The sequence below is a fragment of the Marmota marmota genome, unplaced genomic scaffold (assembly GCF_001458135.2).
Source record: "Marmota marmota marmota unplaced genomic scaffold, marMar, whole genome shotgun sequence".
NCBI classification, from domain to species: Eukaryota; Metazoa; Chordata; class Mammalia; order Rodentia; family Sciuridae; genus Marmota; species Marmota marmota.
The window spans coordinates 10437186-10509274 of NW_026000068.1; the positions used below are offsets into that span (position 1 = coordinate 10437186).

General features: G+C 34.0%; 1 protein-coding gene across 1 annotated transcript; it reads right to left on the minus strand.

The window, feature by feature from the left end:
- Window positions 1-19042: 19042 nt before the first annotated feature.
- LOC107146451 (speckle-type POZ protein-like) lies at window positions 19043-38625 on the minus strand. Its single transcript, XM_048814005.1, has 3 exons — window positions 38597-38625; window positions 21244-21405; window positions 19043-21131 (listed from the first exon to the last, which is right to left on the minus strand). Exon 3 carries the CDS (start codon window positions 21063-21065, stop codon window positions 19941-19943), a length of 1125 nt encoding a protein of 374 aa, XP_048669962.1. The 5' UTR covers window positions 21066-21131; window positions 21244-21405; window positions 38597-38625; the 3' UTR covers window positions 19043-19940.
- Window positions 38626-72089: the final 33464 nt, after the last annotated feature.

A 72089-nucleotide genomic window follows, 5' to 3' on the forward strand; every position in this document is an offset into this window, starting at 1 on the left:
GTAGGAAAATGCAATCAAGATTTTTCTGTATGGCCATTATAATTTGTATACTGTCACATCCTCCATACTAAATAAATAAATAATTATATATTAAATATCAAGTTTAGGTTCAAAATAATTTACAGAATAGAGATGACTAACAAAGAGCTGGCCAAAACAATTGACAGAGTAATAAAAATAGCTCGAATTATTTAAGTTTCTTCTAACACATGGGGTGGGGATGTTGCTTAGTGGTACAAGCGCTTGCCTGGTATGAGTGAGGCCCTGGTTTCATCCTCAACGTGGCAAGAAAAAATACATATATATGTAAACAGAAAATATGCATTATAATTTTAATGTATGAATTAAAATATCAGAATTATTAAATATAAAAATATTAAAATCAATGTAGAAATACTAATAAATTAACATAAATATACTTAAAATTAATGTAAAACATGCTTTTGTTGCTTTTATTAAAAAATTTTACATGTAACAGACAAATACTCACTGAAACAGAATAAGACCATAACAGACTCAACTATTTCACATACAGAATGGAAGAACTACTAAAACTTTGAGGAAAATATAAATAATGCATGAATCTTATCAATTTGTTATTCATATGAATACAAGCAATTAGCCTTGTACTTCTTCCCATATGCAACATAAATTTATAGATTCAAATATTATCAGAAAAAATTGAAAATGTTTATAATACATCATGAATGTATATGTTAACTTATGTAGTAGAGAACAGTTCCATTAAATTTGACAAAATGTGTATCACACAACAATAATTTTTTTTGATAAATATGTCATAAAGCATGAACAATGAATCACTAGGACTAGAGAATATATTTCAGTGTATGAGGGTTAACATGTAGCCCCTATAATAAAATTTTCAATTTAACAGGAAGCCAATTTTTCAATTCCAGAGAAAAAAAATATACAATTTAAAAATGTGCAAAATATATAAATAGGAAATTTAATGGTAATTAGATCAAAATAACACTAATCCTGTATTCAAGGAGATGAATAAAACAACTCACAAAATAATAATGACAAAAAGGAAATAAATGTAAGCATAACTTTTGGAAAAGAAATAAAGAATAAGATAAAAAATTTATAGTAAGATGCAAATTAGCACTTAAACTTTTGGGAGGGTCCTAATTTTTAAACATCTGAATAATGTATATCTTATCACTGAGAACTGCAATTTCATAGTGTTCTTGGTGATTTTTCACATATATAAAAGTATTTTTAACTAGTTGTATAACAAAAACTTAAAGGAAGTACAAAAGCATTAAAGATAATCAATAACAAAATAGGTTAAGCTTGAAATGTTTGAAGATATTTGATAATCAAATACACATCATGGACTAGATTCCATACTAGAATGAAGGAGGTGTTGCTAAGGAGAATTGGTGGGAGCCTAGGGAAACTACTGAAATAAGAAACATGAATGAGGTAATAGCTTTGCATCTCTTATCAATGTCTTAATTCCAACATTTATGTGTCAAGATATGTGTTTGTAAGAAAAGTTCTTATTCTTAGGAAACACATTGAATTATTTAGAGAAAATTGTCATAATATCTTTACATTTATACCAAATCATTCAGAAAATAAATTGCATGTATGTATGTTTGTGGGTGTGTAGAAAAAATAATTAAAGCAAGGTAAAAATGGCCAATCACTGAATATTTATTTTTGAATTATGTTTCGCATAACAATAAAATGTTACAAAATATTGAATAAAATAGATGAATACATGTACTCCTTGATATGTGTATTTAATTTCTTAATATATGTACTTTTATACTATGTGTTGCTTATAAATGCATGCATAACTATAATCCAAATAAAGAATTGTTTAAATCAAGTTTATGAGGTTTGCTCTGAAGAAGAGCATACAAACAAATTTATTATGAAAGATTGGGGTTTTATTACATTTTTCCAAGTTAGAATTTTTTAAATTGTTTCTCCATTATATTATTATCTAAATCAATATAAAACAAAGAAAGTTAGTGAACAGAAATAGAAAATAATGTTTTTAATTATTTTAAAACTTATAGTTCCCAAATGTAGTGTAAATGAGGATGGACGATCAGTAAAATTAACTTTTGACCAGTGGCTACAAGAGCACCTAAGACCAAACAGAGCTCCCAGAAAACAGCATTTCCTCGATGCTGAAATGCACACTGGACGTCAGAACCACACGCTTGAAACACTGTACTATCACTGGGAGCCTGGTTGCATCTGAGACTGTGAAGTAAATGGATAAACATTCCTGGAGGGGCTGAGGTTGTGGCTCAGCCATAGAGCACTCCCCTAGCATGTGCAAGGCCCTGGGTTCTGTCCTCAGCACCACATAAAAATAAAGATATTGTGTCCAACTACAACTAATATATATATAAAACATTCATTCCTGGAGGAGACCAACAGGCTTGCTTTGCAATTTCCAGCCTATTAAGGACAGAGTAATTGTCAGTGAATTGCTACAAAATACCCACACGTGTACACACCCATGCATACAAGTGCCCAGGTACACACACATACACACACACACACACACACACACTCTTTGTGTAAAGAGCTTCAGACAGGCCCAAATAGTGTCTTAACCAGAATGAACGGCTTTTTTTTTTTTTCAAAATTCCTTTGCTTCAAGTACATGGTTGAGGAAGATGGGTAGGCATGTGTAAATATACATAATTGGATCACCAATCAAAAAACGTTGACCAAAAAATAAAGGAAGGAATAATGAAAATAAATGTAGAATGTAAGAGACATTTTCATGTTAAGTAGAGGTGAATATTCTGATGAAAAGGAAATCAAAAACATCCACCAAAAATCTTCAGATTGTGCTGTACATACCTAGGTGTCAAATCAAAAGTGTAAGGATTATTGAAGATATGTCAACAAAAGGAAATAAAAATTAGATTGACAGATCTTAAAAAAAAAGAATTCAAACATAAATAATGAAGTCAAAACAAAACTAAATGCACGGGTGGAAGTAGTAAAAAAGCAAAATCAATGAAAACTATACACAATATGGAGCATTGTAACTCTAAGAAGAAAAGTAAAAGGATTTCTGTACACGTCAAAATAAATTAGTGAATATAATAATTTGCACTATAGAAAAAATAGCTAATGTTTGTAAAATAATTACCTGTGGGAACATAAATATTTCATAGAGTAAAATACATTCTAATATTAAGAATTTAATAATTAAAATTTGTTGAAATTAATTCTGAAGCAGAAAATATTTCTCATACGAACACCAAGAAATCTATGATTAGAAAAATATTCTCCCATATATGGATCCCAGAACAAAATCTAAATACATGCTGCACTCCAAAAGCTACATTTGAAAAAAGTTCTTATAATTATCGGAAGTAAAAAATATCAATATTTTAATATCAAAGAAGTACAGTGATAAAGGGAAAATTGAGTGATGATATAAACTTTAGAGACCAAAAATCTAGGGCAAGTCATTAAATAAGAAAAAGTGGAGACCCTTAATTACTGAAATCCATCATGAATAACTTGTGGTCAGGAATATGCAGGTATTAATTTTCATGAAACAAAAATGACAGACTAAAAGAAATTTTATCTTTCAGCTCTTTCAGTTCATAAAAATATGGAAAAAATACTAAGCAATAATTGTGAGAATCTAGTCAATGTAATAATTTGTTAGATATAATTGCTATGTATAGAAACATCTTCACAAGTGCTTATGCAATAATCATAACTTGTAAGTATATGTGTATATTAATAATTACAAAGAAAATATACTGTGATGAATGAATTGAGTAGATAAAAACTTCTATAATTAAGACAATATTTTTTAGAAAATTTAAGCACACACAGACTTGTATACACAAATGAATACACATAACTCTTGCAAAAAATGTTAAATTGCAGAAGTGAGTTTCATAAAAAACAATCTTTCAATAAAAATAGAAAGTGTAGAATATTTTTAACATAATATTCATGACATTTCTGTAAATCACAACATATGTGAACACATAACAAAAATGTTACACACATAAATATTTGTATTAACTACAAAATAAGACTGAATGGAAGATTCTAAAAGTGTTTGTGGCAAAAGTTCCAATAAATCTGTCAAACTGTGTAAAGTGTAAATAAATAAAATAAAATTTGAGTTGTTTCGGCCAGCTTTTCAGTGCTCTGACTGAAATACCCGACAATATCAATTTAGACAAGAAAACATTTATTTGGTTTCAAGGTTTCAGAGATGGTCAATGGCCAGTCAGCTCCATTGCTCTGGGACTGAGAGGAGGCAAGATATCAATGGCAGGGTGGTGTGGTGGAGGAAGAACCAAGATTATGGCAGCTAGGAATCAAAGACAGACAAGATATAGTGAGGGACAAGATATTGTGAAAGACCATACCCCCAGTGACTTATGTCCTACGGCCACACCAACCTGCTTACACTTACCACGCAGTACTCAATCAAATGGATTAATCCATAATGACATTACAATTCCATAATCTAACCTTTGACCTCTGAATATATTTGAATCACCTAATGCATAGCTCTTTGGGGGATATTTTCAGATCCAAATCATAACATAAAATAATGAAAATAAAATGATGAATTAAAATATATATATAAAGAGTAATAATTGGAAAAAAGAAAAAAGAGTAATAAAAGCACACCTTGGATTAGCCAATACAATCAAAGTCATTAGGAAAAAAGTAAAATAACTCAAAATATGAAAAATAAAAACCAATGTTAAAATTACAGTTCAATCCTTCCATTCTGAAATAAATATTTCATCCACCAAAACTAGGACAATTTTAAAGAAACATAAGTTTCTTAAATCTGACATTAGAAGAATATAAACTCTAAACTAAATATTTATCATAGTGTAAAGGAAGAAAAAAAATACTGAATTCTTTTTTAAAGAAATATTAGAGAAGGATAAAAGTGAAAGTTGAAATGCTACATTCATTTTCTATTGCTACATTGACAAATTACCCAAAGTCATCTCTATCTAACTAAGATTTACTCCAGCACTATGGAAAACATTTGGTAATGAAAATACATTTCTATGATTGACATAAATAAAATGACATTCTATGAATGTTTAAGATTATCAGATATAAATCTTAATTCATATATATTAGAAAGCAGGCTAAACTTACCATTTATTTCTTTTTTAATTTGTTTTAATTAGTTATAGAAGACAGTATACTTCTTTAAATACTAAAAAACATAATATTAACAATCAGGATATAATTTCAAATACTGTTTTGAAAAATCATGTAAATTTGCTCTATTTGGTTCTTTTTAGTCATACATGACAGTAGAATCCATTTTGATATAATTATACAAGCATAGAATATATCCTTTTTCTAATTCAGACCCCAAGAACTCTCCTTCCCCTTTCCTCTACCTGATCCCTTCCTGCTTTTGATCTTTCTGTTATTTGCCCTTAGTTATTTTTTAATTAATTTTGGTTTCTACATGATGAGTTTCACTGTGGTATATACGTCTGTGTACATAGGAAGATTACGTCAGATTCATTCCACACTCTCCAAATTTACTATCTTTCAGATTCTACAATTGGTTTTCTATTCTTAGACTCTTTATGTCAGACTGTGTTTGCTAATACTGAAAAAAACCTTGATGTACAAGACAGTAGTATCATGTAATTATAATAATATTATGCATGAGATATCAGTAAAAGCTCTGACCCACTGTCTATTGTTAAGACAATATCATTTTTATGAGTATTAATTTATTTTTAAAAATGACAATTTTCTATGTACTACAGTATTATAAAGATAAGTCTATAATTTTGTCTGATGTGGAGGGATACATCAAAATGTTTTCTTTATATTAACTGTAATAAATTGCTACCCATGGCCCCAATTTTTCTCATGACCTATATTAACTCTTTGAGGTAGGAACCAGGAAATCAATATTTGGTAGCTTACTGTGTCCATCAACAAGGCAAATAAGCCCCAGAGGTTATACATAAGTAATTTGTGATTACAAGTTACAAAAAATTTTACATTAATCTGAAGATATTGTATTCCATTTGAAAATTTTCAATATGAAGCTTAAGTGATAATAATGCATTTTCTAGTTCTCAAATTAAAAAGCTGTTTGATCTTTCTTTTCTTTCTCTGTTGAAGACCTTTTAATTTAAAATATATTAAAGGAAATAGGAAGAATTTTTGGATCACCCAGAAGTTGATCATATTTTTCTTTTCATTGAAGCAGCAGGAACCTACAGGACCTATTTCCACATGTTATGATTCTTTTGAATTACTTTAATAAGAATTCATGGTTTTTAATTTTGGAGAAAATAAAATTTAAAAATAATTAAAATTTGTTTTTTACAAATAATAAGTCAATGTTTTGGCATCAGAAGTGTTTCCTGTTTCCATGGTCATCTAATTCTACTGCACGGGGGATGGGGTCTATTGTCAACTGGTCATCTACACATCATGTGAGTGGTTCCACATGGAACTTGCTTCCTATCCCACAGGTAGGTGCTTACTTGCTGCATTATCCCTTCTAACGTTTTGTCTCTCAAAGGTCCTGATTTATTTTATTCTTACCTATGACTAAATTTCAAGTTTAGAGAACTTCAAGTTTTGAGAAATCCTGGCTAAATAAATACAAACTTTTCTGCTATTTATTTCTTAATTCTGTATAATTTTGGAAAACCAATGTCATTCTGGATTTTCTCTGATATTTATTTTACTGGGAATTAAACCCAGGGGCACCTTTAGCACTATATTCCCAGTCTTTGTTTTTGAGACAGGGTCTTGCTAAGTTGTTTAGGGCCTAAGTTGCTGAGGCTTCCCTGGAACTTCTGATCCTATCTCAGCCTCCTGAGTTGCTAGATTATAGCAAGCAACATGGAAAATTGTTCCTCAAATACACTATATAAATATTTATTATAAGACGTATGACTTAGAATTTAACAAAATGCTCTATTTGTGGTCTGACAAGTAATTCTTTAATTTTTGTCATTGGATATGTAAAACACCTATATCGCTTCAAGCAATTGAAAAACTTGAATAAAGACAGGTAAGCATTTTAAAATAATTCAAAATATTAGAAAATATGTGGTAATATATCTTGTGATTTGTTTTGGAGGCATCTATTGACAGGAAGGTGAATCTCTTACCTTAGCTCTTGCTCAAGCTCTAAGTCTGACAATACTTTAATATAGCTTTATTTTTAAGAGCAAGTATATTTATTAGCAAATGTCAGTATTTTATCTCAGGATGAAATAAATACATGAATTTTTTGCTAAGCCACATCTCCATCCTTTTCTATATTTTATTTTGAGATAGGGCCTCAGTAAATTACTTAGGACCTCACTAAGTTGCTGAGGCTGTCTTTGAACTTGCAAACCTCCTGCCTCAACCTCCAGAGTCACTGGGAATACAGGTGTGCACCACCACACCTGGAAATATGTGCAAAATTAATTAAGGTTATTTGATTAGAAGAGAAAGGCTTCTTCTGTTTATTCAATAAAATTTCATATCATTTGATACAATATGAATCAAACAAGTGCAATCACTAGGTGAAGAGATTTATAAGGTAGATATTGTTAGTATTTTTTAAAATGTTAAGTACAACTTCTGGAATATACAAAGTGACTCAAAATGGAGTTAACTATAAAGCAGAGTTTCTGTATCTGGGGACCTAGGATTCTCTAAGGCTTTTGTAGCATTTAGGATGGCTATATGTTTCAGACTGGAAAACAAAATGCAGTCTTGTTTCCATTTATATTTAACTGAAAATTAGCATCCACTTTTACTTCCAGTTAAATTAAAAAATCACATCTGTATCAGTAGTAATTGTATTGCCACTAGTAGAACTGCAGGCTTTGATATCACATGAAAACTAATGTATGTATGTAAATATATATGTGCATGTCACATACACACGAAGAAGCTTTCAAATTGTTGTAGTAATTTCTTTAATCACAATAATAAAATCTATATAACCTGTCTTAAAAAGTAACATTTTAGTAACTCCATAATTGGCTTCCACTAAAGCACTGTATATTTTCGTCTCCATTTATTATGTGCCTGGTTTTGAGTAAGAGTCCACAGTTTCACTAGACTTTAAATGTCTCAAGCATATGAAGTTTAGGAATCTTTAATAGGAAATATTGACCCATAGTATATAGCTAATATATGTAGAACTGGAATCTACATATTGCATAAAACATTGTTGAAATCTCATGTTTTCCAAATACTTACTCTGACTCAAATTCATTTTCTTCAACTCCATAAATATGCAGAGCAAAAAAGAGATAGAATATGCCCAGTATCTTCTTGCAACCTTAAAAAATTAATGGAGTCTCTTATTTGAAAGCAGCTTAGGTTTACTGCAAAACTGAGAAGAATATACAGAATTCCAGTATGCCACCCATCCCACACTACCCCACTATCAACACGTCCTAGCAGAGTGGTGCATTAATTACATATATGAGCCTGCATTGCCCATCACCACATGTTCATAGTTTTACCTTCTCTTGGTTTTGAAGAGTATAAGAAAATGTGTATCCAATATTGCAGCAGTGTTGTAGCTTGAATGACTCCTGCAAAAATCATATTGAAATTCACAAGGGGGGAGATATCTAAATCATGAGTCTATCCCCAAGTCTAACAGTATTTTGAAGTAAAGATTTAAGGGAGGAGGTCATGAGAACTTCTCTTCTTACATGCTCATTTGTTCTTCTGCATTCCATCATGCAATGATCCTTTCCAGACATCATTTGGAACTTCAGCCTTCAGAACCAGGAACCAAGATTAGAGGACTCTCACTGAGCAGTCTGATATTATTCCTATGAGGTATATCCAGGAAAGACTAGCAGATTTTAAAATTAGCCTTATTATATGAATGCAGTTAAATGTAATTCAGCAGAATTAACTTTTTTGTCTGCTTATTAGGCTTTTAATAACAATCTAGAAGATATCAATACACCTAGACTGTTCTCACATATGACAACTAAAAATAAAAACAGATTGAAATATATGTATTGAATATTTTACTTGCTAAATTGGGTATGAGAGGAATTCATTGATAAGAATTATTTGGGAGTCAGGATAGTGTCAGTGTATCATGAGTGACTCTCCTATTTGGTACTGTTTCACCAGAGGGAAGATATTTAAATCAAGAGTGTATCCCAAGTCTATAATTTGAATATTTGCCTGCATCCTTACTGATCTTCATTGTTTTTCTGATGCATGTGTTGCATCTTATCTAAGAATTTCATAGCTTCCTTGACATTAGTGTTTATATGTATTTTTGTCCTTCTTCTGTTTCTGCAATATAACAGCAGAGTAATATAATCATTACTTTATAATATTAGAACTAGAAATCAATAATAATATATTAATATTTATTATTTCAATATTATTATCAATATTTATGTGCATTTATTTTCTGTAATTTAAATATTTTAAATGCATTTATCATTATTGAAAGTAATTTCACCACATAATTTTAATACCATGTATGCAAATGATAGCTTCTCCTCAAACATGTGAGCACATTATTATGAGGTGAAATAAACAACAGAGGTAAATTCCCATTTTTTAGGTCTGTGACTCCAAAAGGTATGACAAAACCTGGGGGGAAGTGTTACTGAATCTGGTTGCAGCCAAAAATATTTTCAACCTGTTTTGGCAAGAAAGGAATGTAGAAAATATGTGTTAAGTAAGAGAGCCTCACTGATCTATATATACTTAGATCCATACCCAAGCATATCCAAAGGGATAATCAAAATATGAGGAGGGAACTTTCATATCCAAAGAATCATAAGGTTTTGTTAACTCATTGGCAGTAAGATTAAAAAAAAAAAAACAAAGTATAGGGGCAAAAATCCATGTGAATTCTGGAAAGAATTTGAAAAGGAAGTAAGAAATATCTAGGTTCTGTTCAATGTACCAAAGAGAATTCTCAAACTAGAGGTTCCAAATCCATTGTGCTTGCTTGGTATGTGTACATCGCTCTGTTGAATAAGTTAATTGTCTTAAATCTAGATAAAAGATTTAACTCAGTAAATCAAAGTATTAAGAATTTTTGGAATAATACAGAGAAAAGAATTAGAATAACAAGTTGAAATGACCTCAGATGAAATCCTTGCACATAATTTATAACTTGTATCTCACTTGCTCATTCATATCTGTCCATTTATAGAATCCTTGAGTTGTTAAGAATGAGGAATACATTGGTGAAAAAAAGTTATTATAGTGCTTATTCTGTTTTCAACTAGGAGTGTGGTCTGGAGGTACTTGCTTAGGGGCTCCCTTATTTTAATGATGATAATTATATTCTAGGGTGGAAGAGGTCAAGTTTTAACAATATTTGCCAGAGGCAAACTGAGTGATGGTGGTCATTATAATGGACAGAAGGTCCAAAGTTCCAACTAGAGAAATCTGACTCACAGTGCTTTCACAGAAGCAAAAACATTGTGAAGCCCTGGAGAAAAAATAAATGATCTCTCATCAGAAATCCTACTTATTATGCATTAAACAATACAAATATGAGTCTACTGAATACACAATGTGAGACGTGACATTCCGAAATAGAATGGATTGACTATAAACAGATCCTTTGACTTGTATCAATTGAAAATCACAGAACCCGACTAACAAAACTGATAACAAATAAACTGCAGATGAATTTGTATTACCTCATAAGAATACATTGATCTATACGTGCCCCAAATATTCAACAGCTACATTATGTGTATGTGTGTATGTATGTGTGTATTATATATATATATATATAGCTATATATGTGTGTATATATATCATATATATTATTCATAACATATAATATAGCATATGTATATTATATGCTATATATATATCATATCACATATATGATATATAGCTTGGGAAGCTGAGGTAGGAGGATTGTGTGTTCAAAGCCACCCTCAGAAATGGTGAGGCACTAAAGCAACTCAGTGAGACCTTTCTCTAAATAAAATATAAAATAGGGCTGGGGATGGGGCTCAGAGTTTGAGTGCCCCTGAGTTCAATCCTGGCACAAAAAGCCAACCAAACCAAACCAAAAAAACCCAAATTAATAACATATATAATACGGAGATGTGTGTATAATATACATATGTGCATATGTGAATGTGTGTGTATAGCAGCTGCTAGGAGGAAGGAATTACACACACACACACACACACACACACACACACACATATATATATATATATATATATTAGCTTTAAGTAACCATTTTTTAAAGAGAGAGAAAGAATTGAGAATTTTTTTAATATTTATTTTTCAGTTTTAGGTGGATACAACATCTTTATTTTATTTTTATGTAGTGCTGAGGACCAAACCCAGCACCCCATGCATGCCAGGTGAGTGCGTTATCGCTTTAGCCACATCCCCAGCCCTAAGTAACCATTTTTTAATTTTATCTCATGATTTTATGAGTGAAGAATTTGAACTTGGCTGGAATGAGAAATCTTTCATCTCCGCATGGTATCAAATGGTATCCAATGTGGTTTTCTGCTGGCAGCTGGGCCATCCTGGAGGCTCCAAGGCTGCTTCACACTTAGGTCAGGGTCTCTGTGGGTTTGACTGGGCCCCTTAGCCTCTCCAAGCCATGTCAATACCTTTTCTGTGGTTTCCCCTGCAGGGCAGGCAGAACATTTTTTATTTATTTGTTTGTTTGTTTATTTGTTTATTTATTTATTTTAATTTGTTATACATGAGAGCAGAATGCATTTCAATTCATAGTGCACATATAGAGCACAATTTTTTATGTCTGTGGTTGTACAAAAAGAAGACTCACACCATTCGTGTCTTCATACATGTACCTAGGGTAATGATGCCAATTTCATTCCACCATCTTTCCTACACCCATGCCCCATCCCTCTCTCTCCCACTACTTTGCCCTATCTAAAATTTTTTCATTCCTCCCATGCTCCCGCTACCATTATGGATCAGCATCCACATATCAGAAAAAACACCCCCCTTTGTTTTGTTTTGTTTTTGTTTTTTTGAAATTGTCTTGCTTCACTTAGCATGATATTCTCCAACTCCATCCATGTACTTGAAAATGCCATGATTTTGTTTTCTTTTAATGCTGAGTAATATTCCATTGTGTATATATACCACAGTTTCTTTATCCATTCATCTACTGAAGGGCATCTAGGTTTGTTTCACAATTTAGATATTGTGAATTGTGCTGCTATAAACATTGATGTAGCATGCTGTTTTTAAGTCCTTTGGGATTAGACGGAGGAATGGGATAGCTGGGTCAAATGGTGGTTCCATTCCAAGTTTTCCAAGGAATCTCCATACTGCTTTCCAGATTGCTTGCATCAGATTGCAGTCCCACCAGCAATGTATGAGTGTGCCTTTTTCCCCACATCCTTGCTAACACTTACTGTTTTTGTATTCTTAATAGCTTCCATTCTGACTGGAATGAGATGAAATGTTAGAGTAGTTTTCATTTGCAATTATTTAATTGCTAGAGATGTTGAACATTTCTTCATATATTTGTTGATTGATTGTATATCATCTTCTGTTCATTTCCTTGGCCCATTTATTAATTGGGTTACTTGTTTTTTTGGTGTTAATTTTTTTTAGTTCTTTATACATCCTAGAGATTAGTGCTCTATCTGATGTGCAAGTGCTAAAAACTTGCTCCCATTCTGTAAGCTCTCTCTTCACCCTATTGATTATTTCTTTTTCTGAAAAGAAGCTTTTCAGTTTGAATCCATCCCATTTATTGATGCTTGATCTTATTTTTTTGTGCTATAGGAGTCTTATAGAGGAAGATTTGAGCCTACCTTTTCTTCTATTAGGCACAGGGTCTCTTGTCTTATTCCTAGGTCCTTGATCCACTTTTGAGTTGAGTTTTGTGCATGATGAGAGATAGGGGTTTAATTTCACTTTCTTCATGTGGCTTTCCAGTTTTTCCAGCACCATTTGTTGGAGAGGCTATCTTTTCTCCAATATACGTCTTTGGCACCTTTGTCTAGTATGAGATAACTGCACTTATGTGGATTAGTCTCTGTGTCCTCTATTCTGTACCATAGGTCCACAAGTCTATTTTGGTGCCAAAACCATGACATTTTTGTTACTATTGCTCTGTAGTATAGGTTAAGATCTGGTATTGTGATACCATCTGCTTCACTCGTCTTGTCAAGGATCCCTTTGGCTATACTGGGTCTTTTATTTTTTCCAGATAAATTTCATGATTGCTTTTCTCTATTTCTATGAGAAATGTCATTGGGGTTTTTATTGGAATTGCATTAAATTTGTATAGTGCTTTTTGGTAGAATGGTCATTTTGACAATATTAATTCTGCCTAAATCCATTAACAAGGGAGAACTTCCCATCTTCTAAGGTTCTCTTTAATTTCTTTCTTTAGTATTCTGCATTTTTATTTTAGAGGTCTTTCACCTTACATTAAGTTGATTCCCAAGTATTTTAATTTTTGAGGCTATTTTAAAGGGGTTGTTTTTCTAATTTCTCTTTCAGAGAATTTGTCACTGATGTGCAGAAATGCATTTGATTAATGGGTGTTGATTTTATATCCTGCTACATTGCTGAATTCATTTATTAGTTCTAGATGTTTTCTGATGGAATTTTGTGGATCATGTAGGCATAGAATCATGTCATTGGCAAGTAGTAATAGTTTTGAATTCTTCTTTTCCTATCTGTATCCTTTCAATTTCTTTCATTTGTCTAATTGCTCTGGCTAGAGTTTCAAGAACTATGTTAAATAGAAGTGGTAAAGGAAGCATCCCTGTCTTGTTCCAGTTTTTAGAGGGAATGCTTTTAACTTTTTTCCCCATTTAGAATGATGTTGGCCTTGGGCTTAGAATAGATAGCTATTGCAATGTGGAGATATGTTCCTGTTATCCCTAGTTTTTCTAGTGTTTTGAACATGAAAAGGTGCTGTATTTTTGAATGCTTTTTCTGCATCTATTGAGATAATATTTAAGTCTCTTGATGTGATGAATTACATTTATTGATTTTCTTATGTTGACCAATCTTGCATCCCTGGGATGAACTCCACTTGATCATTGTACCCTATCTTTTTGATATGTTTTTTATTTGAATTGACAGAATTTTATTGAGAATTTTTGCATCTGAGTTCATTATAGATATTGGTCTGAAGTTTTTTTTCTTTGATGTGTCTTTGATATTGGTGATATTAGTCTCATAGAATGAGTTTAGAAGTGTTCCCTCTTTTTCTATTTTATGGAATAATTTGAGGAGTATTGGTATTATTTTTTCTTTGAAGGTCTTGTAGACCTCACCTGTGCATATGTCTGGTCCTGGGCTTTTCTTGGTTGGTAGTTTTTGATGGTGTCTTCTATTTCGTTGCTTAAAATTGATCTTTTTAACTTGTGTATATCATCCTGATTCAGTTTGGGCAAATCATATGACTCTAGAAATTTGTCGATGTCTTTAATATTTTCTATTTCATTTGGGTACAGATTTTCAAAATAATTTCTAATTATCTTCTGTATTTCTAGTGTTCCTTGTAATATTTTCTTTTTCATCACAGACAGATGTTAGTAATTTGAGTTTTATCTTTCCTTCTCTTCATTAACATAGCTAAGGGTTTATTAATTTTATTTATTTTTTCAAATAACAAACTTTTTGTTTTGTCAATTTTTCAATTGTTTCTTTTGTTTCATTTTCATTGATTTCAGCTCTGATTTTAATTTTTCCTGTCTTCTACTGCTTTTGGTGTTGATTTGTTCTTTTTCTAGGACTTTGAGATGAAATGTAAGGGCACTTGTTTGTTCACTTTTTCTTCTTTTATAGAATGAATTCCATGCAGTGAATTTTCCTTAGTACTGTCTTCATATTGTCCCATAGATTTTGATATGTTGTATAAGTGTTCTCATTTACTCAAAGAATTTTTTAATGTGCTCTTTGATGTCTTCTGCAATCATTGTTCATTCAATAGCATATTATTTACTCTTTGGGTATTGGACTTGTTTCTATTTTTTTATTTTATCATTTATTTCTAATTTCATTTCATTATGATCTGATGGAATGCAGGATAGTATCTCTACTTTTTTGTCTTTTCTAAAGTTGCTTTGTGGCATAATATATGGTCTATTTTAGAGAAGGATCCATGTGCTGCTGAAAAGAAAGTGTATTAACTTGTTGAAGAATGAAATATTCTATATATGTCAGTTAAGTCTAAGTTATTGATTGAATTATTGAGCTCTACAGTTTCTTTGTTTTGCTTTTGTTTGATATATCTATTCAGTGGTGAAAGATATGTATTAATGTCCCCCAGAATTATTGTGTTGTGGTCTATTTCACTCATAAAATTGAGAAGAGTTTGTTTGATGCACATAGATGTTCCATTGTTTGGGGCATATATATTTATAATTTTTAGTTCTTGTTAATATACGGTTCCCTTAAGCAGTATATAATATCCTTCTTTAAACCTTTTGATTAACTTTGTCTTGAAGTCTGCTTTATTTGATATGAGGATGGAAACCCCTGCTTGTTTCTGCAGTCTATATGAGTGGTATGATTTTTCCCAATCTTTCAGCTCCATCTATGGATGTCTTTTCCTACCTAATGAATCTCTTGAGGGCAGGATTTGTTGGGTCTTTTTAAAAAAAATCCAATCTGCAAGTCTATGTCTTTTAATTGATGAGTTCAAGCCATTAATATCCAGGGTTATTATTGAGACATTATTTGTATTCCTGGGCATTTTTGTTTACTTTTGGTTTTTAACTTGACTTGGTTTCTCCTTTGATTGATTTTCCCTCTAGTGTAGTACCTGCCTTTGCTGATTTTCATTGTTATTTTTCATTTCCTCCTTATGGAATATTTTGCTGAGGATGTTCTGTAGTTCAGGCTTCCAAGTTGTAAATTCTTTTTGCTTTGGTTTATCATGGAAGGTCATTATTTCATCATTGAATATGAAGCTTAATTTTGCTGTATAGAAGATTCTTGATTGGCATCCATTTTCTTTCATAGCTTGATATATGTTATTTCAGCATCTTTTAGCTTTCAGGGTCTGGGTTGAAAAATCTGCAGAGATCCTTATTGGTTTCCCCCTATATGTAATTTGATTCTTTTCTCTGTGGCTTTTAAAATTCTCTCCTTATTCTGTATGTTAGGCATTTTCATTATAGTATGCCTTGGTGTAGGTCTGTTGTGATTTTGTACATTTGATGTCCTGTAAGCCTCTTGTATTTGATTTTCTAATTCATTCTTTGTTTGGAATATTTTCTGATATTTTTTCATTGAATCAATTGTTTATTTATTTTTTTTTTTTTTGGTTTGTAACTCTATACCTTCCTCTATCCTAATAATTCTTAAATTTGGTCTTTTTATGTTATTCCATGATTATGAAATATTCTACTCATGATGTTTTACCATCTTCACTGTGTGGTCAACTTAATTTTCTGAATTAAATATTTTGTCTTCATTGTCTGAAGTTCTGTCTTCCAAGTGATCTAAAATATTGGTGGTGCTTTCTATTGAGTTTTTAATTTAGTTTATTATGTCTTTCATTTCAAGAATTTCTGTTTGTTTGGTGTTTTTTTTTCAGAGCCTCTATCTCTTTATTGAAGTATTCTTTTACTTCCCATACTTGCTTATGTAGCTCTTTATCAAAATGATCGTTTGCTGCCTGCATTTGTTCTCTTATATCATCTTTTTAATTCACAGAACATTTTAATTATGTACATCTTGAACTCTTTCTCTGTAATTTCTTTTGTTGTACTGGCCATGGATTCTAATCATGTTGTATCTTGGTTTGTTTGGGGCACATTCTTCCCTTGTTTTTTTTTTTTTTTCCATGTGTCTTCCCTTCTAGCACTGAAGATCCAAGCTGTTACAGTTTTTACCCTATAGGATTATAGTGTCCCTGCAGGGTTCTAATACCTCTCCTTGATATTGCTACTAGGTCCCAGCCAATGTCCAATGCTGAGAGTTGCCCCAACTAAAAATGGTGACAAAGGTGTCATAAGATGGAGGCAGCTGCTTTCAGAGATGGGGTGTCAGGTCACATTGGGCTGGGTGGTGGCATTGGGTGGCATGTTCAGAGATGCACCTCTATGGCATGCAGTTTTGTGGCTGGTGGCTCTCTCCAGACCCTGACCAGTGTTCCCCGGTGCAGGCACCTGCAGGTGTGGGACGATGGCAGTGGTGGCAGTTTCCCAAGATGGAGGCAAACAGGGGAGCCTCATACTGGTAGATGGGGGTCCACATGGAAGTGGCAGCTGGGTGTCCTATGTGGGAGCAGCAGCCAGGATTTCTACATGGGTAGGAGGTGAGGGGTCCTGTATGGGTACTGATGCTTGTGGTCCTGCTCAGGCATATCAGCTGGAGTTCTTGCATGGTTGAGTGGCTGAGAGTCCCGTGCTGACACTGAGGCCTAGGGACCTGCACTGGAACAGCAGCCAGGATTCCTAAGCAGGAGCAGATGTAAAGATCCTCCAATAAACTACAGAGAAACAGTATTTCCACTACTTGAATCTCAGGTCACAGAGCAACACAGATTGTAGCCGTCTTCTAGACAGCCATCTTGGATGTGATTGGAAATATGGTTATATTCTATGGAAATTATTGCATATGGGACTCAAGCTACTGTATTTTTCTTTTAAGAGTATGGTCTTATGAACATTAAATGATGACTTTTTGCATCACTTCCTATCTATTATCCCTAGTGAGTTCAGAAACTCAATCTGTCATTTAGTGCGGTGAAAAGAGATATGTTTAGTATTAGGCACCAGGTCTATATCTATGAGAATATGTTTGCCAGTGCTGAGAGAGAGAAATGGGGTGGGGCAACTACTGGCATTTTAATCAAAATTTTCATGATGATATGGAACAATTTGAGGGTGATGGACATCTTGACCACACCACCTTCCAATCTTTGCTCCATTTTAAAAATTTTATCATTTTATTTTCTTGTTTTTATTAATGCAATATAGGTAGCAATAATAGTGGGATTCATTTCAGCATACATACATGAGACATATGTTTTCCATCTTTTCCCCCAGTACTTCCTCTTTCACTTCCTTCCTCCCTTCTCCTGTTTCCCTCCCTCTACTCTACTGGTTTTCCTTCTATTCATTTGTTACTTCTTAAATTGGTGCTTTTAGATATATGTAAAGGTGGGGTTCACTGTGTTATATTCACATTTGCACATTACATATTTGGTCAATTTCGTTCCCAGTTCCTTCCTCCTGACCCTACTGCCTCCCCTTCAATCTCCTTCCTCTACTTCACTGATCTCCCTTCTATTTTCATAGGATTCCCTACTTTACCCCTTATTTCACTCTATTGATTTTCTGAATCTAATTTACTTGGTTTTACATGATGATCTCCAATGCTATTCAGTTATGAGCAAATGCCAAAATGGTTCTTCTTTATGACTTAGTAAGACTCCATTGTGAAATATACCACATTTTTCTTTATCCTTACATCTGTTGAGAGACTCCTGGCCTGGTTCCATAGCTTGGGTACTATGAATCACACTGCTATAAACATTAATGTGCCTGTGTCCGGACAGTATGATAATTTTAGTTCTTTTGGATAAATACCTTGAAGTAGGATGGCAGAGTCATTTGCTGGCTTTATTTCTAGTCTTTGGAGAACCGCCATACTGATTTCCAGAGTTATACTAATTTGTTGTACTAATTTGTACTAATATGTACTACTAATTTGTACTAATTTACTTTCCGGAGTTGTACTAATTTGCAGTCGTACCAACAATGCATGAATGTACCTCTTCCACCACATCCTCATCAGCATTTATTGTTATTTGTATTCTTTTTTTTAACAAAATAGTAATTATTTATATTTTCAAAAAGAAAAAATTAACATTTGGAAGTTTTCCCCTGTAGGAAGAGGGCTAAGAAGGAGGAACAGGACTGGCTCCTATGCAGGTGGCAAGTCAGGTACAAACAGCTGAGCAATCTGTGCTGGGACTTTTTTCACACAGCATTAATAATAAAATTTCCTTTTTTCTTCTCTTCTTTTTGTTGTTTTTGTTTTGTGTGTTTTCAGATTTCTTGTGTTTTTGTTTTTGTTTTTGTTTTTTAGAAAAAATGGAGGGGGGAGGGAAGAGAAATAAAATCAGAGAAAAATGCCAAAAAACATTTTCCACAATATCTAAAAACAGAGAACCATAGTTCTTGTCAAGACAGCATGAATTCTGGATGAATTTTTTTTTCCAGTTTTCAACACCAATAAAGATTTTTGCAAAAGCCACTATTATCAGAACACTTATCTTCCAGATCAAATAACCTCTTCCCCTTTTGCCTTTGCTTGTCACTTTCATAAGAGGATAAAAGGATGTATTCCGTTCTTGCAAACAATAAGTGCTAACAAGAGAGCTCTTCTGATACTTGTGTGGTGGTGAGGAGTTTTCACAAACATCCAAGCTTCAGCACAGTTGGAAGGACTAAAATTTGCTTCTCTCAACATAAATACTATTAGAATTCACAAACTGATTTTGAAAAATTCTGCAAAAACTCTCCTTTCCTTTTCCCTTCTCTTAAAACTAAATGTCCTTTTTTTTTTCCTTTCTTCTTTTTTGCTTTTTGCTCCAGGCACTTGACAATTTGTTCTGCTCAGTCAGATGCAGGCAGGTTTCTCCGAAGTACCACGACTGGGATATGCTCAGGGCCAGCACCTAAACTGAATCCCAGAGTCAGAATTGGTCAAGCCAAAGGGAACAGGGTGACGCAGCAACAGGGTTTTCATTAGGTTGAGTAGCCCGAGTCCTGGGCCTTTCCCTCACCCCCGCCCCTCGGCTTCCCCAAGTTATTTAGTGCTGTTTCAAAAGTCTGGGGCCATGATGCAGTCTCTTCCCCACAACAGAGTAAAGCTCCACAGATTGCGCTGTCTACCTGGTGGTCAGTGGCAGCAACAGGGGCTGCTACTTCTGGAAAATCCGGAGTCCTGCAAAAGGCAGGATCTTAGGATTGCTTCAGGCGTTTGCGGGGACGTCCCAGGACAGGGCACTGTGCTGAAGCCAGAGAGCGATATGCTTCAGCCACCAAGTCGGGATGTGACACTACCACTGACTTCCATCCAGAGGTCTCCAATACATCTGAGGCATGATAGTTGATGAAATCCACTGCCTGAGTTTTCAACTGATCTGCGCTGTGGAGGTCAGCCAGGATGAGAATTTCTGAGGCATTCTCCACAGAGAGGTTACTGCAGAGGGCATCCTCACACATGACCTTCAAACGCTCCAGGGCATACTTGTCAGCAGCTGCCAGCAGATCATCAGCCATTTTGTCGAGATTTGGAGCCTTCCCCGTGTAAATGAAGCACATCATCTCCTTAAAAACTTCAGGCTCCACGTCATTGATTTCAACCCGATTCTTTTTGCTCTCCTCCATTTCATGTTCAAACATGGCACTAAAATCTGGAGAACGTGCTGCTAAAATAGCTCTGTGAGCCTGGAACTCTTGGCCAGCAACACACAGGCAGCAGTCTGTGAACCGGGAATTCTCCCACAGCCCTCCTAACTCATCTGCCAACCGGCATTCAGGAACCTTCACCATATTCATGGTATTCTGGCCAGAAATGTTTACGGAATCTTGTACCACACTCACCTCACAAAAGAGGGTAAGCTTGTCATCAGGGAGAAGCCCGTCAGCCTCATCCAAAAGAAAATCTCTACGGATGAATTTTTTGAATCCCCAGTCCTTGCCTTGCACAAACCTATAAGCTCGTTGACTCTCCATAGCTTTGGTTTCTTCTCCCTTAGCATTCAGGATGGAGAATTTGAATTTTGCCCGAACTTCACTCTTTGGACAGCTGACCAGTAACAGGTAAAGTGACAGGTAATCTTTGCTTTCTTCATCTAGCCCTTTTGGGTTTACTCGCAAACACCGTTTCAGTTTATCATTGGCTCCTGATGAAAAGGTTGAACTTTTAATGACTTCACCCATTTCGTCCCGGCAAAAGCTAAAGTTATTAATGGTCCACATGTAGGAGAATTTCACTACCTTGATCTGAGTGTAGCACCAGCTCTCAGCTACAGGGCCAGTCGACATTTCTGCCGGAGGTGGAGGACTTGGAACCCTTAACATTGCCAGTTTGAAGGTTAAACAAGGTTTCCAAAGTCAGGGAACAAAGATTTCTGTTCTTTCTTCACTACACTGAGCTGAAAGGGCTCCCACAGGCCAAATATGGAACATCTTGTGCATCACAAAGATTGTAATTGTTGGTAGAACACAATGAATTAAAAGCCATGAGTTCATGATGATACTGAGAGCGGCAGCTGCTGGTCCCTGTCCCCCTGCACTCGCCTCATACTGTCCGCAACATCTGGGACCTGCAGGACCGCTGATACACAAATACACACACTCCGAGCGCGCGCACTCACACACACACACACACACACACACCACACACACCACACACACCACACTCTCTCTCTCTCTCTCTCTCTCACACACACACACATACACACACACACACATCCACACACCATTATTTGTATTCTTGATGATTGTCATTTTAACTGGAATCATATGATGTCTCAGTGTAGTTTTCATTATAATTTCCCTGATTGCTAAGACTGTTAGACATTTTTTTTCTATAATTGTTGGCTATTTTTATTTAGATTTCTTCTTTTGATAAATATCTGCTTAGTTTTTTGCCAGTTATTAATTGCAGTTTTTTTTTTTTTTTGTATGTGTGTGTCCTTTTTATATATCTTTATATATTCTGGATATTATTCTCCCATTGGTGAATAACTGTCAAAGATCTTCTTTCATTCTTACTTTGCTGTGTGGAAGCATTTTTTTTTCAAATTTTATGCTATTATCTTACCAATTTTCAGTTTTGTTTCTTGAGCTTTAGAAATGTTATTGAAGAAGTGGTTGGCTGTGCCAATATGTTGGGTGGTTTATGCTATGCTTTCTTCTAGAAGTTGCAAAATTTCTGATCTAATTCCTAGGTCTTTGAACCACTTTTAGTTGACTTCTGTAGAGGGTGAGAGATAGCAATCTATGCTTTTTCTTTTGCATATGGTTATTTAGTTTTCCCAGCACAATTGGTTAAAAAATGTTTTCTTCAATGTATGTTTTTGGAATCTTTGTCAAGTATCATATATCTGTATCCATGTGGGTTGCTTTTGTGTCTTCTATTCTATTGTTCATCACTTCTGTTTTTATGCCCTATCACTCTTTTTTTGTTACTACAGATCTGTAGTATAATCAGAGATCAAGTATTGTGCCGTCTCCAGTATTTCTCTTCTTGCTTAAATTTGCTTCAGCTATTTTTTCATCTTTAGTTTCTCTCAGTAAGTTTTATACTTTTGTATACATTGTTTATACATATATCAGTAAATTCATCTCCAAGCATGTCATTTTTTCCTTTGATAAAAATAATACTATTGACTTAAATTTTGTGTTCCTTGTTGCTCAATATGGTTATAAAGCAATGAACCTGAATTTTGTATATGACCTTGTGTCCTGCACAAGCTGGGATCATGATGATAATGGTGACTAGAAGCAATAGTGATCTTTCCTTTTCCATGTGCTAATGGAAAAATATCTAGCTGTATAATATTAAATTATTATATTACATAATATTATATTATATATTGTTTTATATTATGTTTTATATTATAGTATACATCATATTATACCATATATGTTTTATATTACATTATATATTATTTATTATAATACTATATTTTATTATTAAATGTGTGCTTAGGTGTAATTTTGAGGGGTGGCATAGATACCTTGTATTTGGGGGCATTTTGAATGGTCTTAATATATTCCTATGTTCATGGGACTTCTTTCTATAAATTTGATGAATTTATTCCAGGCCCATGGGCTTAGCTCTTTTAATTGGCTATTAATTGGCTATCTTTTTCAACTGGCATTTAAATTCTCTTGGAATTTTCACATATGTTAAGGGAGTGTAAATCAATTAACAGTGTGAGATTACCTCTTATGAGTTAGAGTAGCTATTATCAAAAAAGCAAATTACAGATGCTAGTACAGATGTGGAGAAAGGGGATTTCATTAGCATTATAGGTGGGAATACAAATTACTGAGACGTTATGGACAAAAGTACATGGATCTTCCTAAAAATATAAGAACAGAACTACTGTGCAACCAGCAATCCCATTGCTGGGTATATATCCAGGGAAAATCAAATCATTATATCTAAGACAAATCTGAACTCACATTTATTTTTGATAATTTATTGTAAAAATTTGAATTCATTAATCATTCATTATTTCCCTATGTACATGAATTACAATAAGATCAGTGGGATTGGATTCTACATCATGTAAAACTATAAGAATGAGAAATTATACTTCATCTATGTATGATGTGTCAAAGTACATTGTACTGTCATGTAGAACTAATTACAAAAAATTTTAGAAAGTAAGAATAGGAATTTTTAAGGAGAATATGATAAAAGATTAAGAAAAAATTTAAATTCAAAAGTTAAATATTCAGCTTCATGATAAAAACGAAGGTTTGTATGAGTAAAGATACTTTAAAAATTTGAGTCCATTATATTTCTATACATGCAACAAATAAAATGTCTTACATTTCATATACTACGTGTGCCTTATTGATCTATTAATAAACACTTAAACTTTGTTTTCTTATACATATGTCACATTGGTTAAGATAGCTTACAAATATCTACAATGAATATCTATAATAAATATATACAATTAATAATAATAAAATAGAAAAAAGTCTCAAAATAAAATACATTGGGGAATGGTTGTAAAAAAAAGAAACTGGTAAAGGTAACTGTGTATTTATGGAATGGTAGAGAAAGTGAAAATTCTAAACTATTTACCATAGGATAAAGTTACATGACTGTGATATATGCTTGGATGTGGTCAAAACATCGCTACCTCACATNTATATATATATATATAGTAATTACAATTTCCTTTCCTTCTAGGGACCTGTATTAATGGAGTGAAAAAGGAGAACTATATATAAAATGCTGGGTTTGATAAATAATCTGAGCTCGGTTCACAATGTGAAATAATTTACTATGCTAACCCCTGATATTATGGGTTAAAGGAGGTTGAAGACCTAACTTTTCAGTATCTGTAAATGAGACCTTATTGAAAATAAGGTCTTTTCAGGTGATCAAGTTAAAATGAGGGCATTAAAGTGTACCCTCTTCCAATATGATTAATGTTCTCCGAAAAAGGAGATTTGGGGACAGAAGGGTAAATATAAGGATACAGGGAGAACACCATCTGCAAGTCACAAAACACCTGAGGCCCCCAGAAATTAAGGGAAAGACTGTAACAAAGATTCCCTCACAATTCTTGGAACAGTGATCCTTGGAATGTTAGGTTTGCATTTTCAGCCTCCAAAACCACAAAGTGATATATTTTTTCTGGTTGAAAACATGAGTTCTATGGTACCTGGTTACAATATCTCCAGGAAACTACGATATCTGAGATGACAATTTGGGAACTAGCAGTTTGAAATGCTTTTAGAGTGAAAGTAACAAACTGTCTAAATGCTAGTAGTTTATATATTTTTTTTTACTTAAAAATATTTTTAGAGGACAGTAGCAACTCAGTGCTGTCTAACAAATCATTGAAGAATTCATGGTAAAGATACCTCAGTCTATCTCTGTTGTTCTTCTTATGGGGAAGGTCACCCCTGGTGTGGATGAGACACTAAGGATCTAGCCATTTTAGCAGAAGGAAAGGAGAAAGACATAAACAAAAGTTCCTCTATCAAATCACAGTCACATCTTTCCAAATGTTCATGTTTTCTCAGAAGCTGTCAGAAGGCATATGATCACTCCTTATCTGTAATTAAGGAGAACACAAAAATAAATATTATAATACTACAGTCTCTAAAAGGAAGCCAGGCCAAGGAAAAGTAGTTTAGAAATAATTTGTATATCCCACCATAATGTATACCAAATGGGCTTATACAGTGGGTGTGTCATGTTCAGCCATTCACTGAGCACCAGCCTAAGGCAACTGTTTTGTGGGACAGCAACATGCATTTTCTTTCATAAAGGAGAAAACATTGAATCTGGACAAGCATGTCCATGAGGTGAATAATAGCAAGCAACAAACAGCCTGTTATGGTTTAAATAAGAGGTGTCACCCAAAACTCATGTGTGAGACAGGGCAAGAATTATACAGAGGTGGAATGGTTGGAAGTGAAAGTTGTAATTTAATCAGTGGATTAATCCATTGATATGGATTAGATTACAACTCTCACAGTCCAACTACTGCACCTCTGAGTGGTAACTGCAGCCAGGTGGGGAGATGCTGGAGGAGGTGGATCACTAGGGGTGTTCCTTTGGAGCTTACATTTTGTGTCAATTGAATGGAGCCATCTCTCTGTTCCCTGCTCCCATGTCCTGAGCTGCTTTTCTCACCCATGCCTTCCAGGGTGTTGTTCTGCTGTACCTCAGACTCAGAGCTATGGAGTCAGCCATCTATGGACTGATACCCCTGAAACTGTGATCCAGTTTCCTTCTATAACTTGTTCTTATCTGGTCTTTTGGTCACAGTGACAAAGAAAATACTTGATGAAAACCTAAACCACTGAGGTTTTCAAATTCCTTTTTTGGTTTCTTGTATAAGCACTTGCATGCTTACTTGTAAATGATCCACGAAGGACATCAGAACAACAGGTGCTATTTTTTTGTACAGGTTAGGAAAGAGCAAGAATTTATTAATATTATCTATGCAGAAATACAAATGTATAGGGAGGGGGAACCTGGGAGGAATATACGAACTCTAGATAGGGCAGAGGGGTTGGAGGGGAAGGGAGGGGCATGGGGTTATAAATGATGGTGAAATGTGATGATCATTATTACCCAAAGTACATGTATGAAGACATGAATTGGTGTGAATATACTTTTTATACAACCATAGATACAGAGAATAAAAAAGAAATACAAATGTAAATACAAAAAAACACAAGGTATTTTTATACCAAAAAAGCATACTGTAGTCATTACACATTGATGCAATGTTATAATACCTTATTACTACAGCATTATCTTTTAATTTTTGTATTTAACTTAGTGAGAGATGTTTTAACATTTGCTTTTACTTAATTAGTAGTTTGAGTTGTTAGAAATACACTTAACAACCATCTATATATATATATATATCTGGTACCAAGAATTTGCAGTATTTCTTTCATTGATAATGAATTAGTTTCCCTGTCTATTTATTAAAAACAATCATTTTAAATTATAATGAAAGAAGGTCTGATTAAATATTTCAAAAAGTGCTTAATCAATATAAATTATGATGTAATGGAATGACAATTAGATGTATTCCCTCACTGATGTTTTGCAAAAGGACAGGTGGATAAACTAGGATGCAAGACTTGCTGAGAGAATGAAGGGCAATAAATTTTTTAAAAAAAATTTAAATGAATTTGGATGAATAAGAAAACATATATTGAAAATATCCTTGACATCATTAAACAACTGATGTTCCACACAGGCCAACTGGAAGTGATGACAATCAGAGTTGATATAAGTGTATTCTACAAAAACAAATACAGAGTTCCCCTCCCCGGTATGGTACTGGCTGATGCTGAGTAAACTACCAGGAAATTGCAACCCTTAAGAAGCTCATTCATTTGCTGATTAGTGAATCATAAAATACAACCTGGTTAAACATATGGAGAGGTTTCTTCGTCCGACATAAAAGCAATCTATCTACTATGGTCAGGCCATTGTCATTATAGTGGCTCTAGAGTCATCTACCATTTTGCTCCATGATTAGCAGCAGGTGGCTCCCAGGCTCAGATTGCTCTTGTAACACCAGCAGGAGAGAGCTGGCCAAGTAGAAGTGGTGCACTTCCCCAGCAAGCTTCATTTAAAGACATGTCTCTAAAAATTCCAGGAAGTGCCTTTCACTCATTTTCTCCTGGGCACTGCTAGTTTTAAATATTTAAATCATGTATAGTACATTCATACATAATTTAAATTATGTATGTTTATTCTAAATAAAATTTAGGAAGCTATCACTAAAATGGGAAGAGAAAATAAATACTGGGACCACACTATTAGAAAAAGCAAGCAGATTCCTCACATGAGAGAAAATGTTCGGCCCTTAACTTTCTCAAAAGAAGGAAAAAAAGCGTGTTGGGGGGGGGGGTTGGAATCTTTTTAAAACAAAAGGGGGAGCAGTGGAGCAGAGGAAGAAGATTGAAGGAGAGGGAGCAGGGAGAGGAAAATAAAGGAACAGGGGAAGGAAGTGGACTAAACTATGCCCTGTACATACATGAATGCACCACAGTGAATTCCACCTTCATGTATACCTGTACATCACTGATAAAAACTTAAACCATAAATGAATAGAGGGAAGACCAGAAAGTAGAGGGGGGACAGGGAGAGGGAGGAGGGGAGAAAATGGAGAATTACTGCAGATTGAAGTGGAACAAGTTGTATTCCATCCTTTTATGATTATGGCAAAATGAACCCTAACATTATGTAAAATTATATATAGTTCTTTATAATTAAAAGAGAAAGAAAGAAACAGGGTAAAGGTAACTGTGTATTTATGGAATGGTAGAGAAAGTGAAAATTCTAAACTATTTACCATAGGATAAAGTTACATGACTGTGATATATGCTTGGATGTGGTCAAAACATCGCTACCTCACATCATAGGAGTTGGGTATGTCAATACAGGTGAATACGAAAGCAGGCTTTGGTTCATGATATAGAACTCCACAACAGAAATTCCAGGCCAATGAAGAAAACTGTGGAACCACAATGAGGATATTTAAGTATATTGACTGAAGTAGGTAATTAGATTAGATCTCTCTTCCCATCCATTTTATTTTTTTTTTAATTTATTGTATATTCTATGATGTGAACTTAGTGACCAGTTTAAGAATAGTGGAATAAAGGAGTCTGGGGATGTGGCTCATGGGTAGAATGCTTGCCAAGCCTGCCAAGGCCCTGGTTTGATCCCCAGAGCAACCAGAAATTAAATAAATAAATACATAAGTAGTGGACTTAAGAATTTTGTAGTGATTCATTTTTTTCTTACTGATACTCATCAATGAATCTTTTGTTGAGCTTGTAAAATAATCACTTATCAATAATGTTTCATAGAAAAAAAATCATCTTTCATATAGAAAGAGAAGACAGAATACTGTCCATTAAAATTCTCATGAAAATGAAAGACATTTCTAATAAGTCGTTTCATATTTTACAACAAAAACTCCTTCACATGTGATGTGAATATTTTTATTAAATATTTAATTAATGTATCTTACTTAAAATATCTTACTTACATAGTAAGAACATTTCTACTTCTGTATATTGACGAATACTATTTATGGTGCTTTGTATTTATTTTTCAGAAAAAGCCTTCTGATATAAAATTTTCTGAATATTCCAAAATTTATTGAGACAAGAATTCAGTCAATAAACAAATTTCATACTTGTGTACTTGTTTTTCAAATTATTTTAAATAGACAAAATTTTACACATTTATGGCATCAAACATGATATTTTAATATCTGAATGCATTGTGCAAGCTATTTAACATAAACATTACTTTATTATTTATCCATTTTTTTGTGGTGCCAACACAAAATCTGCTCTGATAGCAATTTCAAATAAGCAACATATTGCTGTTAACTGAGGTCACCATGATGTTCAATAGATGTCCTGTACTTATGTATCCTGTCTTTTGACAGACATCTTCTCAGTTCCCCCACCTCAGAGTTTGCCCTAAAACAATGCTATTAGTGTCTTCTTTCCAGGGACATCTGCACAAGAACCTTTGTGGTTGTTCCGGTTGTTCCAAGAGTGTATGCTGTTTATGTAATTGCCTAATCATAGATTTATCAAAAGTTCAGTATTCTCTCTAGAGTAATAAGTAACATTTCAATATTTTCAAGATATGTTTTTGTTTTTCAGGAAAGGAAAACATACATTAAAGGAAAAAAAGTTCAACCACTTTTAACATTAAAACTATTTCAAGACATTAAATTCACCTTTGAAAAACAAGAACACAAATTTAGCCATTTTTTTACAAAGTTTGATTTTACATGTACAATATCAATATCCTGAATGCTTAATAATTATATATGATTATGGCTTGAAAATATTTTATTTCATCTTTATTTTTGTTAGGAAACACTATTTTATGGCTTTGCTAATCATGCTATAGATGCCCCCACATGATTTGAAACATGAAGAATTAATTATCACCTGGTTTCTTTACCATATAAGTGAAAGTATTTTTGATTTTCATACCTTTACCAGTTTCTTTTTTTTACAACCATTCCCCAATGTATTTTATTTTATCTTTATTCCTTTTACTTCCACTTGTGTCTTTCATTGAAATTTTATTGTTTGTTTGTTTTAAACCTATGGCCTTACACATAAAGAGGATATATTTTATTGAATTTATATCTGCAGTGGGTAAGGGACTGCAGGCAATTCTCAAGGAATGATCATTGGGAATATATAATAGCATACAATTTTTGCATAAGAAAAAAGGGAATGCAAACCCACCTATTCTTTCTACCATCATGCACATTAAAGAAAAATTGGCTTTGTAAGTTTTCAAAAGCAATAAGTGTTTACAGAGCCAGAAAATCTAGGAGAAAGAAATATTTGTCCCAAGTTAAAGCAAAGTCAACAATATAACGTAGAAATCTACATTAACATGAAATTCACAGTAAGATACTTTAAAAAATATTCTACTACCTGCAGGATTTGTCTAATCATGTCCCCTGTGGACTCCGAGATATATAATGTGACTCCTTCTCCATGGCATGGAAACAACACAGTCTTCTTTCTTATTCTCTGCCATAAATATTAAAACACAATGTTACTTGTAGTTCTCAGGTTTTACTTATTTATTTTGAAATGGAAAATTTCTAAAACTCTATCAAAAAATTAATGCTATTCTCTCATAAACAACTGAAATCAGAATAATGCTTTAAAATGTCAAGAATGCAATAAAGCATTTGACAACAAGGTAAGATAGAATATTCCTCTAAGTTCAAAGGAAATTTGTTAAATTTAGAAGTCTCCTTAACTAGCCTCCAACAGGGGACTGGGTGAAAAACTCAGAGCTAAAGCAAAAGAATCATGTATACAAGTACAATTATGACAGTGGGTTATTCACACTGTGGAACAAAAGTTTAGCACCTGCAGCTTAACCATCTCAGGGCTGAGCATGTAGCTATGGTAGAATGTTGTCTAGCATGCCCAAGAACCTGGGTTCAATCCCCAGTACCACAAAAAAAAGAAAGAAAATTTAGTAGATGTTATATTACTTTTGAAAATTCCTTAAGTAGCCATTATATTCAAAGACAAAACACAAACTTCACTGTTCCTAGAAATAACATGTAGAACAATTCTAAATAGAATGGTTAATGCTTTCATACATAGTTAAAAATATCAGACCAGAAAACCAGACTCAGGAGATACAGTCATAACAGAGATATTTCAGACTTCAGCTGGTATAACTTCTATCACTCTTTCAAACAAACTAATGAAGACCAAAGGACTCTCATGCTTAGAATGGTGTTGAAGAGTCCAGTTCAAAATCTCAAGTGGCGGTATTCTTTGGGTTTGCATTCGACACAGGGTGTAATGTTTTGTCTTTTTTTCCTTTACTGTTAGATTAGCCTATCATTTTATTATGTACTTATCAAGAGGCAATCAGAAAAGAGAGACATAAATTTAATAGGTGTAGAAATAGCGAAAATGTGACATTTGTTACTGGGGAACAGGAAGTGGACTTCATTGAGGGTCTCTTTCTATACAGGAATAAATTTTGCCTCTCCTTCATCTTTGTGTAATTGGCTTTTGGTTCCACTTGCATGAGGGACTTCATATAGATGGCCATTGCAGGCTGAGTTATTTCCCTCTCCATATTCTTTTGTTGAAGGCCTAACCCCCAATATCTCAACATTCAACTGCATTTGAAGACTGAGACATCAAAGAGTTCATTAAGTTAAAATTGAGATCAGCATGACAGGCTCAAATCCAATTTGGCCAGAGTTTTCATTAAAAAGTGATATTAAGACACAAACACATAGAGAGGGCAGACGATATGAAAATACGGCTAGAAAATTGTCATTGATATGCAAGGAGAAAGGATCTGAAAGAAAGGTCTTACTTTTAATTTAGACTTAGAGCTCCACAAACTGTGAGGAAATAACTTTCTGTCATTTAAGCCACCCAGGCTGGGGGACTTTGTTATGAAAATTCAGGCAAACTAATATAATATTTTTTGTTTTGCACTTTGAAATATAAAGATGAAAATATGAATTGACAAAAGTCTAATTCTATGCATTACACAGAATGTATAATTTGAATAAAATAACATGTTAAACAACAGCAATCTTATTCAATGGTATATACTTCATCTGAATACTTATTTTCTTATCTGATACCAGCTCTGTTCCTTAACACAAGATAAGAATATGAAAGTATTTTATAGTACCTGATACTCAGGTGTGGCCTATACCAAACCTGAAATTGATCACATAATTTAACTATAGCTTCCTAGAAATGAGTGAATCTTCAAACTAAGTGGGATAATGAACATTAATCCTTATCAGCACAACAGTTCAGTGTGACAGAGTCACAAAAGCGTTTAGATTCTCAAGGCTCTGAGGATGGCAAAATTTCATATTGTTAATCTGAATATAAAACAAAATAATGTATGGTTCTAGTGTTAATCATTTTTCTGAATAGAGAATATAAAATCATTGAATGTTAAACAATTAAAAATTGTGTAAAACATTTTTACATAATAGAACATACTCTGCCTTGTGCTGTCACTTTTGGGATCAGAGTACCAAGATTTGTGACCCACACTTTTATTTGAAAGATTAATAGCCTACCACTTAAATAAATAGGGGGTTCCTTTGCAGGTAAAGTGACAGAGGATTCTTTTTCAATCTAGTGTCATTGTTGTAGGATTTCTAAGTCTGGACTAACAGCAAGTTGCTTTATAAGTCTCTAAAGAACAAAATCAGCAACTTTCCTATAATCTCTAACCATCAAATTTTCCAGAATTCTATCAGCATTACATTAGGCACTGGAGTTGCAAATGTCACTTTCTAGGACAGGCAACACTTGCTATTTTTTCCCTATTAACTTCTTCATGAATTTGCAAAATGCTGAAACAAAGACATATTTCTGCCCTATAAAAGAACGTGTGTTAGTTTCCATCACTATAAAAAGTACCTGAATAATTAACTTACAAAAAAGAAAGTTTATGTTAGCTCCCAGTTTCAGAGGTTCCAGGCAACCATTGATTGCTCTTGTGGAATTGGACCTGTGCTGAGGAGGCACATTAGGCAGGGAGTGTGTGATGGGGCAAACCCACTCCCCGCATGGCCGCCAAGGGAAAGAGAGCAAGGGGGCTGGAGTCCCACTGCCCCAGGGCAGGAACACTCTGAGGACTCATAGCTTCCCACTAACATTTTCACTACCACCCAATAGTGCCACAAGCTGCACACCAAACCTTTGACATATGGGCCTTTGCCATGTTTTAGATCTATAGGGTACATTTCCATAGAAAGGAGGTAACAAAGTAGATAGAAGGAAGATGTTAGAGTCTGTAAACAAGTCTGGATGGCGCCTGGCAAAATGCCAGAGGGAGTGGTTTGTGAAGTAACACCAGAGAGCCATTAAGTGTGGAGATTCCTTATTGGTTGACTGATGTATCTAGTTTATGCTAATTAGATAAGCTTCGTGGAATGTATAAATACTGCTCCTGTCCTACAATAAAGGGCTTCCACTCCTGCTGTATCAATGTACACAAGTAGTTCGTCATCCCCCGGTTATTTTGCTGCAGCCGGACTGCGGCAGGAAGACATTGTTACAACACCTAAAACGTTTTGCAATCTGAGAGATGAGAAAAATCCCAATTTTGTGTGTGTACGCGTGTGAGTCAGTTTTCCTTGATGTGACCAAAATACCTGACATGAAAAACTTAAAGGTGGAAGGATTTATTTCTGGCTCATGGTTTTAGATATTTTAGTCCATGGTCAGATTATTGTTTGCTTTGAGCATCAGGCAGAAGGGTGCAATAGAGAAGTGGTTCCATTTGGGTAGCAGCAAACAGAAGAAGCAGAAGGGGCTGGGCATAAGCAATACCCTTCCTGGACCTGTCCCCAGGCCAGCTCAGCTCCGCCAAGTCAATTATCCATTGATGTCAGAAAAATTTGCATTTTTATTTTTAATTGACTCATCAAAAACATAAGAACTATATATATTTATGGAGTAACATATGAAGTTTTGTTAGATGTATGCATTTTGTAATGTTTAAATGAGATTAAATACATTTATCTATTTTTTTTTTTTTGTACCAGGGATTCAACCCAGGGACACTTAAGTACTGTGCCATATCTCCAACCCTTTTTTATTTTATTTTGAGACAAGGTCTCAGTAAATTGCTTGGGGCCTTGCTAAGTTACTTAGGTCCTCACTGAGTTGCTAAGGATGGCTTTAAACTTGGGATTCTTCTACCTCAGCCTCCCAAGCTACCAGGATTACAGGTGTGTGTCACCACACCTGCCAAATTTATCTTCTTCAATACATTATTTTTATGAGTAAAAATATTCAAAATCCTTTTTTCCCTAGCTTTCTGATATAACAGGATACCATTATTATCTATAATCATTTTACTGAGCAAGAACCTGTCACAACTTCTTACTGCTGACTCCGACAATACCCATTGACCAACTTTTCCCCATTCTTCCCTCACTCCTACTCTCTCCAGAGTAGGTAATCTGATAATCACCACTCTATTCAGAAAAAGTTTAGATTTCACGTATGAGTGAGAGAGGCAGTTCTTGTCTTTCTGTGCCTGGCTTATTATACTTTACAGGCAATTGCTTCACATTAACTCCAAGATTAAAATCCCTTCAGGTACAGCAGGAAGGAATGAAAGCTGACCTCAATCCACCATGGCATGAAAGATTATCTAACATTCACCTGTAGTTAAAGTAGAATAATTTGTGCACATAGATCATCCTTTCTAATAACCATATATCCCCCTTTCAATTAAAATTCTTGCAAAGGCATAGAAAAGGAAGCTCCTAAAACTTAAAAAAAATAATTGACCCTGGCCAAAAAAAAAAAAACCAAGTTTTAAAGGGAAATTATAATGTACACTATCAAAATTCTTGATAGTGGTATGCCAGACAAAATATAGACAAATAGAATGTAACATTTAAGACTGATCTTAAGGTCAGAAGAAAACCATGGAAGAGAGAGATGAAACAAAGGAAGAAAGGAAGAAAATAATTCAGGAAATAAAACACACATAGGAAAAAAATGGTAATAGGAAAATGTTAGAATTTTAAATGCTGTTGATCCATAATGAAACGTAACTTTATTCCTCCTAATTTTTTCTGTATTTCTTGTATCTCAACAAGTGTTTTATTTTCAATTTTTAAAACATCATTTCAACTATCAAAAGCAGGCCATTATCTCTCCGTGTTTTCAGTTCAATGTTAAAGAGTTTTATAAAAATAATAAAAAACTCAGAATCCAAGTCTTCATCTGATAAGAAGACTGAGTGCCTGCTCTACTGGCCATCTGCTTCAGAAGTCCTGCAAATCTGGTCATCCCTTCCCGGCACCCTCCCCATATGAGGATGAGAACGTGTAAGGGACCCCGGGTTCCTGGGCTGCACTCCATCCAGCTCACTACAGCCAGGTTCTGAACACAATTTTGTTTGAATTAAGCTTTGGTGTCTTCCCCCCACCCCACCCCTAAAAAAAGTTTAATGTTATTATCCTTCACACATCTGGCAGAAACACTGGCAAATGCAATCAGTTCCTATCTCTTGACTCTATAAATAAATTCCATTTTTTATTCCATTCTGCTGGCTTGTTTCTCATAAATTTAAAAGAGCATAACAGCAACTTGCTTGTTGTATTGATTTTACAACCTTGAAGGTGTTTTTAATCTGAGGAAAAGTAAACCTTTATTAACAAGTTGTCACTTTCACAGCAGATAATTCTAAGTTACAGGATTTCATTAGGAAAGGAAAACATCCCCATCCAATAATGTGGAGTGCTTAAAATGGTATTTGCTAAGCCTGTTGATGTCTAATTTTCTAAAAGTATTACATTTAAGAAGTTCATTTGTCTGTATTACATAATACTTTGTAGGTTACTTATTTTAACTAATGTTCACCTATATCTGCTCATCAGAGAGGAGGACAGCTAACGATGCCTTGATGCTAATACAGGAAGAGGAGCAGAGCAGGAAGAGTTACAACAGAAATAAGGGGAAAGAGTAGAGTCACATAAATGAGGGGTGCATTACAGGCAACTTCAAAGGACCAAGCCAATCAATCCTTTCTAATTTAGACATTTTATAAGGTAGTTCTGCTCTAAGGAAAGACTTCTTTAATTTCAACTTTTTCTTCTACTTTAACCACATGTCTAACTCAATTAGAGCAGACATCTTTCAGTTACCAGTTAACATGATTAATTGATGTTTTGCACCTACATTTGCATGCATCTTGACTGGGTGGGGAAAGTGCTAAAGTCAGCTGTCCCTTAGGGTATTGATTCAGAGAAGCAAAACTTATTCTTCTCCCTGATGGATGGAGAAGAACTTCCATAGAGGCTGGAATTTACTCCTATTATCAGACCTAAATAGAGGTACCCAAACAGATGTTTCTCATAATTCTCTCTATTCTAAAATTTTGGAAATTAGTATCAGAACAGTAGACTTTCACCCTAAACAACTTTTTACCATCCCAAATTATGGTTAATGATAGGAGAGGTTTTCTGTCTGACTCCATGGTAAAATGAAATCTAATATAATATTGCATTTTGGAGGTTATACATTTGGAAAACTTAAGCTGATGTATTCATTTCTATTTGCTGTAAATCAAGTATCTAGCCAGTCCTTTAACACAATTCACCAGGGAAAGAGAGAGAGCAAATGCCTTTTCAAAGAGATATGTGCCTTGTTAGGGATGAGGAAGAACTGAAAATGGGGAAAAGTCACAATGGCAGAAAAATCAGGGATACAAATAAATCTCCTCACTCTGTGGTCGTGGAGGAGATGTAGGGGAATCAGGAAAGGAAAACAAGAAGAGAGAATACTCTGTCTCCTTCACCTCACCCCCATTTACAGGACTACATCTTCTACCATATACCTTCCCCAAACAGCTATAGAAAGTCAATCGGGTCCTGATCCTGACCTAATTTGGCAGAAGGATGTTGGATTTGGGCTCTCAATAATTTTTCTTGGAGTCTATGTGTTTAGAAAGATATGTAGGAGTTGCCCTCCCCTAAAGTTCCAGAAGTACCTAGGAGGTTGCTAATTTGCAACCAATATCTGGAACTGGATTTGAGTGATCTTGTAGTTGGGCAGCAAGACCAGAGATTAGGAATATTTTCAAGGTCAGCAGTGCCCCTGCTCCCTTGGAGAAAAACAGATGAGAAAAGGAAACAAACAAAACAAAACAAAAACAAAACATAAAATTACAAGAATGAACTAAGTTTAAAGAGCTTCATAGTTTTTCTATCCCACAACCTGCAGAATGGAGATGTAGCAGGTAACTGGCGCTTAAGTTTTTCACGTGTTTGCATATATCACGTGTACACTGGTCACCACCATACACTTGCTTTCCAAAGCAATGCTGGCTCTAAATTCCAGTAAATCCTTATAAATTTTAGACAATATATGCCACTTGTGAGTATGGTGTAATGAAGATAGAATGGGTTCAAATAATTTTAATTACTAATATAAAAGGAATTGTGTAGACAAGAACCTTAATTGCAAATATGTTGGATTTAACAAATGTGTATTGTGAATCAGCTCAAGCAACTTACAAGAACACTAACAATTTTACAAGAGAAAAAGGTCAGGTCTTTGAGATACTTTTTAAAAATATGACTGAAAGAAAAGAGGTTCTGTTATGAATCTTAATGTTCTTAGTAGTTTTTTCCTTGGTAATTCTTTTAACCAGTCTATGGGAGGACACGATGGGCTAATTATTTTGTCAACAAAAGGATGCAACTGTGTAGAAGACAATAAGAAACAAAGGAGGAAGCATTCAGAAACTTTCTTTTGTTCTTTTATGATGATAAGCACCATGCTGTTCCATGTTCCTATAGGAGTAGGATTTCATGCCTAATGTTGGTATAGGGAAAATACATGCATATACCAAGGTATAAATATGTATGTATTGTATTTGATGTGTATCTATATATTCCTTTCCCTATCTTAACAATGTGTATTATATGTGTGTTTGTGTACTATGAATTTATGAAATTTTCCTTCAGTTATTTAGAAGACTAATATTATTTTTTAAAGCAATTATGACTATACTATAAGAAACCAGAATTTGAATTCTGGGTTTATATTTAAGATCTTTAAATAAAAATTAAACCATTTTAATTCTTTAAAAAAGGAATTGAATTCCTAATCACCCCCAGAATACTTTATGTGTAACAATTCATGACAACACATGACAATTGTAGCATAATTTGTAAGACATATAAAATAAAATGAATCCCTAAGGACCATGTTCCCTACTCTCAGCAGGTGTGTATGTGCTTTTACATACTTTGTTGCGGGGACTTGACATTCATAAATAAAGGCCAAGTGGTAAATATCATGGCATAGCTTTTTAGTTTCTCTACTCCCCACTGCTCTTGACCTTCCTAAATTTTTGCATGATGTATGAATATTGAGTGTTCAAAAGAGTAATATATTTTGCTGCAAATATGGTAGTAAGCAAAAGGAAAAATAAATTAGAAGATTGTGCCATGATTCATTAATCTATGTCTATTTGTAAAGAAAGAATTCACCAGTGTTTCTTGGCAAGGGTTTGCATCTTTAATTTAAAAAGCAGTTCAAGAATATGTATGATAATGGACCCTGAAGGACAAAACTCTACTTTCCACATCCCCCCATTTTCTCCCTAGTGACCAGCATTTTGCTGAAACTCAACACATTTATTAGGAAAAACTAGAGGGATCCAAAAAGCAACACAAATGAATAAAGGAAGAGTAAAGGTGAAAAAAACTATATGATCATTTCATAGGATTCATAAAACACTTTTCAACTCTTATGTGGGAAAGGAATCTGAATTACACTGACCAGTACATTTTAAATTCTATCCTTATAGAGAAATAAAAACAAAATGTCAATTCCAGATTTATGTTTTGTTTATTTGCTTTTTTTTAAATACAAACTTAGAAGGCAGTGATAGTATGAAAAATCCACAGAACTGACCAAATAGTAGTGTTGAATTTAAAATTTAGCATTGGTCATTTCTAGCTATTGAACCTTGAGATGATCCATGCCACAATATCTTATTATTAATGGTAATGATAATGATAATATAGGTCTCTCTGAAATAAATACTAAGAGTAATCACATGGATAAAGCACATGAGAAACACTCTCAAATAGTCGCCACTCAAGATGTAAAAAAAAAAAAAAAAAAAAGAGTTTCTTTTTCTCTTTTATCTCCACTTTTTAGTAGAGAAACTATGAATACCTTTTCTGAGCTTCAGAATTCTTGGAAATTTTAAATAATTTAGATGTCTGGAGTCAAAATCTGATGTCCTGATATAATGATTTAATTGGTCTTAGGCTAGTCTGGACTACACACACACACACACACACACACACAGGAATACTATCAAAGGCCATTTCAGTAAGTAAAACGTAACCAGCACCACCTCTAGACGCAGTGCAAGGACAGTGCCCCAGACCCAGAAGCTCCACCTGTGCACCTTACCCTGGACATCCCCTAAAAAAACCTCTACACAGAGACTGTGTAGTTAGAGAATCTCTAACTACAGAGACTGTTTATACCCATTTTTATGTCTAGTAGTCATCAGTCAATATTATTTGGGATATTCATCAGTGTAATTATGTGTAGAAACAGAAAACTCAGTGTCATTGCATGTATAGTGATTCATTCTCTAAACATAACCATGAGGCTATACTCATCTACTCTCAAAGAGCATATGAGTAATGTCTAGATTTTTGTTTAGTAAAAATAGGGTTACGAGGCTGGGTTTTTGGCTCAGTGGTGGAGCTCTTGTTTAGCATGCGTGAGGCACTGGGTTTGATTCTAAGCACCACATATGAATAAACAAATAAATAAATAAATAAAATGAAGGTCCATCAGCAACAAAAAATTCACATATTTAAAATTGTAATGCATTCCACTATTATCATGTATGTAAGAAATAAAAATAAGTAAATTTTTAAAAATAGGGTTTCCATTGTACTGAGGGATACATATTTGGTTAACATGTGTCTGTTGTAAATTTTCCAAGGAATGGAAATTTTTGTTATATTATATTCATGAGGTCATATTTTTGCAAAACTGACAATTTTCCAAATTGTTTCAAATACACTACTACATAAAAATATGAGATATTCAATGTTGCCTTTTTTTTTCCCCCAACACTTGCATTTGCCAAAATTTTCATTTTGGCCTTTATTTTTTATGGGAATTTAGTGGTAACATAGTTGTACTTTGCATTTTTTGGTGATTATAAAACTGAGCAGTCTTGCATTATACAGATAAGCTTATTTGTGAAACATTTTTGTCCCAGACTGTTCCTAAAATTCTGTCTGTATTTTTCATTATTTTTAATTAATTTTTTTTCATATTAACATAATGATATGGAGACCAAGAGTTTTGATGCTGCTGCTGTTAAATAACTATTATCAAAGATATTGCATCCTTGGGTGACTGCCTTTAAATCTCTTAATGTTATACTTTAACACAGAATACCTTAATAAACTTTATGTCAGATCTGTCATTTTTTTTCCTTAGTATTCATGATTAGAGGTTTGTTGTTGTTGTTGTTTTCTGTGCACTTTTGAGGAAAAAGCTGCCTTCTCTAAAAGAACACAATTTTTGTTTGTTTTCAAGTAGAAGCTCTACCATAATTGTTAAAATCAAATTACAGTATCCTAAAACAAACTAGCACTCAAATAAATCACCTTATTCTGTTACATTAGAACTTGTCTGATTCAATGTCACACTTTGCTAGTTACTTAGGGTATTTGAACAACCATCCTGTAACTCTTCCTACTGTGGAGATGAAAATAGGAGGATCATAAGTTCAAGATCAACCCTAGCAAAATTTTGAAAAATATAAATAAAAATTAACTTTTAAATTTTTTTAAAAGTATAAGATGTAATATATAGTTGAGTCTTGCTTATTATGCATAAGATCCTTGGTTTTATCTCTAGTATTGCTAAAAATATAACAAAAATGTAATATCTGTTGCATAAGGACCTTTAGTTTTATTTTCTTTTCTTCAATTTCATTACCCATATTTTTGTTGTTGTTTTCTGCTTCTCCATATGAATTACAGAGTAAGTTGCCAGTTCTACCAAAAAGTATTTGTTATTTTGATGGTGACAGTGTGGATTGTACAGATTTACTTTGAGAATTGACACACTTATAATGAAATCTTCTAATCCATTACAAAGCTATATACTTTCATTTATTTAGATATCTCTAAATTCTCTCAATAATGATTATTATTATTGCTTATAGCATGATTTCATGCTCATATTTAATTGGATTTTTCCTAATTTTTTTTCTGTGTTTAAAGCAGTTTTGTAAAGATAAAATTCAGATAACATGCTATGTATTAAAAGTATTTATTCATAAAATTGAATCACCACTGTCAAAGGTAGAATATTTTCACTATTCCCAAATGAAACCCTGAACCCATTAGCAGTCACTTTACCTGAAAGCCAGAGACAACCTTCAGGCCACTTTCAGTCCAGAGATCTGCCGATGCTGGGCATTTCATACACATGGAGGGCTGTGGTCCCAGCTCAGTGGCAGAGCACTTGCCTAGCATGTGTGAGGCACTGGATTCGATTCCCAGCACCACATGTAAACAGATACATAAAATAAAGATCCATCAACAACTAATAAAAATATTTCAAAAAATAGAGATGGAGTCAAACAGTATAGGAGCTGTTGTGATAGACTTCTGTCCCTTCAGCAGGAAATAAGTCCACTGAGGTGTGGACTCTTCCTTCCTCGTGGAAAGCCCATGGGATTGCCCTACTGTTGACAGCCATGAGGCGCCCACGGCAACAAGGTGGTGGTCCTGGCTTTAGTTTCTGGAGAACCTTACTATAGGTCCCAGCTAGAAATACTACCTCACAGTCCCTGGTGACCAGGACAACAGCCCAAGCTTCTCTGCCAGTGGGTAAGAAGCACACAGAGCCAGTGGGTAACTGAGAGCTGGGGCAGCCTGAGCCCCTTTCCACATCCAGGGTCCTGGAGCTGTTGACCCTGGATGCTGGCATGTTGGTTACTGTTTCCCGGAGGGCAGAGCTCCAGCTATCACAGGATGTCCTCCAACCTGTCACCTCTGATGAGCTTTAAGTAAAACATTCCATCATACTACCTCCTGGGCTCCTTCCCTCGGGCATTCACCAATGATATCCTCACCCCCAAGTTCAGAATTGCCATTCAGGGCATAAAAACCCCTGTAGTTTGGACTTGTGCCATCCACTGCACAATCACACAGCTTTGTTAATGGCTCTAGGGCTTTGCATGTTCAGTGACCCTAGGGGAAAAAATGTGTACCAAACTGTCCCTCAGACCTGCCCTGAAAATAAGTGGGCCAAAGGCACACATTCCTGGTGCATAAAAGAGGTTTTTTGTTTGTTTGTTTTTTGGGTTTTTATTTGTTTGTTTTGTTTTTTTTTAATAATAGATATTATTCTGTTTCCTCCCTTGATGTAAACTTCATGAATAAAGATCTTCTGTATCAAGTTAGACATTATGCTCATTAAGTATTATAGGGTTTAGCAAATGGTAGAACCTCAAGAGATACAGAATGTATGACTGAATAAATGAATTCTTTTTATGAGTAAGCATGGGACTTCCATTAATTATATGTAGTGCAACATTTCTAGGATCATTAAAACATCAAGCCTTCTCTCACTTAAGGTAAATGTTAATACTTCATTACATGAGGAGTCAATGATGATGTAGTGCCTTTCACTGGCTTATTCCTGATGCACTGTTTCCCAGCACTGAAAAAAAAAACACACACACACAAAATCAGAGGACACATTTCATTTTTTAAAAAATATTTTTGTGAACCCATAGATATGAGACTCAGGAAATAGAGTCTAAGCACCAGGTTTGAGATTTATCCATCTACAACCTGTTCCCCCCTCCCACTAAAGGGGACATTATAAGTTATGATGTCTGAGTAAAGATTGAAACACTGACATGAGAAAATTACTACATAGCACCTTGTACTAACAATACAATTTAGATGCTTGGCTGATAACAAAGCAGTAGCATTTTGAACAAATTTCTTAATATCTCTCACTATAGGTATATAAGCTTTTTGGAGGATTAGAAATAGTTCTATATTAGCTAGGCATGATGGTGCATGCCTATAATCCCAGAGATTCCGGAGACTGAAGCAAGAGGATTGCAAGTTTAAGGCCCATCTCAGTAATTTATTAAGACCCTCATCAAATTAGTAAGACCCTGTCTCAAATTTTTTTAAAAAATTAAAAATAAAGGACCAGAAATATAATTCAGTGGTAAAGCATGATAGGGTCCAATCCCCATGAAAGAAAAAAGAAAAGAGAAAAATAATTCTTAACTAAGAGCCTTATTATCTCTTAAGGTAAACTATAGGTTAAACCAAAATTGCAGTTACCAAAGTATTATCTAGACTAGTGTTTAATCTAGATATGCAAATTCTGTTTTAGACCACTTTTTGTGCCACTGTGACAAAATGTCCTGACAAGAACAGTTTTAGAGGAGGAAAAGTTTATTCTGGGGCTCACAGTTTCAGAGGTCTCAGTCCATAGATGACCTACTATTCCTTGAGGCTCTAGTGGTAAAGCTGAACATCATGACTCAAGCTTGTGGCAGAGGAAAGTGGCTCAGGATATCCAACATGGAAGAAGAGAGAGAGAGAGAGAGAGAGAGAGAGAGAGAGAGAACTAGAGCACACAATGTTCACCAGGACAAATATAAACCCCAAAGTCCTGCCCCCAATGACCCACCTGCTCCAGCCATACCCTGCTTTCAATTACCCTCAATTAATCCCTATCTGGAAATTAACTCACTGAATGGGTAAAGGTTCTCATAAAGCAATCATGTCACCTGTAAGACTTCTTGCACTGCCTTCCACATGAGCTTTTGGGGGACACCTCATATCTAAGCCAAAACAAATTCATATATAAATGATTAGTGATAGAGTTAAAAAGAAAAGACTACATGTAAAGATAATTTCAACTTTACACAAACTTACTGAAATATGTATATCACAGTCATTTCTTATTTGACCTTTAACTTTGTATCAGTAGCTGAAATACCAAATAATCAATCTCCTTTTTTGTAAATCCCAACTTTAAACCTTAAGTGAATACTTTAAAAATGTGAGCAATGATCTTTATCTTGTTGAGCATGTTGAATTTCCAGTTTGGGGTGTGTGTATGTATGTGTGTGTGTGTTTGTGTGTGTGTGTATGTTGTGTGTGTGTTTGGTGTCACACAAATGACCCTAATTCATTCACCTTGAGTTGAAGAAAGGAAAGTTCAGCTATGGTACCCGGCAGCTAAAATTCATGATGTGAAGATGGATTAGTCGCATCTCATCTTGAACTGGCATTGAACTTTATTAACCCTCACAAGCATCTTTACTTGCTCACAACTATGAGCCACACATTTTTCTTCTTTGACAAAAGTGAAGATAGAAATACAGCTTAAATAGTCATATGCATGCAGCATCTGTTGCTTCTAGGCCAAGAAACAAGTGTTCTCCCCTGAGGAGGGAATGTCATAGGCTTCTAGAATTTCACAAGCCAACCAGCCTCAGTGTATTTTATACCTTTTTTCTCATCTTTTATTAGTGGTTACTTGGTCTTAAATTATATGCTCCTATCCTGTACCTGGGCATGGGTAAAAAGTGTTTTCTACGTAACATTGTCCATTCTTGGGTATACATAAAATTCTTTTGAAAGCTGGAATTCTAGAATTGTAATTTCTGATTGAAAAGTTCTATACATTTATAATTTTAATACAAATCTCCAAATTATCTTTAAAAACATTTTGTTCATGTATGTACTCACCAACACTTGATAAGATTTTCATTTCTCTGAATCCCTGCCAATGATGAGTGTTGTTGAGTTCATTTAAAATGTTTGTAAACTGATAGGTTAAAACCATTATTTATAATCTTTTTGTAATTTAGTTGATTAATGATAAGCATTAGTACATTTCCTGATGCTGTGACTGTGTATTGAAAACCTCATTCATTTGTATTGGCACTTTTACATAGTTACAGGGGGTATATATGAGCTTTTCCTCTAACTGAAATATATCTCCACTTATTTTGGAACTTAATGTCCTGTTTTCGTTTAGAAGCACTGTACTCATTCCACATTCACATGTTTATTTCACCTAGTTAGATCACAACTTTACAATAAAAATTAAAAGTGCACCTCTATTTTAAAGCCTCCTTTGCTGGCACTTCTCAGTTCAGACTGTTTCCATCATTGTCTCTACTCTTCCTCAGTCACTTCTATCTCTTATTTATCTTTCTATCTGTTATAGTTAAAGCTTCATTCCGGGGTTTCATAAACTGACTTCCAGACCACTCACGTATAATGGAATCAAGCCTTTATTGAAGCACACTGGTGGCGGCTGACCAGAACATAAAGCTGTTCCCCTGATCAGCCCCGAACAATTGCAAGGGCACTTCTTATAAGCCTGAAAACCGCAAAAGGGATGTTCAGGGGTCCAGCCAATGCAAGCAAGCCAGGTTACAGAAGCGGGACAGTGCAGTCAAGCGGAGGGAAGCCTAACCAATCAAAGCCCAGTCACCCCAGTTACAGAAACAGAGCCCCATTACCCTAGTTACAGAAACAATGCCCCATTAGGTAGTTCTGTGTTCTTAAAGGTTTCTATAGCAAAAGGAAAAGAACATCTTGCCCAAGTCATGACCCTTCTACTTGGCATGGTTGTTTTACAGAATGGAGTCACAAAACAAAATGGAGTCACATTTGCTTTTGCTATCTCATATTTATTTATCTATTTATTTATTCTAATTAAGTATATATGACAGCAGAATGCATTTGGATTCAATGTACACATATGGAGCACAACTTTTCATTTTTCTGGTTGCACACAATATAGAATATTCTAAGCAAAGTAAGCCAATCCCCCAGAAAACCAAAGGCCAAATGTTCTCTCTGATAAGTGGATGATGATCCACAATAGCGGGGGTGGGGGTGGGGGCATGGGATGAGTGGAGGAAATTTGAATGGGCAAAGGGGAGGGAAGAGAGGGGGCACGGGGCAAGAAATACAGCGGAATGAGATGGACATCATTACCCTAGATACATGTATAACTTCTAATCTTTAGCATGTCCCTAATGCTAGCATCCAAAATCAGAATCTAGGGCATGGAGGATACATAAGCTTTTATCTGTAAATATTCCACCCTTCAGGCTTCCAATGAATTATCAAAAGATGCTTTTAAATTGTTAAGAATTTCAAAATTTTTATCCAAATATAGCACAGGAAGGATCACATTAATGGGAAAATAGTCAGGTAGGTTTTCTTTTCCTCTGAAATTTCAACATGACCTCTACACGTCTAAAGAAAACACAAGCCCTGACTCAGCCTCGCTAACTAGCTGAGAGGGATTTGGATAGGAAGCACTTTTATTTCCTCTGATGCAGTTTATCAGTGCTCTTGGCACATGCAACCAAAGAAACCCAGTAGCCATATGGTGACTGTTAATTAAGATTTTTATTTGACCCAAATATTTATATTAAGTAGCGGCTAGGGGACGGGCCCATTCAGAGTAACATAAGATTTCCCAGGTTAAAACTAGGAATCCTTGGTTTGACTAATGTCTACAGGGAATTTTTAGAGAAGGGATTAGAGAAAAGGGGCAAATAATTTATTTCTAAGGAGAGTCAAGGTCAAATAAAGTCCATCATTGTGGGAATTATTAGAATTGTTTGAAAATACTTCAGTTTGCTTCTTGGGCATGTGTTATGACAGCATATCTCTACCTGTTCAGAAATCGGTAAGAAGATATGACTTATTGGCTGACAACATATGAACACAAAGGCTGTGTGTCATTTCTAGGGAGAAAGCTGAGAGTCATGGCATGGTTTGAGGGAGGGCCATGATAAGGTGGCATCTCCCACAGCTGAGAACTTCAAGTGATTCTTTATTAGAGGAAGATCTCTTTGGCAATAGAATTTATTTGCATAAAAGTTTTCAAATGACTAACGCTGAGGAATTTTTTTTCCAGTGATACCCATTCTCAGAATGAAATACCATCATGCTGTACTTGAAGTCTTAACATGACTTTAAACTCCAGAATGGCCCCCCAAAAAATCAACTTCAAATTCTAGTTAAGTTGGAAGGAAACATAATTTCAAATATTGACAAATCATTTCCACAAGATCTCAAGTCCAGTTTGGGGTTGCATTAAAAGGGTATTAAACTTAGGCCAAATATAGCATCAGATACAATCCCTCTATACATGTACATCCATCCAGGATTGATTTCACATACATAGGAATACCTTGTTTCAAGTACATGGGAATATCTCTAAAATATTTCTTGGTTTTTAAGTTGATTATTTGGTTCCATATTGGTCTATAAACAATAAGGCTGAGGTGCTCGAAATGCCCTATCCTGCCATAAAGAGTTGGAAAGCTTAGCATAGTGGTAATGCAGACAGGGATTTATTGTGTGCAACTTCTCAGCCATACTCTAAATCTCCCTGGGAAAGATTACCAAGGGAGTCCACTTCCTTTTCAAGGTATTGACAATTGTTCCAGTAATAGGAGTAACACTCTTTTTGAAAAATGCCACTATAATATAGATATGATGAAGCAACCAGGTCATGACTATATATTATATTAATTAATAATTTCTTTCATGAGAAGTACCTGTAGAAGTTTAAAGCCACAAATCAATTTTTGATTCTTTTTTGTTTTTATTGAATCAATGTTACCTTGGGATCATCTGAATACTATGACAACTTTGTGTTTAATGATTCCCGTTATGGTATGGATGTGAGGTGTCCCCCAAAAGCTAATGTGTGAGGCAATGAAAGAAAGTTTGAAGCATAAATGATTGGGTTATAAGAGTCTTAACCCAATCAGTGAATCAATCCCCTGATGGGATTAACTGGGTGGTGGCTGAAGGTGGCTAGGGTGTGGCTGGAGGAGGTGGGTCACTGGGGGCATGCCTTTGGGGCTTATATTTTGCATTTGGCAGGTGGAGTCTCTCTCTGCCCACTGATCACCATGTGAGCCACTTCCCTCCACCACACTCTTCAGCCTCCATGTTCAGCCAGCTGTCTATGGACTGAAACCTCTGAAACCATTAGCATGAGCCCCCAAATAAATGTTTCCTCTTATAATTGTTCTTTTCAGGTCTTTTAATCACAGCAACAACAACAACAAAGTTGACTAAAACAATTCCCTTCATTAAAAATAAATAAATAAATACAGTATTAGTATCTAGAGACCAAAGAGGCAACTCTGAGCACGGTCTGTCTTTTTCCTGTTCCTATATCTCCTCTCCCCTGTCTTCTCTTCCACAGGAGGCTGTACATAGAAACTGAATTCACCTGATTGGGCTGTTTTGTGGCCTCTGTTGCTTCCGGCCAGAAAAATGCAGGGTTTAAAGCAAATTCAGTCCAATAGTTGAATTTAAAAAAAAAATTAAACCTAATTCCTAGGAAACTTTTGTTTTATTTAGAAAAAAATGTTTAAAAAGGTCACTATTATATTTAAGTCTGGTTTATTTTGAACACGGAGGAAAAGAAAACATGTTAAAACCCTTGTAACATCAAAAGAGTTCATGATTTTAAAAAATAATAAAAAATCAACAGAATAGTAATGTAATAGCTTAATAAAATAATAGGAAAATTACAAATTAATAACAATTTTCAATAATGTGACTCAAAAACAAGTAATTTATAAGTATCCTGTTTGATAATTACAAATTATTTTTAGTTTATTTAGATAAGAAAAAAATAAATAAAATCCAAACAAAAGTGGTTGTTATATGACAGAACAATATTGAAGATAATTTAATATTTATCACTAATCTTAAATATTATTTAAAAAGTTACACTTGATAGTGGTTAGGGCTATAGAAAATGACTAAAAAAACTGTAAATATCCCCACATATAGTTCACATGTGAATGTTGATGTTGATATGTCTGCATTATTAGAACATTATTCTGAAATAAAATGAATAAATTCTGAATGTATTTTGCAAAAACATAATTTCAAAAACATTGTATTAAGAAAAACAATAAAACACAAGAGACACAGTATCATGTAATCCCGTCTGCATGGTTCTTGAAAGAGGTAAAACTATGGAGTATGAAAAAATGTAGTTTTCAGGAGCTATTGTAAGGATTATCTATAATGGGACACAATGAAACATGTTTGATTGATTAAAATGCTCCATAACTTGATTGCTATTATAACTACTCAACTATATGCATTTATGAAAACTCAATAAAGTATAATGTAGTATTGATTTTAATGAGGTAAATTATATTTCAGTAAGTGAATTCCAAAACTGGTTCCAAAAATTTAATACAGGAACATCTTAATTTCAATAAAAGAAATAAAATAATCACAAAGAATTATTTTCAAAACCAGCATGCAAGCAAGTTTGTTTTATAAGTTATTTCCAAATTTTATGGAAAGGCTCTACAAACCTTTAAAAAGCAAACATTTTCTAAAAGATCTCAATATCCTGCTAATGTTTAATCTATAGGTAGGAAAAAGGCATTTTTGCTTTACTTTCTACTATGAACTGCCACTTAGCTTTGGTAAACTAGGAGATCATCAACAATTTTTTATTACATAAAATGAAGCAAGTAAATTAAAATGACAGTACACTTCAAAATAGAATTTAAATGATTTTTATAGCAACTGGGGAGCACAAACAAAATATAAATTCTTTTCAACATTTTATCAACATTTTGTCATGTCAAGATTGCTCAGTAGTTCTTTAAAAAGTAGTGCTTTTAAAGGCAACAATTATGTCAATTATTTAAATAATTAAAACAATATCCTTATTTTTTATTACTAAGCCAATTAACAACACTTAACATATTTTCTTCTTTAAAATAACTCACTTTTTTGTGAGATAGACAAAGATGCTTCCATAATACAGACACCTTGAGGGGGAGGGATGTAATTCAGTGGCAGATCACTAGCCTACCATGCACAAAGCACCAAATTCAATTGCCAGTGTTGCAACAACTATACACATATATAATATTCAATATATATGAGTATATGTATGTATTGAATTTTATAGTCAACAGGTGGATTTGCTTTGAATTTAATAGGTCATGCAAACCAATCATACAGCTGTAACAACTGGTGTGCATATACTTTGAAAAAAAATAAATAAATTTAAAAATTATACAAATCAGTGAGGCAAGGAAGACAAGATTGACTAAGATCCTGGGGAAAAAAAATCTTCCTAAAGGTTGCTTTTTTTCCTGGAAGCATTTATTGATTTGAGATACAGGTTGTGTTTGGATGGTTCTACCTATACAATGTGGAACTAAAAGGGCTAAGAAAAAGTCCCAAAGATATCATGCTTGATCCCTAATACAGAATGTTTGTTTGTTTGTTTGTTTGTTTTCCCTTGAGCCATTTAGTGAACCGTAGGATGATAGAAAAGACTGAGTGTGCTGGGCTAAAGTTTTCTAAAAATCTGAATGAGAAGCACTGGCTCTCAAGATTGGGGATATCAAGTTCCATGGAAGAGAGAGGCCTCCTAAAATACACGCCCTGTCTCCCCTGACAATATGACCAGAGTTTGGATTTATAAAACTCAAAAGAGAATTAAATTTCCCACAAATTTTCAGTTCTAGGGACAGATACCCTGGAGGATATCAAACCTCAAAAAGATAGAATGGAATCCCTTGGATTCTTTCAGTGCTATGGACAGAGACCCATCAGGCCTGTGAGCAAGGAATAGAGCAAGGGCAGGCATGGAGCAATCTTACTCAAATACCAACCCATCTCTGTTCAACGTATATGCAAACTTCTGGTATAAAAGTGACATAATTTGCAGCTTCTAAGGTCAGTTTTGATATATGTCATATAAACAAGAATCATTATGCTTAAAAACATGAGATAATGACCAATAATCAAAATAAAAAATAATAATAATGGTTAGACACAAATCCACAAATAATCCAAAACCTGTGGTCAGAATAACAAAACTTTAAAATAACTATGACAAATATAAAAAATTTAGATATAAAAAAAACACAAAAAAGGCAAAAAGTTGCATGAACTTGTGAAGAATATCAACCAAGAATCAGAACATATATAGAACATTTGAAATTAACATTTTGTACCATTCCATAAATATGACACATATAACATGTAACTGAAACATTTGAATACATAAAATTTTGATAAATAGGTTTAAGAGTAAACTGCATAACTGAAAATATTAATTTACTCAATTTGTACTCTAATAACAAATGCCCAAACGATAGTGAACAAAATAATTTAAATATTCATCATTATTTTTTGAAAATTTGAAAAAGAGAGCCTCCTAGGTATTTTAAATTTCTGTACCTTGATATGAATGGTGATTATAAAGATGTTTGAAATTCTTCCAGGTGTTCACACACATTATATTGTTGAGTGCAATGTTATATCTCAAAGCAAAGAAAATGAGTTGTGGGCTTGTCAAGAGTCATTTTTCAAAGTATAAGAAACAAACTGGATTAGAAACACACAGGCCATTATTGTCACTGTGTAACATATTGAAGAATGTGTAAATTATAACAGAAACAAATTAGGCAAATATCAATTACAAAGGAATACCACAATAGCATCTAAATCAACAAATGGGTGAACTCATTCTAGGAAAAACTGAACAAATCATTCAGGAACTACTTTGCATTCCAGTGTCTTTCCAAATAAAGTTTATTCTTTATCATTAAATCAATGTCTAGCATGAACTTCAAGTATTAGTAAATTAAACTCTTTCACAGTTGAGAAAGATTGCTTAGTTTCAGATGATATATTGAAATATAAAAATAACGAAGACAGGTGAGATAGTTAAAAGATCACCCACATGATTAAATGGATGTTTAACGAAGACCTTCATGAAGGCAGTAGCTATGGGGATGATAAAAATGGAGAAACAAAAATATTAACACATTTGAAATAAACAATCTTGATTTTCAGTTATTGGAAATGAGGAAGATAGGTTGAAAATAATCAAAACAGACTGAAAATTTTTGCTAGTATTTGGGAAGATCGTATTTTCTCTCAGAAATACAAAAGATAAATAAAAATCTAAAACATGCAGCTGGTGATGAGTTAAACATGAACATATTGATCTTGATATCCTTATGAAACTTCCCAGAACATCTGCTTGTGAGTAGCTAGGTATAATGGTCTGGAGTTCATGTGAATGACCTGAAGTAAATGTGGAAATAAGGGATAGTAAGCATGATATTAACATCAACACCTGGCAAATACTAGATGCCAATCACTGTTCTATGTGCTTTCAATATCTGCGTCACCATTTATCTCCACAACCACCAAATGAGGTGAGTAATACCATTGGATTTCCATCTGTCAATAGAGGCAACTGAAACACAAAGGGTTAGATGACTTACCCAAGCTCACAAATCTCATAATTCATGATGGTGAGATTTGAAACCAGGAATGTACAACAGGGCCTAGGCTCTGACACACTACATTACACACTGCTCTTGAGGAGAAGGTCGTTGAAGGGATGAGAAGAGGTGATATCAAACAAGGAACACTTCCAAAATGATAATAGATGTTCTGCACATCAAGGTGAAAGTCAACATTGAAAGTACTGTCAGAGGAAGAGGAGACTAGGGAGGGAATGGAAATGGACTCTCTTGAAAGGTAGAAGGAAACGAAGGAGTGGAGGGTCATGGTATTCATGGTCCACGGGACATCTCAAGAGCAAGGGAATGGTGGTTTGACACTTGAAGTGCAAAAGTGACAGGCAAGAGAGAAACAAGAAGCACCTAATGGGCATTGCAATTGAGAAGTTAAGAGAGGACAGGTTAAAGAGTTTGTCAGGCATATTCCAGGCCTAGACAAGAGTTCAGGAGAAGTGGTGGCTTGTCTTCCCATGAATTTTAGTTGAAATATTAAAGACAAATTGAACACTTTTAAGTTCAGGAAGTAGACATTTTATTATAAAATGATACCCTACTGCCTTAGTTATTCACACTGCTATAACAAAGGATGCTATTAGGGGAGTTGACACATCAAACTGTTACTTCTGTGATTTCTGGAGGCTGGAAGTCCAAGATTGGAGATCAGAGCGACAGCCTGGTTGGGCTCTGGTGGCTCTCTCCCTGTTGCAGATTGTCTGATTCTTATGTCCTCACATGGTGCTAAAAAGCCACAGGCCTCTCTTTTACTTGGGCACCAGCCCCATCTGTGCGTTCTCCCACCTGTGACTAACTCTCTCACACAGGACCCACCTCCAAATAGCATCACTTTGAGGAGAAGGATTTCAACACATAAATTCGAGGTAGACACAAACATTCCGCCCTTTTAACTAATGTTTTAACATGTTCTGCAATTCTATTCTAAAGAAGAAGAAGCCACTTCACTAGTACTGTTATAAGAATAGGCTAATACATACCTTCAGAAATACATCTTCGGGGCAGGATCAGTGGCTGTGAGATATTTTTATCTTCACACACTAAAAACCATGAACTAATTGATGTTTTAAGAAAAAAAAAGATGTTTGCTTTCTGCAATTTTTATGGCACATGTCCTGTATAACTAAGGACAGATACCCCTAAAATTTGATGTATTCTCTAGAATATAAGAACTAAGAAAATTATAAATTGTGCTTTTAAAGAAAAAAATGGACGATATTATAAGTACAGTTTGTGAGTGATCAGAGAAAACTATGAATTTAGAATTTCATAAATCTTATCATTTAGCATTCTTGATTTCAAATATAAATGAAAAACTGGGCATGGTAGTCTATGCCTGTAACAGCCACCTCTGAGCTGGGAGGTAGCTCTGAGTACAATCATCAGTACTGAAGCACTCCCACAAACAGAAAATAAATCCGAGTAAATGCCTAGATATATTAGAAAGTATTCTGATATTTTGAAGTTACAGGATGATTTTGAGAGTCTGTGGCTTTTTCTTGCTTCTTCTCCCAAATAATGTTTACAGACTGATATTTGTACCCACATTGTGGTAACTCTGGGATTGACAGAAGGGACAAACTGTACAGAATTCTAAATGAATTTCATAAACACAAATCCTGGGGGCAGAGAGGATCCAACGCAGTCTGCAGTCTACAAACCAATTTTGATGTTCCATCAAATACAAGCTTCTCATGGAAACAACAGTAGTTTGAAATATATTTTTCCTAAAAGAAGTCTGCATCAGAAGTCTTTGAAATTGAACATGATGAAAACTTAAGAATTATATTAAAAATAAATTAAATTAACTTTAGCAAGCTTCTATTGCACAGACATCAGTCATCAAAAATTGTTTTAGCTTCTGCCTTTAGCTCAGAACTGAGAAGAGAAACTGGACATGAAGTGATTAAATATAAACTAATGGGATAGGAAGGATAATAGTCATAGTATAATTTTCTAGGATGGAAATCAACTTATGGAAATTTGCTAAGTAATTTCTCCAAAAACAGTATGATATTTTATAGTGTATTAAATGATTCTTCTTTATTATTTGCATTTAAAGACAACTTTCTTGGCTTAGCAGTTGATAATAAAAAATTGGGGGACCAGTTTGGAGTTTTAGGCCCAAGGTCAATATAAGATTCCTTAGAGATCCTGGAAGCATCATCTATGAGTGACTCATTCCCAAATAATTCTATAGGGTTGATCACTTTTCGTTTACTTATATTGAGTCTATATTTTCAGATTCTTATTCAATCCTAGTAATGAAACATTACAGCCATATCATAAATCATCTCATATCACATTGAAATATATGTATAGAGATAGACATGAGGGAAATAAACTCCTCTCTTTTAACTTAAAAAAAAGACCTTTTGAATAGTGAATAAAAGTTAACACTATGAAGAACTTGCCATCCCCTATATACTTAACATACATAAATTCCTGAATAGGCAGGAAGAAAATAAAGATTGACAAAAATAGGTTATCTCAGATGTAGATTTAAAATGTTTAATTATCTTGTGAAACTATTACTCAGCCTGAAAAAAAAAATAACTTGCAGTTTTCCTGAGCTATTGTGTGTTGTGTGGGCCCACACAGCAGGCCTACTACTCTGGGTGGAACAAAAGAGTCAGGGCCTAATTGATTGTTTAACCAGCACCCATGGTAATTTGGATTATTTCACTCTGGGATATAAATATGGACATGGTCCCTTGAATACAAGTGACTTCTTCAACTTGTCAGGATGATGAAAAGAACTATTAATATCGCACTTGTGACAACAGCTAGGCAAACTGTCATGTTTATAAGAAAGCTCTGAGAACAATTCATGCAACTGCAATGCAGTCTGTCATCTCTGGGTCTTGTTTGCTCTGGGCAAAGAGTTTATAACAATGTACTGACAGGTTGCAAAAATCAAAAGCAAAGAATGGCATAACAGGCACTATTGTGAAGAAGAAAAAAGATTTCAGAGAATGGAAAGAGTGAAATCACATGGAGCTTGACCAACATGACTTGATTTCAAAAATGATTTCAGTCTTCTCATAAACTGAGAAAATAGAAATGTGGAATGATTGTTCCCCAGTAAATAAAATCAAATAATTAAAAACAAAGTGAAAGCAACATTCACTGCATAGAGGAGATGACCAGAAATAAGAACTATGTTGATGAAAAGTTAGAGAGGAATAATATTTTCACCTTTGCAATTAAAATAAATTAGAAGTATTAATTCTAAACAGGCTACTTTAAATGAAATCATCACAAAGACATTAGTAAATAAATCATAAACTCAATTTTTAAGAACTGGATGTTTCACTTTGGTTTACTGTAATTTTCAGAACATATCAGTTTCTTCTGAGTTGTTGTCCTGGAAAATTGTGCAGTACATGAGAGAAAACATCATTTTCTGGAAAATTAAAGATGTCCCTGAAGAATATAAAAAGAAAATTTTCTAAAGTGAGTAGAAGATGAATTTCCTGGGATAAGAAACTTAGTTTTGTTTTTATTTGTATTCCTTCAGTGCTATAAACTTCTAGAATTGTTAGGAAAAAATGATAAGACTTTCTTGCCCTGCTAAGACCTAGATTGTTCCCCGGGGGCCAGGCGGGGGGGGTTGAGAAAGAAAAGAAAAAGAGTTATATGCAATATGGTTTGCAAATAAGAATCCTGACCAGAACTTCACAAGAGGCACTAGATGTCCAACAAATATGGCTGAAAAGGCTTTGAGGCAAGAAATCTTAAGTAGAGTCACATGAATAAAGATGCCACCAGTAAACTAGTGACCATGGGGAAAAATATTACATGGCACAGCCCTCAGTCTTAATTTATCTTATTTCATTTTAAAGTTGGTGGTAATAAATGTAGTGCAAATTGTTGTATGTTTTGAGTATCTCATTAATATAATGAATAATGTATATTCACTAAATCTGACTGTGCAATTTTATGCTAAGAAAACTTATGATGAATCTGTTGCTTATTAAAGCTGACAACATCTTTAGAGCAAAACCAAGAACAGAATGTGTCTTGATATATGCCTTGTCATAATTACTATGTATGATACCAGGATTTTATCTTAGAAATAAAAATGACTAGTATATGGTTTATCCTCAATTCACAAATAGAAAATCAACTCCCAGTCACGAAAGCAGTGTAAAAGTCTTCTTTCACCAAAACTTGTGTACATTTTGTGCTTGGTTCCATAGTTACCATAGGGTAGGAGAAGGAAATGCATTAGGTCCGTGTTCTAATAAGTGCTGCTGTGTGTTGTTTCTTGTGGTGTTAGAGTCTTCCTGTGTTTCTTCTCCCTATGATTTTTTGTTAATTGTTGTCCACTGTTTTTCAGAAATCCCCATATAAAATGCTCTTCATTTTCTTAAAAGGCCATGTCATCTCTGGGAGATCTCAAAGAATAAAGATAAGGGACAAGGACATAGCCATGAATCTGATTTCTTTTCCACTCCTGGGCACAAATAATTCTCATGATAAGTAGATTCATTTTATAACTAACTGGCATATTAGATTATGGTTTATTTCTCATTTCACTCAACAAGCATTTAGTGCTTAGTAGAGTTACCTGGTATATCCTCATGAACAAAACATAGTCCCTGTACTCAAGAATAGTTGGGTCATGATGCCTTCTCCTAATGGAAGAGAATTCCTTCTGCAACCATGCTGCGCACCACAGGTCAGGATTCCTCGACACATATCTGATCAAACCAGAGACTGCAGCTAACCCCAAAGTTTCAGTTCTTGGTCTGACCAATAACCTCCATCTACCTGTACTCTACAGGTATCTGAGCTTCAGTGCCTGGTATCCTGGGGCTGTGAACTTCTCCAGAAGCATAGCTTCTCTCCCTAGCCTCTTCACTTTCCTTGGCTTCAATAATCCTAATCTATTTCTTTGACATCCTCATCCCTATTGACTTCTCTTGTTCTGTTATTTTCTTTTAGTTGGCATTGCCCCCTGCCCAAGTGAAACAAAATGGATTGGCATGAGAAGAATCACCCTCTGAGAATGATGTTCTGTATCCTAGGCCCCAAGTATGGACCTTTGTAGTGGAGATGTTTCTGTAGCTAGTAGTTCATAATGGTTTTCTCATCCCTTCCTTATCCAGGCCATGCGGAGATCTTTCTCAAATATTCAAAGTAAGAAAATATTGAGTTTCCTGAAAGTAAAGCCCACAAAAGCACAGGAGTCCCATCTCACGGGGAGAGCTGGAGGAATTTCTTACACTCTTTCTTCTACATTCTGCCTTGAGGGTCTGGTCAAAATTTTCACGCTATAGTTCCATTCAGTTATAAATTCCATGGCTTCTCTTCTAGGTAAGCAGGTCTCACATATGTCTTTTCAGATTTCTGAGTGGCAGATTTTCCTTACCTGAGTTTCCTGATAATCCAAGATAATTTATGGAATTTTCAGTTTGTCCAGACTTTGTCATAACAATGGATAGGAGGACTTGCAAACTCTTTACATGTTGGAGTACAAGTTGGATGTTCCAATATTAGCATCATGAACCTAACTCATCAGTTTACATCCTCCAGGCTTTAGTGATTTGAAACAATGAAAAAGACACAGGGGAAAAATAAATTTTAAACACAGATACAGCATACAAACCAGGAATCTAAAATGTACTTCAAGGATTGTGATATACGTTTGGGAATGAAGCATTGAGATCTTGCTTCCAGTGGCAGTATTTTAGATATGAGGAGAAATGAATTACTGTTTCAAGCAGAGGAAACCTGGTGAGGGGCTGGGGTTGTATGTAGCTCAGCAGTAGAGCCCTTGCCTGGCATGTACGAGGCGCTGGGTTCGATCCTCAGCACCACATAAAAAATAAATAAATAAACAAAATAAAGATATAAAAAATAAAGAAAAAGAAAACCTGGTGAATTGACAATTAGAAAATTTGGTACAGGATATAAAATGAGAATCAACAGTGGGAATTTCAAGGTTCACAGATCTTTTTTCAGCAGTGATTTTCATAGATTTTGACTGTGCATGAAAGTGTCATGAGAAAGGCAGACCAGCTTACTTCGGGACCCCTCCATCACTGGTGAATTTCATCATTAAGAAGATGGTCAAGGGGTGGAGGACATTCAGTGCCAACTCAAAGTACCCTTGATTGATGTACCATGTTATCACTGAAAGTTGAATTCCCATCTTGTCAAAAGTGACAAGAGTCTTAAACATTGAAGCAAAAAAAGTTTTCATCCTCCAGTTATGATGAAGTCATGGTTCTAAAGAGTTGTCATATGTAAATCTGTACCATCTTATAAAACAAAGCTTAAAAGTGCTGTCATGCTTAAAACTTGGAGGGGTGCTCTTGTCTGGGGCTTTTAAACAGCTTTTGAGAAATTAGTGTCACCTGGAAGCATTTTATTGACAATTTAATGATTGACTTCTTCTCAGATTCTTCTGAGAAGGCAGGAATTTGAAGGTGAAAGCAATGTCACTACTATTCAAATGGCTTGCACATTCTAAAAGGCAAATTATTTCAAGCCCTAGTCTCTTTGAAAATCTTGGGTAAAAATAATTTTGATTCTGGAGCAGGTTGATTTGGGGCCATGTGTTGCCAAAGAATGTCAGTTCTGTTACATAAAAATTACAATGCATGGTTAGGGTTTTAAAAGAAAGTAGGATTCCACTTATCTTGCTTTATTGTTATAGCATGAGGTGCTCACTACATTCTGGTTTTTGTTTGGGATATATTAAGACTAAGTATGTCCTCGTGGTATCAGCATGAATCACACTGAGTTTATCATGGCAACTTGGAACAATAATATAAAATCTAAATATACCTAGAATAACCTGCCAATTTTATAATCACATTCAAAATGCAGTAGTTTAAATTGATCCCCAAACCCATCTATGGTTTGGGACATGAAACAGTTCAAAAAACTTTAATCTTTGAATAAATTCAGAGTTTTTTTTTTTTTTTTAATCATAACTTATGAGTTCCATTCCTTCTGGAGTATCACTAGCCTGCACAGTTCATTCCCAGTGCTGGCTGCCAGGGCAATCCAAGGAAAGAAAAGCAATAATATCTCTGAAAGTCAAACAGAATCTGGAAATTTGAGGGGAGAGTTGAAACTTGGAGAGGAGGCTCACAAGGGCTTGGGGATCTACTTCTGTTTATCCCTTGTTTTCTTTTTCTCTGAGGCTTTGCCCCAAAGGTTGGACTTGACTTACAGAGCAGGGCAGCATTCTGCATAGCTGTTATCCTGGTAGAAATACAGTGACCTAATCTCAGGAGTTAGGGAAAGAAGCCACCATGAGCAGCTAAGTGCAGAGGGAATTCTGAAGAAGAGAGAGACAAACTAGTGAAGACTGTATTCTCATGTGCATCACGAAATTCTCAGCTTCACTTCCAAATTGCACAAGACAAGCCAACCAGCATCATTAAACAACTGAACTGAGATCGAAACAATCCCTGCACAGGATATATCAAAACAACCATTACAAAGGCTCGTAAAGCTAAACAGGTTTAAACTAATTGTGCAAGTCTCAGCTGAGCATATGTGTGGGACAATTGCAAAATTATGTAGCAAAGGCTCTGGCGATGTAAATGAAATGTGGACCATTAGTTACAGAATGTGAGACAGAGTTTGCCGTCTTGTTGATTGTCCATTTAATAAACATTCTACTGGGAATTATTACAGGTTTCACACTATATGAACATACCATTTACATTTCCCAAGACACAATGCAGTAATACTCAACATAAAAAAATAAAAACAACAAGGTAAAATAAACAAAAAAGAAAAGAGAAAAATGTAGCCCATCCTGAAGTGGAAAGAGGAGTTTCAGATGACAACCTCTTTGGAATCCTTATATCACAAGTATCAGACAAATATTTTACAGCAGAGTTAAAACCATGTTCTGGGAGGAAAATAAATCATTTCTGAAATGAATAAAATATAGCAAATATCAGTGAAGCAAAAACCACTGTAAAGAAGCAAATAAAAACTTTATAGCTATTAATTATGATATTGAAAAAATAAAATCACTGAGTTAAAAAAAATATCACTATGGAGGGGACAGTGGAAAAAAAATCAGGGAAATTAAAGATACTAAATAGTAATTATCCAATCAGAACAAGAGAGCGAAATTAACTAAAATCAAAGAATATTTTCCTGGACCTGTGAGAAACTAGTGAGAAACTAGCACAAGATCTAATTAATATTTAATCACAGAATAAGAACAAGGAGAAAGAGGTTTGAGTAAACACAGTATTTGAGAAAACAATGAGTGCAAACTTCCAAGATTTTTAAAAAGACAAATGTTTACATGACAGTCAACAAATCATGAAAATGATAAATTAAAAGAAAACCAATAATAGTCACATCAAACTACCTATATAGAATGAAAACCTAAGATAAGGGGAAATTAAAAAAAAAAAAAGAAGTTGGGCATAACACCTAAAGGGAAAAAAAACAAATTATTATATTTCAACTCAGAGATCCTGGAGGTCAGAAGACAGTCAGAAAATATCTTCAAAGTGGGAAAAAATAAATAATAAATTACTAACCAGAATGCTATATTCAGCAAACACATGATTCAGTAATAAAAGAAAAAAATGACATTTTTCAAGTGAAGAAAATAATAAGAGGATTCCATAAGCAATGAAGAGAAGATTCTCAATGCTAAAAGGAGGGGGGAACTATTACTTCAGAAGGAAAGGTCATCAAAATACCAAATATCCTAGAAAATATAAAATCTTTATCATGTGATTCAGTTTTTTTAAGCAATTTACATTACAAAATTGTGATCTTTATTTGTGATTGTTTCTCTTGTAGCCATGCAGTATGTTTATTATAGTATCCTTAGGAAACTAAATAGAAAATAAAGGGCATTAGGGGTTAAAAAGACATGTATGTTATAATTATTTTACATTTTCTGTATTTCTTTTACACTGGTGAAATGTTAATTGTAAGTAGGCTAAGAAAATATTGTGATCCTAGTAGCAACTGCTAAATCCTAATGGAAACATTTTTTGGCAAAAAAAAAAATCCAGTAGATAATTTTAATGTTCTATTAAAATATTAAAATAATAACACAAAAGGAAGGAATTAGTTACACAATGGAATAAAAACTACAGTCAAAAAAAAGATAAATAATGAACTGGAAATCCTGACTTGAAATTTTCTATATTTTATTAAATGATAATATTCTAAACATTGAATTTAAAAGGTTTATAATGACATTACTGATTCTAAAACAAGACTCAAGCACATGATACCTAAATTAGATGTCATTTTAATATAAATAGATAAATGGATTGAAAGTAAACAAGTGAGAAAATATAGAATGTACAAATAATTGATATAATATTAATAGAACAGTTTTAAATAAAGAATATTTCCAGAGATAAAGTAGGATTGTTTATGGTGAAAGGGTCCTATTTAAAAAAAATAAAATGTTTTAAAGTAATTCATCTATTAATAGAAACTCAAGATACATGAGGATAAATGTGAAAGGACTAAAGGGAAAATTGATAATTTAGCAAATATAACAGTAGATATTATCACCTTTTAAATCAGGACTTGAAAGAACAACAAGAAAAATTAGTAAGGACATGAAAGATCTGAGCAACCACACCAACCACCTTGACTGAACTGACATTTATAGAACACTGCATGTAACAATTACAGAATCCACCTTCTTTAAAGTTCCCATGGTACTTTCATTCAGGTAAACCATATGCTGGGCCATAAAACATGTTTTGATAAATTTAAAGTACAAGATTTTTTTTTCCTAATTAGGATGCAATTAGCTAGAAACCGAGCACAATAAAATATCTAAGAAAATTTCATGTATCTTTAAATAAAACACTCTACACTACAGGAAAGCAGATCAGCGATTCCAAGGGAATAAGGGTGGAAGAAAAGATAGATTATATACAGGCACAAGAATGCTTTAGGGAGTGAAATAAATATGGCTTATTCTGACCATAACAATGATTACATACATGTATTCACGTTAAATCTCAGCAGATCATATATAGTAAATAAATGCATGACAATTATTACTCTATAAATTGGTGAAAACGAAAAAAAACAGATTTCCAAATATATTTTCATGGGTTAAATTTAAAAATTTTGTTTTAGTCTTATAATATTCCTTTAGCATCCAAGTAGAATCTAATTAAAAGATGTGGACATGACATAATATGCTATATATATTTTTTTTGGTCTACTAAAACCAAAATTGAATGAAATGAAAAAGATGGTCTAAAGTATCTTAACAAAAGAGGCACTGAAGCCTAGATCAGATGCCACCACGTCCTGGATCATCCTGAGCAGGGACCTGCATCCAAGTTCAAGGTGCAATTGGTTATTTGCCAGATGGGTTCTTTGTTTTCTTGCCTTACTTGCTCCTAATGTTGTTCTTTCAATATCATACCTTTCTTTTTTCTTTCTTTCTATTTCCTTAATTATTCTTTTTTACTTTCTATATAATCTATATTACTTTAAAAATACCGTTTTCTTTTTGTACTCTGTCTCTGTTTCATGTGATCATACATGCAATCTTATTTTTAATATTTTCATTATTTTCCATGTATTACTCCTTCTCTTTTGTTATCTTAAAATCTGTTTCTCTTTTCTTTTCACCACACAATTATATACTTATTTCATCTTTTTAAAAATTTTTATTGGTGTATTATATACATAATAATGGGATTTATTGTCACATAATTGTAGATGCAAAATATTAACAATATAATTTAGTCAACTTCATTTTTACAGAGCAAATCCATAGATGTGAAATTGATATGTCAAAAGCTATTAAAATTTTTGATAAATGTTACAAAGTGTATTCTCAAATCTTTTCACATATATTTATAGAGTATTATTATATGTCCCTAACTAAATTGCAACATTTGCCCTTGGAACAGGAGAAAATTTTACTTTGTGGCTTGATGATAGTTTTCCCTTAATTACTGTGCACTTTAAGAACTAGAGGAAATCCACTACACTGTGGCTTTCACAGACGCCTCATGTCTCACCTTGTAGTCACATGTTTGAAATACAGTTTCAATATACATGTTTCTGGAGAGGGAGAAGCCAAAGCCAGCAGTCTTCTATAAGAATTCTTGAAGGAGGAAGAATTAGGATATTTTCAAAAGTAGATTTCAGGGGCTAGGATGTAGCTCAGTGGTCAGGCACTTGCCTAGCATGCAGGAAGCCCTGGTTTCATCCTGCTCCAAAAAAAAAAGGGGGAGGGAATTTCATTAAACAGTGCATTGGAAATTATGGAGCTAGTCCTGGTTCTTCTGTTAATTGCTGTGGAATCTTTGGCGATAGCTTCTCTGGAAGTTAAGGGAGTTGACTAAATTTTCTTTAATAAGCCTTTAAGAACTAAGGATCTAAGTTTTCTTTGGGACACATCGAATCTTTGTCTCTAACAGCAGTTTCTTTTCCTAAATAAGAACTTTATCCTGTGAGCTCAATGTCATTTTTCAGCAGCTGACATTTTACTGAGATATAATTTGGCTTCCTAATCAAGATTCTTCTTTCCTTACTCCTAATTTACCATTTTTTTTTAAATTAAATTATATGGTTTAATTTCATCCATTTGAATCAAAGGAAGAAAAATACATAATTGAAGTAATGGATCATATAACACCACAGTTTTATATATACTAAAGATTTCCTTAAGTTCACATGCACACAAACAACACAAACACATTTTAATTTTTTTTTTTTTTAGTTGTAGCACAGTCCCTTTATTTCATTTATTTATTTTATGTGGTGCTGAGGAACTAACCTAGTGCCTCATACGTGTCAGGCAGGCAATCTACCACTGAACCACAAACCAAGCCCCGACACAAACACATTTTTAGAGATGTTTTTGAGGTACCTATTTTTTCCCATTAATCTATTTTTAAATCTTTTTTTTTTTCATTGACACATAAAAATTGTATATTTTATGAAATAGTCAATATGATTATACCATGTGTTTTTATACTACTACTACTACTACTACTACTACCACTATTACCAGTTTCTGTAATTGCAATTCCATTACTTTGTTTCATACATGAGAGACCAAATTCTTAATTTTTTTTCCTTTTTTCATCTTTTCTTATTGGTTAATTTTAGTTATACTTGAGAATTGAATTTATTTTGACATAATTATAGAAGCAGGAAATATAGTTTGTTCTAATTTAGTCCCTAATACTTCCCCTTCCCCTCCAATCCTCCCTCCTCCATTTCATTTCCTCTACTCTAATGAGCTTTCTGCTACTTACTTAGAGTTGCTGTTGTTGTTGTTTAAGTAGTGTCTTGTGGATATACATGATGGTGAGATTTCCTGTGGTAATTTTATATATATGTGCACAGGAAAGTTATTTCAGATGCATTCCGTTGTTCTTCCCCATGCCATCCCTCCTTCCTCCCCTTCCTTCCCTAGTTTTGTGTCTGTCTTATTGTACTGGTATAACTGAGTCACTTATAAACAACAAAACGTTGTTTCTCAAAGTTTGGGGCTCAAAAGCTCAAAATAAGCCACCTGCAGACTTGGTGTCTGAAGATGGTCATTTTCTGGTACATATATAGTTCCTTCTACTTCTGTCCTCTCCTGTGTGAAAGGGAACTAATAAGTTCCCTTTATCCTGTTGTGCACTCACTCCATTAATGAGGACCTTACACTCTGACCTAAGCAACCCCCACAGGCCTCTATCAAATACCATTACCTGAGGGGTTAGGATTTCAATATATGAATCTCAGGAGGACACAAACCTTCAGACCTAACAATATGTTGATACAGCTATCCATGTATCATTATATCTTGCATTTCTATGATATTCATGACTTTCTGAGCAGTTATAAATGTATCTTAATGTTTTCAACTTCATGTCACAGATGAAGATGATAATACCTGGATGATAAGATGATAATACTTTCACAACTGGAATTTAGTTGAGTGGAGACTTACCTGGGATATTTTTGACCCAAGAGAAATTCTCATTTTGTTACATCACATTGGTAATCCTGCCACATTCCTCCACACTGATAAGAATCTTATAAACATACTATATCTAACTAATATAAAACCCTGGCAACTATCCATATTTGATTAGCAAGAATGACTTTTATTTTGATTCTGAAGTTTATTACTTCATAAATAATGGAGGTCACAGTTGGAATCATTAGAAAATAGAATTACTCTACATGAAAGAGAAAATACGAATTTTCACCCAATGGTGTTACATATTTAAGAAAATATGATAGTTGAAAAACATTCCACAGTTGACATACAACTCAAAAATTGCTTGTCTTCCAACAGTCTATCAATAAAAGCATAGAAATACTTTGATAGTTGGAGTCTTTTGTGACCAAACAAAGTGTTAAATTGTGTATTCTATTTCTGTGAAAAAAAAAATGCATTGGTATTTTGATGGAGATTATTCGGAATCTGAAGGTTGCTTTGGATAGTATGGACATTTTAAGAATATTACCTCTTCCCATTCATGAACATGAGATATCTTTTTATTATTTGTGAATTCCTCTATTTATTTCATGAAAGTTTGATAGGTTTCGGTGTAGAAAAATCAATGATTTATAGTGTCATCTCCTAGGTTCAATTTATTCTTCAGTTTTTGATAGTTACTATACAAAGGAAGGTTACTTGATTTCTTTTTCAGTAGTTTGATGTTAGAGCATAAAACACTACTTATTTTTGTACATCAATTTTGTGTCCTATAACTTTACTGAATTTGTTTATCAGTCCTAGGTGTTTTTTAGTGGACTCTTAGGTTTTACTACATGTAAGATCAGATTGTCTCTCAGGGACAGTTTAACCTCTTCCTTTTTGATTTGTATGCATTTTCTTTCTCTTTCTTAGCTGTTCTGATGAGGACTTCTTTTACTATATTGAACAAATCTGATGAGGACTTCTATTACAATATCGATAAAAGTGATGAAAGTGGGTATCTTTATCATGTTCTTTACCTTAGAGGAAAAGTTTCAACTTAACCCCATCAAGTATAATGGCAGCTGTGGGTTTGCTGAATATGACCTTTATTTTGTTGACCTATATTCCTTCTCTACCTAACATGTTGAAACGTTTCATTAGGAAAGAATATTAAATTGTATCAAATGCTTTTGCTGTATATATTGAAATGACCACATGTTTTTGTCATTCATTCTGTTAATGTGATATGTCACATTCACCTACTTACATACATTGAATCATCCTTGCATCAATGGGATGAATGAATTCCATGTGATTATGGTGAACAACCTTTGTATCATGTTGTTAAATTTGGTTTGCTACTGTTCTGTTGAGGAATATATTTCATTGCTGTATATATATATATATATATATATATATATATATATATATATATATATATATACACAATAGGTTGACTGTCAAGTTCAACATACAAAAGTTTTAAATGACTATGTCACTATAACTATTCTAAAGCTAATAATGTTGACATCAATAATTTATAAAAATAGGAATATTTCCCTAATTTTAATTTAACTTAATAATATATATGTATTTCATCAAACAACTTTTTTCCAAAGTTTGTGAAAATACAAAAATATATAAGTGAAGTCTGTGTTAGCTTTGGTTCAAAGCCCTGGTTAGAATAAATGGTGCATAAAAAACGTCTGTCATAGATATAAGAGCCTAAATATGCATACCAAATTTTAGCAATTTTCAGCCTAACATTTGGGATCTGGCACATGATTATAAATCACCAGCAATCCTTATTATCAAGCTTATGAAATTAGCACAAGAGCAGCATTTTCAAGTTCTCTTCTAAATATTTATATGCTACTATTTTGACTAGAGTCAATCACTAATTTTCATGTAAATTTTTCATTCATTCACCTCATTTATAATTTATTTCCAGGAATGATGGCAGTCTACCCTCTGATTCAGCTTAATTGTTGTGCATATATTCTCCCTACTGATTGAATTCAATCTTTATAAAGAATGATTTCCAGCTCAATATTTTCTTTTTTGTTATTCATCTCTTTCAAGCCCCTTTTTATACCTGTGGTCAACATAAAATTAGAAGTATCTATAATCTCTTTTGGAGTGATGAGAACAGTGGAATTATTTAGTTTGGGTTACCTTTTTGTTTTGTTCTGCATTAAAATGCAATAGCTCCTATCCTGATGAAGCTTTTGTTGGGTGAATGTTAATTATGTCACACAGGGCATGTCTCAAAATATAATGAATTCAAAATCATTGACATGCAGAAAGAAAAGTGCTTAAGATTGACATATAGTGGGCAGAGTTTTGGTAAAAATCTAGTTTTCTACTGGTAATTTCCTTTTAAACCTATGAACCTGCAGTTCAGAATTATGAATATGTTGACATAGATTCCCCTCAGTGGGTCAAAGGCTAAATCCAGCCTTTAGGTATCCAAGAGGCTAGAAGGCCCAGACAAAATATTAGGTAGCCATCCTTTACCATGCCGGGAGCATGCCAAGGGTAGCAGAGGATTCAGTTAAGCCCCCTGTCAGAGGAAGGGCCTACATGTGTGGTGACTGCTATATAAACACACAGGAAGGGCCTACATGTGTGGTGACTGCAATATAAAGGAATAGGAGCTGTTAATAAGCAATTATCTTGCAAATCAAATGATGGTATCAGAAAATACCTAGATACAGTTTCCTATGTCAAAAGCAAATTTCTACTTCTCCATTTTATTTATTTTTTTTACAGAAGAATGTCACCTGAATGTAGTCTACAAGTCAAACCATAGTAAAAGCAATATCTAATACGAAACATGATATTTACTGTTCAGGTGAAGATAATTGGAAACAGGATGGAAACTGGCTTTGGGGCTGTAAGACAATTCCAACATGCTTTGTTTCTTTGCAAAAAATTATAACTTTTTTAAAAAAGGAATTTTCAAATTATGTAAAATTTAAAATTATCATTATTAAATACCAGTGCTATATTAACACATATTTTTAAAATTATATTTTATTAATTTGAGGTGTTTTCTCCTGCCTGTTTGATTTTTATGTTGTAGGATGCCAACTGGAAGGGGCAGCTACCACCATAATTGTAATTCAGCTATGCTCATTCTCTGGACAGCAGTTCAGAATTCCACATGGAGTAAAAAAGGGACCTGTTTCTTTAACACACTCTTGCATTGTGACTAGTTCCACACCTGGTCTTGAAATGGGACAAATCAATTAAGAAGACTGGAAACCCAGTAGTGTTTCCAACCTCCAACATAAGCCTGGACACACATTTCCAGCTTCAGGACTTGTATCCACTTGGTATGTCCACGCCCACCCAGTAGATCAGACACGGAACATGATGTTCATGTGTGGTCATTTGTGACATATGTGGGACACAACTATCGATTATGAATCATTTCATCCTTGAAAATTTCTGTCTTAATTCTTCTGTATAATCATAGTATGAGATGGCACACTCTTCTAAAGTAAGCTGAGTAGAATTACTTCAGTAGGTGAATTTATGAGATATAGAAGCCTTACTAGAATGAAAACAATGGTTGAAATTTTTTACTGAAAAAAGTTTTAATGAGATTTGTTGTTTGTTCTCGTTGTTGCTTTAAAGAATCCTTGAATTATTAGTTTAAAGAGCACCCATTTTGCCTCAGAAATCAGTGCAAATTAACCTAAAGTATAAACTCTATAAAAATCATACCACACATGCCAAGATTTATTAATTAAACTGTGTTGATTTAGGCATGAACTATTTGTTTCTATTCACATCAGGCTACTGAAGATTTATAAAGAGATTTTAATCAAGTCAATCATAACAATTCAATAAGTCACCAGATGTCTGTATATTATTACCGCAAACCAGTAAGAAAACAGAGATTATTTTTATCTGAAGTTTGGAAAGGGGTAATGCAAAGCACACAACGTTTGTAACGTCATCTAAAGAAATTAAGAGTTCCTAATGTTTGTATTGCATAGTTTGTGATGAGTTGACATCATTTCAAATGTGATGCAATGGAAAAAAAATTGTGTCAAAACTAAACAGGGACTTGTCATCCTATACCTTACAATGCATTTTAAAATGTAGAATTGCTCATTATTTCAGAAAAATAAAGATACCTTTCTCTGTTTGTTACATCCTTTTATAATTTATCTCCAAAGAAGCCAAACTGACAAAAATCACTGAGTCAGAACCGGCAGCCTGTCAGTTTTCACTGCTCAATGAGAGAAGAGCAAACAGACATAGCTCATCAGAGACCACAGTACTTCAGTTATCAATTAGCATCATGGCGTAAAATATTCCCTAGAATCTTCCGAAGGTTCACTTACATAGCATAAGTTAAGAAGAAAAACACTCTATAGAAATCTATTGATTTATTCTAAACCCTGTCATTTTGATGTCTGGGAGGAAAAAGGAAGAACAAATTTTAATTATGATTACTTTTCCTAAGACTTTCAGTAGAAAAGATAAATGCAATTATTAAAGTAAAACCTAGTTTGGCAATTGTTTAAAAAAATACCTCTGGATTATGGTTTTATTTTCTTTGACTTCATAAGTCTCTGTTTCTAATTAAGAAACTCAGACAGAAGCCAAGTATATCTGATGACACATACGGAGAGTATCGATTAATTATATTTCAATAACAATAAGCCATTTAATTTATCAATACCAGTATTAAAAGTCTATTAATTTACTCCAATTTAAAGAGGAAATAAATAGGCCTTTCTCTGCAGTCACCGTTGGCTCCTTTCATTACTGCCTTCGTGATGGAAGTAATAGCTATACACTTTGGCCCTATTGAATCAGGTGGTTTTGATGATTTAGATAAAATGACAGACATAGATAAAATAAAAGTGTGAAATAATTAGATTAATTCATATAATTATTATTTTTGAGCACTCTCTTAGGAATCAGTCAATTGTTCCTGGATCTTTTCTATGTGCTTATCATATGCATTCTTTAATGATCAGGTTTTCCTCTTATTAATATAAAAATACACAAACTTTTTGGCAATCTGTTCATAGTGATAACCTGGAATGGTGACAGGATGGAAATTGATGGAGATCGGTGCCTTGTAGCCCATTTTAGGAAGAAACTACAGCATTAAACACAATGAGCAAATGACAGATGAATTTCCCAAAACACAGATGTTTTTACACAAAATTAAGATGATGCCCTTCAATAGTGAATTAGAGAAGCTATGTAGTATCTTCACATAAATGACCAGTAAAGTCTATGAACCAAATGATTATCTGAGGGAAAACATTGTGGAGATCATTCCTTTTTTTTTCTTTACCCAAAAGAAATTATAAATATATAAAATGTATACAGATATACATATATACATATGTGTATGATAAGATCCCATAGGTCACTTTAAATAAATTGTATATTTTGAAACTTCAATGCTATTACTAGTTTGGGCTGTTTATTTTATGGTAGATCTTATCTAATTTGCTTAACATTGTGATTACTCTAAGATGAAAATCCTTTCTTACACTTTTAAAAAATAATACCAACAATACTGTTTTATTATAAATCTGCTTTTAGCTCTGAAACATGCATCTGAAATTATTTTTTTTATCCTATCATATATATTAAATTAGAAATCTCACATGTAGAATCCGAGTTCTTAAATTTAGTTTGCTTTGAAATGAAAGATTTTCTTGCACAAACGTACTGCTCTCTGCACCGCAGTTTCACAGCTCTTCTGGCTGGCACCTTCACTAGTCCATCATGCAGTTTCCCATCAAAAAAATCACTTTAAATTCCCTCTCCTCTTCATTCTATGAAATGCTTTATTATCTTGTTCTAAAGATTGTTTTTCTTAAAATGTTTTTGGTTTTATACTTTCTTCTTATTCTTGGTACCAAAATGTACACCATGGAATTATCTCATTGGATGGGGACAAGGTCAACATATGTGATGCAGAGACCCTTTGCTTTAGAAAGAGAGGTAAGGGGGATGACTTTTGGAGTGCTGTGAATTACTATTTAAATACAAAGCAGTGAATTTGAGAATTTGGCTGGGGAAAAGGCAAAGACAAAATAAATTCCGGGAAATGTGCTTTTTTCATTGTGTTAGAGACAACACAGATGGCTATAAACATTCATTCAGAAAATAAAGCCCAGGGGGAAACAACATCAACATGTTTTGCTGGAGTGCCCTGCTTCAGCAGGGCCACTGCAGGTATCATCGCTCCTAGTGGTAATGTACTTTTCCACTGTTGTGTGTCAGGATCGCATGATCTGCTGCTCGCATTAGCCAACTTTGTGCAGGAAAGTAGATGAACTGCCAACAATACATGCAGTAACTCACAGAACCTCTGTACACTGCTACATGCCACAGGACTGAACCGATTCCGGAAACAGGAGTGGAAAACATGTAGCCTGAAGAATGCAGCTGTGGTCTCTTCAGAAGCAGATCAGCTGCACTTCAAGGCAGTACAAGGTTTTACTGCTAGTAAACAGAGTTTGTAGTTTTCAAATGCTTCCAAAACTCCTAGAAAGCAGTGAGTTTAAGAGGATTATTCAAAGAGTCAATCTTGTTGAAATGACAAAATGGTATTTTCAAAATAACTTTCTTTAATAAATGAGACTTATGGCTTTTCCTCACCAATGAAATGGTAACTAAAAATGCACACATTCTTGAAAGGACACTTACATAGAAAAGACCTTTTTAGAAAGGATGTTACTTTGAGGATTCTTTAAAAATAACTAGGGAAAATGGAGTATTTTTATTTAATTTAGTTTACCCTATTTGAAATATCTGACTTGAAAATAGATTTATTTTGGTTTAAAAATTGGAATTATTTTGCTTACAATCATAAAAAAAAAGGTCTCCTTAAAAGTCCTAGAAATGGCCTGATGAGAGAAACAGGAGAATGACCCTGGAATTGAGAAATAATTCTGTCTTGGGACACGAGCACTAGAGTTTGCATCTGTCTTCTGCATTGAATTTTTTAAAACCGAATTCATCCATACAAATCCATAAAATTGTGTGTGTGTATGTGTGTGTGTGTGTGTGTGTGTGTGTGTGTGTGTGTATATATATATATATATATATATATATATATATATATATATATATATTTAATGATAAAACTAGAAGATTCAGCACTACATCATTTTGAGAATTAAGAGAGATTTGAGTAAGGGACATGAAAAATCAATCAGTTTTCAAAATTTAAATTATTTCTGCCTCAAACACTAATTTCCTACACTAGTAAGTGACAACAGACATCAAATCTGTTTCTCATCTTGAAATGTAGCAGACTAGTAAATGTGCATGAGATAGATGTATATTTTAAATGCTGATAACAATTTAAAGATACATGGTTTAGGGAAAATTGTTACTTCAACTTTGGCATTTCCTTTTTTCCTTCTTGTCAATCTCTTTACACATTCCAAAACTTTTAACGTGTAAACACTTGTATATATTT

What these genes read in the sequence shown, in the direction of transcription:
- LOC107146451 (XM_048814005.1), bottom strand. Translation starts at nt 21,065, where the DNA reads ATGTTAAGGGTTCCAAGTCCTCCACCTCCGGCAGAAATGTCGACTGGC.